General features: G+C 32.9%; 2 protein-coding genes and 1 long non-coding RNA gene across 3 annotated transcripts in view; 2 read left to right on the forward strand and 1 right to left on the reverse strand.

Annotated features, from left to right (window-relative positions):
* Positions 1 to 5,600, forward strand: part of LOC134259286 (RRP12-like protein) — an 11,920-nt gene extending 6,320 nt beyond the window's left edge. Inside the window, exons 18-27 of the mRNA XM_062741890.1 lie at positions 27 to 134; positions 227 to 384; positions 922 to 1,013; positions 1,990 to 2,145; positions 2,989 to 3,146; positions 3,346 to 3,447; positions 3,729 to 3,808; positions 4,114 to 4,183; positions 4,470 to 4,635; positions 5,227 to 5,600. Of these exons, the coding sequence (XP_062597874.1) occupies positions 27 to 134; positions 227 to 384; positions 922 to 1,013; positions 1,990 to 2,145; positions 2,989 to 3,146; positions 3,346 to 3,447; positions 3,729 to 3,808; positions 4,114 to 4,183; positions 4,470 to 4,635; positions 5,227 to 5,320 (1,184 nt within the window). The 3' untranslated portion in view covers positions 5,321 to 5,600. The remainder of the gene's footprint in view (positions 1 to 26; positions 135 to 226; positions 385 to 921; positions 1,014 to 1,989; positions 2,146 to 2,988; positions 3,147 to 3,345; positions 3,448 to 3,728; positions 3,809 to 4,113; positions 4,184 to 4,469; positions 4,636 to 5,226) is intronic.
* A 15,981-nt stretch (positions 5,601 to 21,581) lies between these two features.
* LOC134259284 (tigger transposable element-derived protein 6-like) lies at positions 21,582 to 22,619 on the forward strand. Its single transcript, XM_062741887.1, has one exon. It carries the CDS (start codon positions 21,582 to 21,584, stop codon positions 22,617 to 22,619), a length of 1,038 nt encoding a protein of 345 aa, XP_062597871.1.
* Positions 22,620 to 32,862: 10,243 nt separating this feature from the next.
* On the reverse strand, positions 32,863 to 51,061 carry LOC134259280 (uncharacterized). Its single transcript, XR_009990313.1, has 3 exons — positions 51,009 to 51,061; positions 34,111 to 34,282; positions 32,863 to 33,001 (listed from the first exon to the last, which is right to left on the reverse strand). It is a non-coding gene; the product is annotated as an uncharacterized LOC134259280 (long non-coding RNA).
* Between the last annotated feature and the right edge of the window lie 21,028 nt (positions 51,062 to 72,089).

A 72,089-nucleotide genomic window follows, 5' to 3' on the forward strand; every position in this document is an offset into this window, starting at 1 on the left:
TGTTCCTTACTTTCCTTTGCTTACAGAGGCATTAGAGGACTACTTCCAGATGGTGATGGCAGGACTTGGGGGTTCCCCTCAGATGGTCAGCTCCACCCTCCTGGCCCTGACCAGGATTCTCTACGAGTTCAAAGGTCAGTTTACCAGCTGCTGATTTGTCCTTATATTCACAGAAGCTTATTATAAAATTATGTGTCATTGACCATTAATGTTCCTCCTTACGCAGCCTCCATCAGCCCACCATTACTGGAGACGATTGTGGATCAGCTGTGTTTGCTGCTGACGTCTAAGACAAGGGAGGTGGTTAAGGCGGCCCTGGGCTTTATGAAGGTCCTGTTATCAGCTTACCCTGACACTGTGCTGGCTCCACACCTAAAGCAGATCGTGAGTATATGTCATACTCAGAGAAATCAAGTTACTGTAGGTTACTTATTATATACGAGTACTTATTATGGTGAAATGACTCTTTAACGTCAAATCATGAGAATAATAATTTGTGAATGGATGGTTTATCAAGAGATTTAAGTAGATTTCAGAACCATAAAAATAAAAGTGAGTGATTTTATTTCACCAGTGGTGCTTCTCACGAAATTAGGCAATACTTTATTTCACGCATATATTTAGGAATCTACAGTAACCACAGGTACATGTATATGCTATTACTACTGATATACGATTTGTTATTGTGTAGATATTTGAAATTATGAAATGAAGAACTTGAAGATGCTAGATTTTGAAAATAATATGATACTTGTGTACCTTATACCTACATGTACTTTGTCATTTTTTTGTGTTTATGAATATGTTAAAAGATTGTTCAAAATAATTTTATTAAAATTTGTCAATTTAATGATACATGTATATAAAGAAAGTTATGCAAATATATATAACTATAAACGCTGCATTCCTTTTCATTTGTAGATGTCCAGTCTTGTTTCACAAAAGGAGGACTTCAAGCATCATTTTAGGTTCAAGGCCAAAGAAATTTACGCTAAACTCATCAAGAAATTTGGGTAAAGCTTTCAATTTTTTTTTTTTCACGTATTATTGGTACATCTGAACCAAATGCAAAGGCCCAAGTGAAGTTTGCTGATCAAGATTTTTTCTCTGTCAGTATTTGAAGTTCATTAGCTAGTCAAATTTGTGTCATTCGCTCTTGAACTGATACTCCAAATTCAACCAAACTTTGCAAAAATTTGTTTTTAAGGCCATATAAAATTGAAATCTTGGTTCTCAGGCCCGCGCGCATCCGTTTTGAGGTAGCCGCATTGCCGATTTTATTGAATTTTAAAATAAAAAGTTGGTATTGCAGAGACCAATCCGGGAAAAAAATCCGACCTCATTTGTTTCGTAGTTTAGTATTCAAATATCACTTCCGGTATCCATTTACAATGAGATTTTGGCTACTTCGTTTGAAAATACATTCGAGGACATTACCTATTGTTTACACGCTGTTAAGCTGTGGATAAAGCAGAAATTTTGACCAGAAATGGAAAGTATATCTGTGATAAAAAAAATATCTTTATGTTAAAGAAAATTCGGAAATTAAAGTTAAAAAAAAATACCTCCCTCATCTACTTTATTGCCAATAAAATGAAAAATAAAATGCCGCCCTCCCGCATCTGTTTTGGAGAAAATAGGCCTGAGAACCAGGGAATTAAATTTAGATAGCCTAGAGAAAAGCTATGTCTCTTTCCAAGGGAGGTAATCAAGAGAAGGCAAAAATATAGAAGCCTTTGACGATTGACCACTCCTTTTACAAGGAGGACAAAAAAATTAGATGCATCTGATTTTGATATACCCATTACATTTGTGTTTACTCGTTAATTACATAATGTCATGACTATTTTTAAATTTCTTTAGAGCATAAGCAAATTTCTAAAGCTTTATAAAGTAATCTGACCAGAAATTAAAAAAAATTAAAAGAAGAAAGATTCATTAAGATGAGGACATAATTCTCATGTCACACATTTATTTTTTCCATTTTAGATATGAGACAATCTTTGGTATGTCACCTCCCAGCATCCACAAGGTACTGGTAAACATAAAGAAGACTCAGGAGAGGGCGAAGAAGAAGAAGAAGGAGAGAGACAGTGACTCTGAAGAAGACAGTGACCAGGAACACTTCAGATCTCAACCTGAAAGGTATATCATGATTTATTTTTTAGCTCTACTGGTCAGAGACCAGAAGAGCTTATGCGATAGTAATGCGTCCGTCGTCCGTCCGTCTGTCTGTCTGTCTGTAAACAATTTTTCAAAATGCTACTCCTATTACAGTTTTGGTCCGATTTCAATATAACTTGGCACACAAGTAGACTACACTAAGATACATAATTCTGTGCATCAGTTTTTGATTTCGATGAACGGTGTTGCCATGGTTACTAAAAATAGAAATTTCTGTGAAATTTTATTTTAAATTCTACTCGTCCACCAGTTTTGTTCTGATTTCAATATAATGTGGCACACAAGTAGACTACACTAAGATACATAATTCTGTGCATCGGTTTTTGATTTTGATGAACAGTGTTTCCATGGTTGCTAAAAATAGAAATTTCTGTGAAATTCTTTCAAATGCTACTCCTCCTTTAGTTTTGGTCCGATTTTAATATAACTTGGCACACAAGTAGACTACACTAAGATACATAATTCTGTGCATCAGTTTTTATTTTGTTGAGTGTCAAGGATCATTTTTCTATTGATTCCTGTTTTGAAGTCTCAAGTCACAACTGCTACTTTTCTCTTCCTTTGTTTTAAGTATAAACCAGTAGAGCTACAGTCTCGACAGAGACTTCTGGTTATCAATTTTATATCAGTTGGTCAATTAACATATTGTTGAGAAGTGTCACAATTGATCATGAATGTGTTGGCTGCTACAACTTGATGTACATATTATATAAAGCATATAATACATGTATATGCATATTATGTTTGTTGTTATGCTGTTGAATTTACATAGATACCAACCTTGGCATTTTTTGTATGATTCAGTGTGGACGACCTTCTGAGGGACACAGACTCAGAGGATGAGACAGAAACAAAATCCAAACGTAAACCAAGGGAAAAAACTCAGGCTAAGCTGGCCTGGTTACAAGAGGGAGGGGACATCATGGATTTCCTGGACCCAACAGCCTCCAAAAAAGTTCTCGGTAAAACCACTTTGACTTAATTGCTATCAAATTCTACAGAATCTTTACAGGCATGACTTCATTGCTATCAAATTCTAAAGGATTTAAAAAATAAGAAAAAAATCAATGATTGTTTCATTCGGTAGATTATGTTGCAAAACAGAGTCAACGTAAAAATTTACATACATGTACATCATGTTTTATCTACAATTTCTCTTAGCTACCAAACCAGAAGAGAAGAAAGACGTGAAGAAGAGAGAAGCTGCATTTAAGACAGCTCCTGATGGTCGTCTGATTATAACAGAGTCCAGTGATGAAGAAGGTACCCAACAATAGAAAAATCGGACAAGTGTTTATAATTATATTCAGTACTGGGAGAGATGCAATAGGCTCTAAAGAATCCTCAGACAGTGTAGATTTAAGTTTGTTCAAATTATGGACATAATAGGATAGGGAGACACAATATGAGATCAAAGATTGAAATTTCAAAGTTTCTTAAGTACATGAGACCCATACAGTTGTTAAAGAGCAGGGCCTTGATTACTTGTTGAGCATTGTTGTTGTTTTGCCTTTTAGTTACTCTCTTGTCTTCAATGATTTTAGGTCCAGAGAAAATGGGAGAAGATGACGATGACCTTGAAGATTTGTTGAAGGCCATTGAGCAGGGAGCTGGAAATGTCAAGGTAAATAATATTTCAAGGTACTGTAGATTCCTTATTCTTCAGGAGTACTTATTATCACAATATTCCTCTTTAACGTCAAATTGTGAGAATATTTATTAGATTTTGATAAAAAGAATTTACATGGATTTCAGGACCATAAAAAAAACCAAGAAATTTTAATTGGCGAGTGATGCTTCTCGCGGAATTACAGGAATATAATAAATTCCTCTTTTAATAAGAAATTGTCAGTAAGACAAGTCAGAGACTTTTGGTTGAGATATAGGGCATTTTTCCGGGAAATAAAATGAGGGATTTTTTTAATATAGCAGAAAACAAAGAAGAGGAAGATAGAAGATTTAGGTTCAGATGATGAGGCATCAGCACCAAAATATAAAGGTTATAAATAAAATTTATTTAACATAGACTCTGTTCTAGTAATTATTAACTTTTCCAGATAATTGTTAGTTTATTTCCATACTTAAAGTTTTCTAGCATCAAAGCATTAAAAATGCTTAGATACAGATGAGAAGATATTAACTGAAAGTTTGAAAAAGTACATGCATTAACTTCAAATCTGTGTTTATTTAGCTTTAAACAAATTGTTTCTTTATTTAAAATTTCCTGAATTCCTCTTGATTTCCCTTCATTGGTATATAATAATGTAATGATTATTCCATATTAGCTGGAGGAGGGGGTATACACAGACCGCTAGCCAAAGCCAAAAGGTCAGCTCCCCAGGAAGCTGGCAGTGAATACAGAGCCAAGAAAGCGGGAGGGGACATCAAGAAGTCTGGAAGACCAGATCCTTACGCTTATCTTCCTCTGAACTTCCAAGCTCTCAACAAGAGGTAAAGAAAATTTTAAAGGCTTTAGCATTGTGTGCTTGTAGGTGTGATCAAGGTATGAAGGACACAGGATAAACTTTAAACAAGCTAATTAAGAGAATTTGTGTCCTCTGCTTAAGGGAAAAAGAATGAAAAACTTAGATCTAGAAGTAGGTGGGGGGGGTGGGAATCAGGACACATAAAGAGGTGCAGGAGATTACTCGGAATTGGAAAGTCTTGAAAATTTATGATTTTGACCTCAAAATGAATAGTCTTCCTTAGGCCAAAGGAAGTAGTGGTACAAAATATTGGAAAAGATGAAATATTTCCAGATATATTGCACGGAAAGAAAAGATTTTGAACAGACAAAATTAAAAAAAAAAATCGATGACTGACATTTTGTTTGTCAAATTTTAATTTTCTGCCCAATATCTCACGAAATCCTTGAGGTTTTAAAATAAAATTTTACATAACTCCTTTTGGTGCTATGGCAGGGCTCATTGAATATACATGTATGGTGAGCACAAGAATTGATATAAATATCCAGTTTGCAAGATGTTTTGCAAAAAGAAATACTGTGAAACATTGAAAAATTTTTTTTTGCATTTTTTTTAGGAAAAAAGCAAAGATGTCGGGGCGTTTTACAAACTTGGTGAAGGGAGCAAAGAAAGGCGCTAAAAAGGGATTTAAAGGAAAGAAAAAGCCTTGATAATTTATTGACATAACATACAGGACTAAAAATGTTTATTGTTGGATTGTTTCCTTGTTTACAAAATGATTATTGTTTTTAAAATCACTTATTGAAATAATATAATGATATATTTGTGAAAAGGCAAGTATGACAATATTCAAATGAAACTGTAAAGTTTGTGGATTTTATCAAATATGAAATTGATAAAAAGTACTGTAAATGCAGAACATTTGCATAAAAAATTCATGATTTATATAAAAGAAAAACAATTGATAAAATATATAAATACTGAAAGAGATACTCATCTGATTATTGAATAGTTTGAAATTGCAAACACTAAAATACCATAAAAGAATGATATAATGGTTTGCTTTATTTAATTAAGGAACAAATGTCAAATTTTTTGGTTTCATGATGTGATCATGCAATTGATTGGCTTGCGTGAAAATTTGCATATATGCTGAATCCTTCAATACATTCAGGGTTCATCACTCTCAGTTGATTCGATATGCAAGTGCATGCTCTACGTATGAACAATTTCTAAAACGGGGTAAATTAGTCGCAAAAAAGTTGATGAAACAAATTTAAATCTATCAGCAGTCTCTTTAAAGTCATCATTTCGTAAGTTCTGTGGTCGATTCAATGACTTTTGCTGCAAACACAATTTATGATTGAGTCAAATGCTGTCCGACGTTTTTCATACTAATTGTTAGTCCATTATTATGATTTGCTGGTAAACAGAAGAAGAATTAATTTTATACACTGAATTGACGACAAATTTTTCTGTTATTCTGTTTCCCAATCATGACAAGGAGCACACAGCGGGTATGACCGATCGGCAGGGGATGCTCACTCCTCCATGGCATATGATCCCACTTCTGATGTTTTTGAGGTTCGTGTTTGCCTTGTTCCTATTTAGTATTGTTTTATGGAATTTTGATCTTGAATGCTATTCGTTTTTAGCTCTACTGGTCAGAGACCAGAAGAGCTTATTCGATGGTAATGCCTCCATCGTCCGTCCGTCTGTCTAGCTGTCCGTCTGTCTGTAAACAATTTTACAAAATGCTACTCCTCCTAAAGTTTTGGCCTGATTTCAATATTACTTGACACACAAGTAGACTACACTAAGATACATAATTATTTTTTGATTTCGATGAAGGGTATTGCTGTTGTTCTGTGAATTATTTTCAAAATGTTACTACAAATACAGTATTAATCTGATTTTAATTTAATGTAGCATGCAAGTAGACTACACTGAGATACCTTAAATTATCAGTTTTGTGTCTTTGATTTTGATGAACAATATTACCAAGGTAGCTAGAATTAAAAATTCTGTAAAATTTTATTAAAAGCCTCTACTACATTATTGCAGTCTTGCAACAAAAAGAGACTTAATCAAGGATCTTTATTTTATTTTTTGAATTTATAATGTTTTATGTCCCAACTACTACTTTTCTTTGCCTTTATTATAACTACAAACCAGTAGAGCTACAGTCTCGACAGAGACTTCTGGTATTCCATATTACTTTTTAATTTCACTAGATAATTACCCGCGCAAGCGCGGGAAATTGAATTTATACATAGAACTTTACCATTTACAACAGAAAATTATATATTGTAGTTAGAATTTGTAGATTTTACTGACAGACTACAGGCTTACAGAGGGAAGAAATACTTCAAAAGTCCGCATGAAAGAAATATTAATGTACGTCACCATTCCCACCCACTTTGTGTGAAAACTTTGAAAATAAAAAATTCTTCAAGGTCAAGATCTAGTAAATGGAAGGTGCCTACAGATTTTTCAAATTTAAGAAATTAATTCCTTTCATGATGCTTTATAATATTAGCTTGGTTGAAATAGATGTTTCGGGGCATAATCTGCAGAAAAACAAAGCGAAAAACCATTTTTTTAAACTGTCATTTTCAATGAAAAATTAAGAAAACCAGTATTCAAAATGGGAGTTTTTTCCATATCAGACAAAGAAAATGTATCCAGATTGCCTACGGTTTTTCATAAAACGGTTACTTTTATGTTCGTGGTCTCTACTTTAAAATAATGTCAAATTTAAGATAGGTATCGGGACTTCTTTTCATGTGATTTCAAATTGAATTCCATAAGAATACTTTATTTTCTACATAATTCTGTTAGAGCCGTAAAGTACGGGAAAAAGAAAGTTAAAAGTGATTATGACGTCATAATGGATTTAGCACTGAAAAGTTATTCTAAAGTCATTTACTAGATCTTGACCTTAATTGACGTTTATGTCTTCAACATGTTCAAAACTTCATACAATGTTATGGATATTGCACTTCAAATGTTCTTATTTCATTTTCATGAAGGATAAAAGCAACGAATATACATAATATACATTATTGATTTTGGGGAGTTGGGGGAGGGGTAAAAATTCACAGGTACTTGGGTCTTGGTTTATAATTATATATGTACCCTTATTGATACATAAAAAGGCCTCCCCCCACTTTTTTCCCACCAATACTTTTACTATTGGAAATGTTCAGTGAAAGGCTGGTTGCCCCCCCCCCTATACATGTTATACTACAGGAAATTCATATAAGCTTAAGGGAAATGTAGTGTTGAATACCAAAAATTTGGTTCTGAAAGAAATTGGCATTGGAGGAAGACTTTTTTTTAGAGAGAAAAAAGCTGAAATATCTTATTTATATATATATATATATATATATATATATATATATATATATATATATATATATATATATATATATATATATATATATATAAGGAATAACTGTCTTAAATTCATGAAGTGATCAGTGGATTGGCTTGTGTGATAATTTGCATAAACGCCGAAGGCGTTTATGCATAAAATTATCACACAAGCCAATCCATTGATCATCTTCATGAATTTGAAAAATCTGACAGTTATTCCTTATATTTTGCTTTGATTCCGCCAATCCACGGGCTAGCCTGCTTCTCTCTAGGTGTTGTCCCGTCTTGCACGTGGTTTTTTTTGGAACCGCGCCAAAACATTCATGAGGAAATCAATTACATTTACAATTGATAATTTTATCTCGGACAAAGACATTGGAAATGTAAATATATATATATATATATATATATATATATATATATATATATATATATATATATATATATATATATATATATATGATTTCCATGAATTCACAGTGGTCGGTATAGTAAAAATAATTAAAAAGAAAACACGAAGACAACAAAGTAAAGCATTAGCGCTTTCATTTAAAAATGCTTTACAATCAAGTTTTTTAACTGTCACATAGTAACGCCTACATAATAATTAGCGAAAAACGTAACACAGTGATTATGACGTACGTAATTCTAGCCAGCAGTTATTAGGGGAAAGTCAAACAATGCTATTTAGCTTTGGTTTTAAAGTAGTAATAAAGTGTTTACTTTTTCTCTTCGTTGAATTTGGTTTCCAGACATCTTATAGAACGGGAAAACGGTAAATTGTCTCTTCCCGCATATATCTAAATGTTCACTAAGTTTAATTTGTCTGTATTGCGGGTTATTAATATGCTGTTTGTGGACTCTTATCCGAGCTCTCAGTGTAGTGCTAATTTCTCCGATTTAAAATTCGTTACAACCCGGGCATGTTATGACATAAATTAGGTTCTTAGTTTCACAGGACATGTCAGCATTTACAGTGAAATTTCGGCTCCGGAAGTCGTAGCTGGTTCCCTCCAAAATATAGTCGCAGGTACCGCATCTCGGGTCATTGCATTTTGTTACAGAACAATTCTTTTCCTTGAAACTGGATGTGCACAGAATTCTTTTTAAATTTTTAGCCTTGCGTTTGCTATTTATAAATTGAACATTTCAGTAAATTGTGTTTGTGTTCTCATCCTCCTTTAGTATCAGGTTTAATTGTTTTACCACTGGTGTTAGGTTTTGGTTCCGTGGATTGTGGGTATGAACAAAAGGTATAATTTGTTTTTCTTTCCGATTGTCACGTGTCGTAAGAAGTTGTGTTCTTTCATAAGACTTAGCCTTTTTTAAACCATCATTCACTAGTCATTTCTAATAGGGTATTTACGTTTCACAAGAAAGGATTTTAATTCCTCTAGTCGTAAATCCCTTGTGTTTTCCTCACTTACTATGGTGCAAACTCTTCTTGCCAGATTATATGGTATTGCGCTCTTAGTATGGTTTGGATGACATGAGCCGAAGTGTAAATACTGATGTGTATCGGTGGCTTTCAGTAGTTATCCTTGTGTTCTTTTTCTCCACTAACACATCAAGAAATGGTAACTTTTCTTCATTCATCTCTAAAGTGAATTGAATATTGGAGTTTAACCCGTTTAGTATTTTGTGAAATTGCGTTAATTTCTCCATGTCGCCGTGCCAAATAATGAAGCAATCGTCCAGGAATCTTTTCCAGTTTGTTTCTATCAAATCAGCAAATTCTTCTCCCCATACTTTAACAAGTTCACTTTTGAGTAACGTTTCAAGGTAGCCTAAAGTTAAGGTTGCATATGTTGGCGCTACCTTGGTACCCATTGCAGTGCCTTTGGTTTGGATGTAATGGTTTTCGGCAAATGCAAAAGAATTGTTATTAAGTACTAATTTCAATCCTTCCAAAATAAAATCATGTTGAAATCTGCTGTTGATCATATCCGGGTATTTTTCCATCCAAAACTTTACAGCCTGTATTCCTTTGTGTATAAGCTCACAACATCAAAGGTAACCAGTTTTGCATCTTTGTTGACATTACTGGGGAGGTGGTTTAGAAAGTCAAGATCATCTCTAGCATAGCTAGTTACCTTTTTACAGAGAGGTTTCAAGAGAATATCCAGTAATTGACTGATTCTCTGTGTAGGTGCATTAGGTCCTCCAACTATCGGTCTAAAACTCAGGTCTACTGGATCTGGCAGATGATGTATTCCTTGTTTTGATTTTTGATAGCTTCCTTTATTATAGAGGATTTATGCACTTTAGGAAGTCCATAAAATTGGCTTTCCCGGAAGTCGAAATTAACTAGATAGTCCTTCTCTTTTTCTGTTACGTCTGGGCATAGGGGTCCATGAATTAGACTTTTTATTTTCTTCATGGTTTGTCTATCATCATTTCCATGAATTTGTTTGTAAAAATTGTTATCCTGCAACATGTCCATAATTTTACTCTTGTAAAAATGGTTGTTCATAATAACAACTGCGCCCCCTTTGTCGGCCTCTTTGATCACAATATTTGGACCTGTTGAAAGATTTCTCAGTGCCTTTTCTTCCTCTTTAGAAAGATTTGCCTTTATGTGATGAAAATTCATAGGTAAAGAAATATTTTCAAGTGTTTCACAGACAACATCAAGTGTCCGATTCCTACCTTTCTTCGGATTAAATGATGATTTATTTCTAACAAGATCACTTTCTATGGAAATATTCAGACAATCTCAAACGTCTAGTGTATGCTTTGACATCCGTTTTTAATTCCTGATTATTAGCCTGTGGCGTTGGCGTATATTTTAACCCTTTCAGCAATAATTTTATCTCAGTTTCTGTCAGTTCTCTGCTGGATAAATTTAATATTTTAGGGTCTATTTGGTTGTTTTCTTTAGTCGATTTAGATGTTTTCTCACTTCCAACACTTTGAGTATTTACCATTTGGGTTTGTATTTTTGTCCCTGGTTCGGCTTGCCTCCCTTTAAAAAATGATTCTGTGCACCTTTCCCTATATATGTAACACGATCATTCCTGTAGTAATCGTTTGTACTAATACCGGTGTTTCCTCCGTAGTTAGGGTTTTGGGTATCTCCTACATTGTGTTTTCTCGGATATTGTGGCTTCCCATATTTATTTTTGTTTTAACGGAATGCAAAGTTATTTGTCTTTTTTCCGTTGTTTATTTTCTTTAATGGTCGATTAGGGTGCTGAGGATATGAAATATATATATATATATATATATATATATATATATATATATATATATATATATATATATATATATATATATATATATATGTGTGTGTGTGTGTGTGAAAATTATTTTAAATAAATAAAAACACAGAGAACGAGTAAAACATAAGCGCTTTCATTTCTTCTTCATGATGTTTTACAATACTCATGGTAACTTCTATTGTGAAGTCATAATAACTTAACGTTAACAAGTCTTTGATTGACGTCATATTTTTCCCGTACTTTCACAGAACAATGCATAAACAAAGCATACAATAACGAAGCAATAAATGTGACTCAGTAACATAATTTACATGTGAAGAAACAATTCTTTTACATTAAACTATTTAATTTAGGTTTGAAAGTCCTTATAAAATGTCTTTCTTTATCACGTCTTTTGATTGTGTTAGAGTTGTGCAGTTTATAAAATGGAAAGACAGTAAAAGTTCTATTTCCACATACGTCTAAGTGTTCACTGACTTTGAGTTTGCGATATTGCGGTATGTTTATTTGTTGTTTATGTACTCTGATCCTTTCCCGCAGGGTACTTCCCGTCTCGCTGATATTATACTACAGTTCCCCGCAACCGGAACATGTTATAACGTATATAACATTTCTAGTTTGACATGACATGTTTTTATTAACAGTAAACTGTTTCCCGTTAAAGTTGAAACTTTGTCCTTGTCGTATGTATGGGCAGGTACCACAACGCGGATCCTGGCACTTGGTCACATGAAATTCTGTCGTTTCTTTAAATTCTCACACAGTCTCACACAGTCTTCTTTTAACTATATAATATCATTTTTCACTGTGACACGTAATTACAATGTAAATAAATGTTATTCTTATTTCATAACATCTTGAATAAAATTGTAAAAGGTCTTTTTTGGTATCTTTTTGTCTTTACATTTTGCATCTCAATAATTTAAAGTTATGTTGATCCCTAAAGGTGATGGACAAGGGCACACAATTAGCAAATCTCCATCTCTTAAATCTCACAATAATACAAATGTGAAGGGAATTTGTTGAAAATATTTGACAAATGTACAGTTGTACAACCCCATGATTACATTCTTTGCCGTGACGTGTAAAATAACGTATTCATTTTTTTCCTTCTTCCGTTAAGATAGTTAATGAATTTACTTAATGTAATAAACAATTAATCCTATTTCTTTTTAAAAAAGAAAACTGTTCTGATATATACAGTCCAAATACTGAAACATGATTTATTATATCAATTTTTTTTTAATAACGCCCGATAATTGTAATTGTTATATATGTAGATAACAAAAAGTATTCAAGCTCAAAAGTCAATTCAAACAAGACATATCAAGTGTAGAGAAAACAGACGTCTAAAACATCAGAGGTAGGATTAGGTCCCATGGAGGAGTGATCATTCCTGTCGACGGGTAAGACTCCAGCTAACCGTGGCCATTGATTTACGATGAATGACTATAGAAAAATCTCCATACCAGCATGTTAGATAGAATTCTGTTTTTTTTTCTTAGTATAACACACACTCTGCCACTTCCCTGTGCATATAAAAAAGAGCGTTGGATGTCAGAGCCATCTTGGATTATGGAAAGATATGGTTGCATGCCACGGCTTCATGCTCCCTTGTCTCTAGAAATTGTGCAAGATTTAATATATGGAAAACTAAAGTCAAAATACATCCATGCAGTCCTCATTGTCATGCTGGCGGGGATGCCGGTCCGTTATAACTCCTGCATACAGCCGACATATGAACATAAATTGATTTCAAATCCGACAACAGAATAAGAACAAACGGCACAACCAAACACACGATACCTACGTATCCCATCGTTTCTGAAGACGGTCGATTATCCTGTGCACTTGTTTTTGTTCGTATATAAGAATTAGTCGTCTTTTTATCTACATATAAAGCTTTAGAAATATTCTTCACCGCCTCCTCTATATAACGAGTGTTTGAAGTATTTATGTAAGAGGTTTGTTCATTACATGCAGAGGGTAATGGAGTAATAGGCACTTGTACAGTAACTGTAAAGGGAGCAAAAGAAGTCACGATTGCTGTAACCGCGTCTTCTGTGACGTATTCTGTCCTTTCGATATATTGCGTCACCGTGACGTTTTCTGTCTTTGTGATGTTTTCTTTTACTGTGACATAATCCGTTATGGTGACGTTTTCCGTCATAGTAAAATTTACAGTGAGTGTGACGTCTACAATTTGTGTGACCTCATCTGTTATTGTGACATTTTGCGTCACTGTAGTGCTTTCTATGACAGTAACATTTTCCACAGTTGTATAGTTGTAGCAGCTGGTTGGCATATACACATAGGAAGGAGAAACTGACACTATCGGATTTTCTGGAAAAAAAGTGAAAGATTTACAATTTATTATATACCCATCAATTTCCTTGTTTTTATTACTGTTAATTTTACAGAGTTTGATCCGATTTTCCGGATTACCACACTGTGGTTTTCTGAATCCATATCACCACTCTCTGAAACTGATGACGTAGCACGCAAAAACATGACGTTCTTTTTCTTGCGCGTTAAAAAGTCCCTTGTTATTATGCTTTGTTTTATGTATAAATATTATACAATTGATCTCTAAAGTTTTATTCTGCTATATTTAGCTAGTTATAAGGGGGTATATAATAAATTTATCATTATAACAGTAACTTGATCCGAAGAGCCGTATCACGTCTCGTTCGGTTGACAGGCGCGGATCATCAGATCAAACTCGACGCTTCGGGTCTCGTTAGATCTGATGATCCACGCCTGTCAACTCGACGTGATACGACCCTTCGGCTCAAGTTACTGTTATAATAATATATATATTTATTGATTGACATAGGCGGGGATTTGATATATGTGTCGTTTACCGATTTTTTTTTGTAAAAATATGGGGGCCGAGTGGGGTTTTATTGTGTGAAAACTACAATAGCGAAACTCTTCATTCTTATACAATATATAACTTACACTAACTTCAGTGTACATGCAAAGATTGTGGGAAATCTACCGTCCAGGTATTTTTGAAGGACCATCTCAAAATACAGGTACATTTCATAGGCGCTCCCCATGTAATTCTGTAAATGACGTATGATAAGTATATATAGGTCGACCCCTCTATAGTATAAAATATCCAAGGCCAGTAAGTGGGCGCCATTGTGGATTTCGCCTGGGACCTCTGACTGACTTACTTCAAGGGCTTCTGGGATATACTGGGCTGTTCATCAGAAACGGGTAACTCTAATTTATTGAAATAAAATATTTGCAATCTTTTATCCAGCACCATTCCGTCGCTTTCTCTTGTTTTCAAACATTTTTCAATTACTCCGTCACACATAGCTGATCTCGGCCGGAAGAAGTCGATTTCGTCGATTTTCAACAACTCGTACGAAAATAACTTTCGGAAGTTTGACAATATTTAGTGGGGGAAAGTACATCTATAGGCGCTTGGTTTCAGGATGATGTATTTTGTGTATGTGTTTTTTGGTGTATCTGAATACCCTCATTAAAATAAAAATGAAAATTCGCTGAAATTAGCTATATATAGTATTTTATACTATAGAGGGGTAGACCTATATATACTTATCACACGTCATTTAAAGAATTACATGGGGAGCGCCTATGGTACATTTACTAAAGGATTATATAGGAAAGTGCCCATTTTTAGCACTTTAACGCAAATTATACAAATACTACAATAGAGTTTTTGTTCAAACTATAATATTTACATTCGCTGCGTTTTTCTACTAAGCCAACTGTGAAATTGATTTGAAAACCGTTTTCGTGTATGCTCACGCGTAGAAATATACACGGAGAAACGTGCGTTCACGTGACGTCACAATGAGAATGCAGCGACGTTAGTAGAAATGCAACAATATAGGACAGAGAGAAATCCAAATATTGAGTATATTTTAGTTGCTTTCAATCATGTAAAATGTAAATATAAGGAATGTTTTTAAGTTTTGTGTGAATTATTGGTGTGAGAATCACACAGACTTGCACGTAGGCATATTTTTCATGAAGCGCTAGCGCGCTTCATGAAATATGCCTTCATGACAAGTCTGTGTGATTCACACACCAATAACTCACACAAAACCTTAAAAACATTCCTTAATTATACGATGAGTAATACTATATTGCACATTATATGTGAGAAACACAAAATTCTACCGTCTTGTTACCAGAGGGGGCATCTCAAAATGCCCAAAATTAACGAATTTTCATATTTCTACAGTTTATTACAAAATATGATGGATACAAAGCAAATTTTACAAAAATATAACAAAAATGATGGATACATTCTTAAATTTCTATGTTTTAAATTTCAAGACCATATGTTTATTACTTTTTCATTAACATTTTTATTACCATTTCTTTTAGAGCTTCACTTTATCATAACGTCAAAAACACATTATCACGACGTCAATATACCTATCAATTGAAAAATCGTTTTAAAAATCGGTTATTCAAAATCTTTAATAAAATTTTAAATGCAAATCGCACAACTACAGATACTAATCATTAAAATAAAAAAAGTTTCATGACGAACGTTTAAAGGACCAGAGAGAACACTCGCGGACAAAATTCGTCGCTTTTTACAGGTTTCCATTTCAACGGTAGACATATTGGAACTGAACGACCTCACTGCACAACTACAACCAGAGATCGTCCTTTGAGGAACATTTCAGGAAGATTGTCCCAGCCATCTCCGAGAAACAGCCTGGATAAAAAAAACATGCGTACAATATCAATATGTCGTCCCCGACTTCGTTCGGGGCAACATAATAATAGGTTAGAAACTAGAGCAAAGCTCGTTGCAAACAACGAGTAGGTCTTCCGCCGGTTAGACCGAAAGTAACTTTTGTGTATTACAAAAATGTGTAATAAGACCTAAAAATGGTTTTAATCCTCTAAATATATGTTTATTAGTTTAGAAATAAGCCTTTTTGTTACTTCCAGTTTGACCGGAAGTGACGACGACGGACAGAAATTTGTTTTTATGCTCCCAGTGACAGATGTTACCCAAAAACTTGTTAAGAATGGCAAAAATATGCATTTTCTGACTACATCCGGTTTGTCTGGAAGGAACGTCGCCGGACGTTTTTTGATGACGCCATTAGATTAAGCTTGATATTTTAAACAACTTTGCTTGTTTCACATATTACAAATTCTCAATACTTTTTTAGATATAAAGAAAAAACTTTTGGCCCCTCTAGGTTCTTAATTTTAGGGGCCAGCCCCTTTTTGAGATTTCATTTGAAAGGTCTTGGAATTCTACACTTCTTTTGATCTATATGTTTTCACAAAATATTTCCAGGTTAAAAGATATCGTAGAAAAAGTGGTAAAAATTTTGAAATTCGCGATAGGACAATTTTCGGGCCAATATAATCATGACTGTAAGGGGTAGGGTGCTAGAGAAAGGAGAAATGAAATATTTTAAATGAGCACCAATGGCAAAGGCATGGTTCGGCGTATCAAAACAAAAAACAATCTCAGGTAGTAAAGATTCAAATTTGTTTAAAATATACTTTGTTGGCAGTGACGTATATTCTACATAAGCAAACAGGCTGTAGCCTACACATCATGTTCTCAGGAATAAAAATTTGGTTGAGTAAAGAGTTGGGTAGTTGATAATAAATCTCACAGTACCTATTAATTTATTTTATTGCAACTGCCAAAAAAGATTTTTAGAAATCCGCACTTTTATACTTATCCGATTATGTTTACAGTTTTTCTCTATATTCAAGAACAAAATTATTCCCTTAGCTTGAAATTTTTTCAAGCCAAAGTTCAAATGTTATTAATATTGAAAAGTCTTTATCAGAAAATTTCATCGAAAACAACAGGGGTTTATAATAAGTGCAGGAAACGAAAATGATAACTTGAATTATATTTTGTTGGTAGGAAATTCAACGTTTTGATCGATTTTTTATTATTCGGTAAGGAAAGGAAGTTCCCACATTTTTCTCAGCAAATATCGAGTAAAACGATAATTAAGAGTGTTCAGTTTTGTTAAGCGGTCTTCATTACGCATTACGTCGTCTACCTGATACATTCACAAGGCTCAAGAGGTTTCGTTACTGGACAAGGATTGCTTAATTCTCCTTGGCACCTGATCCTACTTCGGGCATTTTAGGGGGACGGTATTCTGCACTGTTTATAATCTGTATTCTATTATTTTTTTTTCTTTTTTGTAACCGACGTTTTGTGGCAACTTATTACCTTTTTTGTGTTTGATTTAAAATCTGGTCATTCCAAGAAATTGCGATATATATATATATATATATATATATATATATATATATATATATATATATATATATATATATATATATATATATATATATATATATATATATATATATATATACAGTGCCCACTGTCCAATCCGACAACTGTGCAATCCGGCACACTGGCACTTCCGACGTAAATCTTTATTCCCAAAAAAATCTCTATATAACTTATATAGAAAAATACTTTACAATCCGACCACTGTACATTCCGAATTCGGACACCTCTTTGTAAACACAGCTTATTAATTGCATTGCAGTTTCACCTGTGTTATCCGACATAATTACACGGCTGGTTAAACCCCAGGTAGGTATATCATAATTAGCCGCTGGCCAATTACGGGTCCCAGCTGTGATTTTAAAGTCCCGTTTGGTCAATTGGTCAGCTGAGAATGTAGTCAGTGATTCATGTTGAAGTTTGCAGGTGTTTTGTTTGTGTACACAATAATTGATTAAAACTCAAATTAAAAAAGACAAATCCATTCTCTTTGTTGGTATTATTTTTACACGAAAATGGCTTCAACGCCTCAGAAAAGAAAACTGGTATGTGAAATGTCGCCTTCTCCTAAAAGGAAAAGAATTGATTTGGGACTGGAAAAAAAAATTGAATTAATAAAAAAATCAGAGTCGTTTCCAAAACCAAAACAAGAACAGCTTGCGAAAGAATTCGGAGTTGGACGTACCACTGTTTCGGACATTTTGAAACGTAAGACTTTTTTAATGGAACAATATGAAGGAAACATTTCATCCAAGCGAAAACGATTTACATCTGGGTCAAAGTTTTTTGAATTAAATGAATTGGTGTTCAAATGGTTTGGACAAGCTAGGGCAAAAAATATACCGCTAAGCGGCCCGTTAATACAGGCAAAGGCTATTGAATTCGCCGCCGAGCTTGGGCTGGATGAATTCAAAGCATCTAACGGTTGGCTCGAGAGTTGGAAAAATAAATACTCTATAGGTTTTTTTTAAAATCTGTGGTGAAAGTGCAAGTGTCAATATTGAGTGTGTTAATGAATATCAGTCTAGAATTCCGGATCTCGTGCGTGGTTATTCAGCTCAAAATATTTTCAACTGTGATGAAACCGGTTTATTTTTCAGAGCGATGCCTGATAAAACATTTGCCGAAAAAGGGAAAGAATGCAAAGGGGGAAAATTAGCTAAAGAAAGAATAACAGTCATGATGTGTTGAAGTTGTACTGGAGAAAAACTAAAACCGTTAGTTATTGGTAAAGCCCGCAAGCCCCGTTGTTTTGGCAGTCTTGACCCGTCAAAACTTCCCGTTATTTGGCGCTCAAACAAAAAATCATGGATGACCGGGGAAACGTTTAATTTCAACGGTAGACATATTGGAACTGAACGACCTCACTGCACAACTACAACCAGAGATCGTCCTTTGAGGAACATTTCAGGAAGATTGTCCCAGCCATCTCCGAGAAACAGCCTGGATAAAAAAAACATGCGTACAATATCAATATGTCGTCCCCGACTTCGTTCGGGGCAACATAATAATAGGTTAGAAACTAGAGCAAAGCTCGTTGCAAACAACGAGTAGGTCTTCCGCCGGTTAGACCGAAAGTAACTTTTATGTATTACAAAAATGTGTAATAAGACCTAAAAATGGTTTTAATCCTCTAAATATATGTTTATTAGTTTAGAAATAAGCCTTTTTGTTACTTCCAGTTTGACCGGAAGTGACGACGACGGACAGAAATTTGTTTTTATGCTCCCAGTGACAGATGTTACCCAAAAACTTGTTAAGAATGGCAAAAATATGCATTTTCTGACTACATCCGGTTTGTCTGGAAGGAACGTCGCCGGACGTTTTTTGATGACGCCATTAGATTAAGCTTGATATTTTAAACAACTTTGCTTGTTTCACATATTACAAATTCTCAATACTTTTTTAGATATAAAGAAAAAACTTTTGGCCCCTCTAGGTTCTTAATTTTAGGGGCCAGCCCCTTTTTGAGATTTCATTTGAAAGGTCTTGGAATTCTACACTTCTTTTGATCTATATGTTTTCACAAAATATTTCCAGGTTAAAAGATATCGTAGAAAAAGTGGTAAAAATTTTGAAATTCGCGATAGGACAATTTTCGGGCCAATATAATCATGACTGTAAGGGGTAGGGTGCTAGAGAAAGGAGAAATGAAATATTTTAAATGAGCACCAATGGCAAAGGCATGGTTCGGCGTATCAAAACAAAAAACAATCTCAGGTAGTAAAGATTCAAATTTGTTTAAAATATACTTTGTTGGCAGTGACGTATATTCTACATAAGCAAACAGGCTGTAGCCTACACATCATGTTCTCAGGAATAAAAATTTGGTTGAGTAAAGAGTTGGGTAGTTGATAATAAATCTCACAGTACCTATTAATTTATTTTATTGCAACTGCCAAAAAAGATTTTTAGAAATCCGCACTTTTATACTTATCCGATTATGTTTACAGTTTTTCTCTATATTCAAGAACAAAATTATTCCCTTAGCTTGAAATTTTTTCAAGCCAAAGTTCAAATGTTATTAATATTGAAAAGTCTTTATCAGAAAATTTCATCGAAAACAACAGGGGTTTATAATAAGTGCAGGAAACGAAAATGATAACTTGAATTATATTTTGTTGGTAGGAAATTCAACGTTTTGATCGATTTTTTATTATTCGGTAAGGAAAGGAAGTTCCCACATTTTTCTCAGCAAATATCGAGTAAAACGATAATTAAGAGTGTTCAGTTTTGTTAAGCGGTCTTCATTACGCATTACGTCGTCTACCTGATACATTCACAAGGCTCAAGAGGTTTCGTTACTGGACAAGGATTGCTTAATTCTCCTTGGCACCTGATCCTACTTCGGGCATTTTAGGGGGACGGTATTCTGCACTGTTTATAATCTGTATTCTATTATTTTTTTTTCTTTTTTGTAACCGACGTTTTGTGGCAACTTATTACCTTTTTTGTGTTTGATTTAAAATCTGGTCATTATAAATTATATATATATATATATATATATATATATATATATATATATATATATATATATATATATATATATATATATATATATATATATATACAGTGCCCACTGTCCAATCCGACAACTGTGCAATCCGGCACACTGGCACTTCCGACGCAAATCTTTATTCCCAAAAAATTCTTTATATAACTTATATAGAAAAATACTTTACAATCCGACCACTGTACATTCCGAATTCCGACAACTCTTTGTAAACACGGCCTATTAATTGCATTGCAGTTTCACCTGTGTTATCCGACATAATTACACGGCTGGTTAAACCCCAGGTAGGTATATCATAATTAGCCGCTGGCCAATTACGGGTCCCAGCTGTGATTTTAAAGTCCCGTTTGGTCAATTGGTCAGCTGAGAATGTAGTCAGTGATTCATGTTGAAGTTTGCAGGTGTTTTGTTTGTGTACACAATAATTGATTAAAACTCAAATTAAAAAAGACAAATCCATTCTCTTTGTTGGTATTATTTTTACACGAAAATGGCTTCAACGCCTCAGAAAAGAAAACTGGTATGTGAAATGTCGCCTTCTCCTAAAAGGAAAAGAATTGATTTGGGACTGGAAAAAAAAATTGAATTAATAAAAAAATCAGAGTCGTTTCCAAAACCAAAACAAGAACAGCTTGCGAAAGAATTCGGAGTTGGACGTACCACTGTTTCGGACATTTTGAAACGTAAGACTTTTTTGATGGAACAATATGAAGGAAACATTTCATCCAAGCGAAAACGATTTACATCTGGGTCAAAGTTTTTTGAATTAAATGAATTGGTGTTCAAATGGTTTGGACAAGCTAGGGCAAAAAATATACCGCTAAGCGGCCCGTTAATACAGGCAAAGGCTATTGAATTCGCCGCCGAGCTTGGGCTGGATGAATTCAAAGCATCTAACGGTTGGCTCGAGAGTTGGAAAAATAAATACTCTATAGGTTTTTTTTAAAATCTGTGGTGAAAGTGCAAGTGTCAATATTGAGTGTGTTAATGAATATCAGTCTAGAATTCCGGATCTCGTGCGTGGTTATTCAGCTCAAAATATTTTCAACTGTGATGAAACCGGTTTATTTTTCAGAGCGATGCCTGATAAAACATTTGCCGAAAAAGGGAAAGAATGCAAAGGGGGAAAATTAGCTAAAGAAAGAATAACAGTCATGATGTGTTGTAGTTGTACTGGAGAAAAACTAAAACCGTTAGTTATTGGTAAAGCCCGCAAGCCCCGTTGTTTTGGCAGTCTTGACCCGTCAAAACTTCCCGTTATTTGGCGCTCAAACAAAAAATCATGGATGACCGGGGAAACGTTTAAGGACTGGATATTCGGTGTAAATAAAGAAATGAAAAGACAAAGCAGAAAAATTCTTCTTTTTCTGGATAATGCCACATCTCACCCACATGATTTAAAATTAAGAAATATAACTCTGAAATATTTTCCACCGAATACAACATCCAAGTTACAACCTCTTGATCTGGGGATCATACGTGCGTTTAAGGCTCGTTATAGGAAACGTATGACGGGACATCTCTTATCAAAAATGGACACATGTAAAACTGCTGCGGAATTGACAAGAAATGTCAGTGTACTTGATGCAATACACTGGATCAACAAGGCATGGGATGAGACAAAACAAACCACAATTGAAAGTTGTTTCCGCGACGCAGGTTTCCCGGTTGAAATTACCGAATCTTCATCATCTGAGATTTCTGACGATGACGACGACGATGATCTACCTTTAAGCATCTTAAAAACGAAATATGAAATGGCGGACGAAAACAACTTGGACATAATAACAGAGACGGAAAATGACTTGGAAACAGAAGAGACGTATGATGGAGACTGGGAAACAAAGATATTGTCTGAATATAAAAACGACAATACAAAAAATGCAAGCAGTGATTCTGAAGATTCCGGTGATGAAATTATTCAGACTGATCTGACCTATAACAATGTTCTTGACATGCTCAAAGAAATGGGCAAATTTGCAATTGCTAAGGACGCCCGATATTTCGAAAGCATCCAGTATCTTACAACTCTGACGGAAGAGACTTTAATTAAACAGCGACTTAACAAAAAACAGACAACAATTGACACTTTTTTCACCAAACCTCAGGAACTGTAACTATACGTTGCATTGTTTATTGTCTGAAACTGTAAATAGAAATGTACCATGTCATTTAATTATTTATTGAAATAAAATCACATCTTCATGTATAAATTTTTTATATGAAATAAATATGGAGGCCATAATCAAAGATGTACCTTTTACTGATAATGTTGGATCTAATGCCATACTTGACAATGTGACAGAAATAGCCAACACTGAGTAATCCGACACACTGTTTAATCCGACATAAATTTAATTTCCCATGGCATGTCGGATAAGACAGGTTTCACTGTATATATATATATATATATATATATATATATATATATATATATATATATATATATATATATATATATATATATATATATATTGCTTAAATAAATTTATTATATACTTCTATTTATTATATAAAATTTAAGAAAAATCCAGTGTTTTGGTACAGTAAAATATATCCTATGAAAAAAAGTCAGAAATCACAAATCTCGAAAATCATTTTTACTGTTAGCGCTTTCTGCCAAATGGATCTTTCAAAAAGATGTAACCGAAATCCCATTTGATTTTGTCTAATAATTCATGAGTTATTGAAGCTCATATGACGATACCCCCCAAAAGTAAAAATAGAAAACATTATCTTGAATGTCTCTCCCGCTCATCTGACATGAGCCTTATTTCTCCTTTGCATGGAATTCATTAGATTACTTATCTTTCAAACCCTGGCTATATTAAATTGGGCATGTGTAATCACGTCAAAAAATTAGTCATTAGACGTGCGCATGCGCCAGTGAGAGGAACATAACAGTAAGTTGACCGGCTCAAAAAACCAAATTGCGGAAATATTTTCTTTCAATTTTTGTGTGAATGTAATGATAATAACAGTATACTGTATAAAAGGCGGTTTTTGTGGTAGTAAGGTGGCAATTTAGGAGATGGTAGGACGAACAACCCGCTCGCAACATGACTCTGTTTCGCGTTAACATCATCGTCACGGTTGATTGAAAACCATTCAAGGTCCTCTCTGACAACGGGTAACAAGTTTTATGGGAGAAATTTTACAAGAAACTGCTTAGTTACCCGTCGTTACCTTTTTCATTGATTAGGCAATTCGAAAACCAGACCTCAGGGAACTTCCGTAAACTGTACCAAGATTGCAAGAAATTCATATCGTCTCTAAATATTGAAAAACAGTGTGTATACCTCAGATGAATCGAATAGTGCAACACGATTTGTTGGCAAACTCGTCGTCATCAAATTGCACGTGTTTTGGGCATTTTAGCGTTTTCCCTACGTGACGTCATACAATTTACGGTTGAGTAATTCTTAACACTGATTTTGGTGCATAGAAACTAAATTTCTCATCTTACCAATTTTCGTAATTTTCGGTCATGCGGTCAAAATTTTTTGGAATATTATGTTACCCTGCGTTTCTTTTTCCTTTCAGTATATTATTATTTTTCACTGTGACACGTAATTACAATGTAAATAAATATTATTCTTATTTCATAACATCTTGAGTAAAATTGTAAAAGGTCTTTTTTGGTATCTTTTTGTCTTTACATAAAGTTATGTTGATCGCTAAAGGTGATGGACAAGGGCACACAATTAGCAAATCTCCATCTCTTAAATCTCAAAATAATAAAAATGTGAAGGGAATTTGTTGAAAATATTTGACAAATGTACAGTTGCACAACCCCATGATTACATTCTTTGCCGTGACGTGTAAAATAACGTATTCATTTTTTTCCTTCTTCCATTAAGATAGTTAATGAATTTACTTAATGTAATAAACAATTACTCCTATTTCTTTTTAAAAAAGAAAACTGTTATGATATACATGTATACAGTCCAAATACTGAAACATGACTTATTGAGGTCTTTTCTCATATAAATTTTTTTAATAACGCCCGATAATTGTAATGTGTTATATTATACAATTATTTAATGCCTGAGCAGTCAGTAGACCAGAATATTTTTCTCAAGGTGCAGGGAACAGCTCAGTGTGTTCTATTGCCCGAGGCCAGCGGCCGAGGGCAATAGAACACACTGAGCTGTTCCCTGCACAGAGGGAAAAATTTTCTGGTCTATTGACTGTTCAGGCATTAAATAATTGTTTTATTACCTAATTTTATTTTCCGTATTAAGTGTTCACAATTGTATATTCAGTACATAAGGTTCCCGTACCATATTGTTATTTACCTAGATATCGTGCACTTGTAATATTAGTTAACGATTGATTGTATAGACTATTGTTTACATTCCTCTCGAAAAGTTTTCACTGTTATATGGAGACGCCACCACTTCCCAGTGAAGAGGGACCTTTTTCGTGCCAGCAGAGCACCTACTGCTACACGGGACCTCGGTTGATAGGTCTCACCCGAAGGACCAGTCTCCACATCCCACAGTGTATTAATTAAAAGTAACTCTCATTTAATAAAATATCCGACCATTGAAATCACACAATTTTTAAAACCAATGCAGAAAGATCGAATAAGATGATTGTTTACCATGTCTGTGCAGTGTTACAAACAACTAAATTCGAAACCCGGATCGTTTTTGACGAAATACGTCACCGGTCAATAGAACGCGCAGTCTATTGACCGGTCAATAGAACGCGCATTCTATTGACCGGTCAATAGATCGGTTTGAAAAGATAAGGAAAACTGAAAACACATCCAGAATAGATGAAAATATTAAATCTCTAATAAAACAACAAAATTCACTTGATTAGGTAATAAATGGAGATAACAAACAGTATTCAAGCTAAAAAGTCAATTCAAACAAGACATATCAAGTGTAGAGAAAACAGACGTCTAAAACATCAGAGGTAGGATTAGGTCCCATGGAGGAGTGATCATTCCCTGTCGACGGGTAACACTCCAGCTAACCGTGGCCATTGATTTACGATGAATGACTATAGAAAAATCTCCATACCAGCATGTTAAATAGAATTCTAGTTTTTTTTTCTTAGTATAACATACACTCTGCCACTTCCCTGTGCATATAAAAAAGAGCGTTGGGTGTCAGAGCCATCTTGGATTATGGAAAGATATGGTTGCATGCCACGGCTTCATGCTCCCTTGTCTCTAGAAATTGTGCAAGATTTAATAAATGGAAAATTAAAGTCAAAATACATCCAGTCCTCATTGTCATGCTGGCGGGGATGCTGGTCCGTTATAACTCCTGCATACAGCCGACATATGAACATAAATCGATTTCAAATCCGACAGTAGAATAAGAACAAACGGCACAACCACACACACGATACCTACGTATCCCAACCTTACTGAAGACGGTCGATTATCCTGTGCACTTGTTTTTGTTCGTATATAAGAATTAGTCGTCTTTTTATCTACGTATAAAGCTTTAGAAATATTCTGCACCGCCTCCTCTATATAACGAGTGTTTGAAGTATTTATGTAAGAGGTTTGTTCATCACATGCAGAGGGTAATGGAGTAATAGGCACTTGTACAGTAACTGTAAAGGGAAAAAAAGAAGTCACGATTGCTGTAACCGCGTCTTCTGTGACGTATTCTGTCCTTTCGATATATTGCGTCACCGTGACGTTTTCTGTCTTTGTGATGTTTTCTTTTACTGTGACATAATCTGTTATGGTGACGTTTTCCGTCATAGTAAAATTTACAGTGAGTGTGACGTCTACAATTTTTGTGACCTCATCTGTTATTGTGACATTTTGCGTCAATGTAGTGCTTTCTATGACAGTAACATTTTCCACGGTTGTATAGTTGTAGCAGCTGGTTGGCATATACACATAGGAAGGAGAAACTGACACTATCAGATTTTCTGGAAAAAAGTGGAAGATTTACTATTTATTGATTGACATAGGCGGGGATTTGATAAATGTGTCGTTTACCGATTTTTTTTTTGTAAAAATAAGGGGGCCGAGTGGAGTTTTATTGTGTGAAAACTACAATAGCGAAACTCTTCATTTTTACATCATATATAACTAACATTATCTTCAGTGTATATGCAAAGTTTCGGGAAAAACTACCGTCCAGGTATTCTTAAGGGACCATCTCAAAATACAGGTACATTTACTGTAGGATTATATAGGAAAGTGCCCATTTTTAGCACTTTAAAACAAATTATACAAATACCACAATAGACTTTTTGTTCAAACTATAATATTTACATTCGCTGTGTTTTTCTACTAAGCCAACTGTGAAATTGATTTGAAAACCATTTTCGTGTATACTCACGCGTAGAAATAAACACGGAGAGACGTGCGTTAATGTGACGTCACAATGAGAATGAAGCGACGTTAGTAAAAATGCAACAATATAGGACAGGGAGAAATCCAAATATTTAGTATATTTTAGTAGCTTTCAATCATGTAAAATGTAAATATAAGGAAATGTTTAAAGTTTTGTGTGAATTATTGGTGTGAGAATCACACAGACTTGCACGTAGGCATATTTTTCATGAAGCGCTAGCGCGCTTTATGAAATATGCCTTCATGACAAGTCTGTGTGATTCACACACCAATAACTCACACAAAACTTAAAAACATTCCTTAAATATACGATGAGTAATACTATATTGCACATTATGTGTGAGAAACACAACATTCTACCGTCTTAATTACCAAAGGGAGCATCTCGAAATGCCCAAAATTAACAAATTTTCCTATTTCTACAGAGTATTACAAATTATGATGGATACAAAGCATTTTTACAAAAATATAACAAAATGATGGATAGATTCTTAAATTTCTATGTTATAAATTTCAAGACCATATGTTTATTACTTTTTCATTAACATTTTTATTACCATTTCTATTAGAGCTTCACTTTATCATATACCGGTCACGGTAGCTTAGTGGTAGAGCGTTCGCTTCGTGATCGGGAGGCCCGGGTTCGATTCCGATCGCGGCGCCGCGTCATACCTAAGACGTAAACATAGGTAGTGACTGTTCCTTCGCCAAGCGCTCGGCACTAGAAGTGAAAGTCACGGGTCTTTCGGATATGACCTTAAAAACGTAGGTCCCGTGTCACGGTAGACGTTGGCACGATAAAGAACCCTCACTGCTCAATGGCCCTGAGTGCCGAGTATAGGTCTAAATTTGAAGCCCTTCACCGGCATCGGTGACGTCTCCATATGAGTGAAAAATTCTCAAGAGGTACGTTAAACAATATACAATCAATCAACAATCACTTTATCATAACGTCAAAAGCACATTATCACGACGTCAATATACCTATCAATTGAAAAATTGTTTTGAAAATCAGTTATTTAAAATTTTTTATAAAATTTTCAACCTGTAATTTTCTTAATTTTGTTTTTTTTTAATTAAATTAAAAAAATTGCTTTAAAACAGTAGATACGCGTAATTTTACTATGATGCGCGAAATATTATGAAAACTACAGTCGGTCCCCTTAATTTTTACTTCTTTTAATTTAAAAAAAATCAGTAAATGACATATGTTTTTAATTGAAAAAGAATTATTCTCATCTATTCTAAATAATATATTTAGATGTGTACAGATTTTTTTTCAATGAAATCTACTAAAGTATGGTTCTAACGGTTTTGAGGGCAACAACTTTAATATTGTGAGACTTGTGGTTTTCATTTAACGTTATTAACTTTATATTTTCTTCTAACGTGTGTGACGTGACTATGTAGAACTTGCATCTACAGCGGGAAGATTGCGATTCGAAGCAGTAGAAAAGGTAGAACATTTTAAGTGTTTTTTAAAGTCTTTCGTTCATATAATTAAAAGGCCAAGGAAAATATTTTTCCAGAGCTGTATTTTAGTTTTGATTCAATATTTTTCTGTAATTGTTTTTTTTTTATTTAGCGCTACATTTTTCTTTTACAATAAATTATTTTTCTGGTGTAATGTTCATCACCGGAATTTTTTACCTATAAATTCCCAAAATAAAATCATTTCGCTTACATTTTTTTCACATGAAAATATGTATTTAATTTTTCTCCTAAACTTATTTCAAGATTCAACAATCTGTCCATTTGATTCGTGGCGTAGTGGTATGATTGCTGGATTTAAGACATAATGATCGTGAGTTCGAGTCTCTTAGTGCGTGTTTCTTGTTTATTACTTTTTTTTCTCTGTGCATTTTTTACATGTTTTCTTTTATTAGTTTTTAATACATGTATAAATAATGTATATATATAATACAATATTACACCATCAAAGTTTCTCGGGAAAAATCAGTCTTAAACTATTCTAATGACCCAAAGTCATGATAGCTGCTAGCTTGTTTTATTTTTAAAAATTTTCTGACAATCTTTTATAGAATAAGAGTATTGAACAAGTAAAATTATTGTCATTCAACGAATTTGCAACTATAAAAATATAACACTGGTCCACAAATGATAACATATATGTATTTTGATTTTGAATTGAAAAGGTACATGTATCTATAAAAAGAAACAGGTGATTTCCTTTTAAATACTTGAGTCGGCCAAATCCTCAGTAACCCCCCGTTCACACAGAGCTGCGATTCTACGGCGATCATACCGATCAAGCCACGATCTGAAAAAGTTTCGGATCGGGGCAGATCGCAGTCGATCGGCGTCTAAATGGAGCAATTTGGCAAATTATGGTCTTCGTTACGACCGTGCTACGATGTCCCAACGTCAAACGCGTTGCTAACAAGCTTCTACTACGATGTTACACAGACTGTTGCCGTGTTTACTGCGTTTACGCTACGCTGCCACTTCGATATTGAAGACCATAATACGACGCTACACAGACCCAGATGACTGTACGGCGATGTCGCTACGGTGGTGCTGATCATATGATGATTGCATTACGCTTCTAGTACGATTTTGGCGATGATGGAATTTTATCTTGCAACCACAGATTTTTGTAGTACGATTTTAGCAATGCGACCGCAGTTTTTTTGCGGCCTTTACCACATTGTTTACGGGCATTTTCAATTTTTACTGTAAAAGATGTGAAAAGTCTCAATTGCAAATGATCATCAAGTATAGTGTCACCCTCTACATGCAGTTCACAGATGAGAATTGGTCAAATATCAACGCTATAAGAACAAACTTCTGCCTGATATGTCGTGATATGATAGGCGTAAGGACATTGTAGGTCTTCGTAGGATCTCCAGGAACGTACTAGAGAGATCGTAGTGAGAACGTAGTACAAACGCAGAGGGAGCGTTATATGAGCTTGCTTGTTAATTTTTTACGCCCCTTACGTCGCTTTTACTACGATCAAGAAGATCTCTCTACGATACTTTCGCGCTGCTTGTACGATTACGGCGCTTTTACTACGCTCCTTTTACGACTTAACCCCGATTCTTGTCGGCCACGATCCCGCTACGCTTGTTTTGAACATGTTCAAAATAAGCGTGATGAGAGCGTAGAGCTCTCCAATCATGAAGACCCTACTGCGATCATGCTACGCTTATGACGATTCCGCGACGTTTCTCCTGCGATTTGTTACGATCAGCCACGCTTTCGACCAAGGTTTGATCGTAGTAGAAGCGGCGTCTATGTGTGAAGGGGGGGGGGGGGTAAGGCAGCTATGGCTCTTTATGGGTCTTATGTTCGAAGAGTTAATAAGTCCTTGTCTATCTAACTAAGCATTACAGATGAGATGAAAAAAGTATAATTAATAATTATACTGAGGCATCATCAATGATCTCTGAGTGTTTCAATGTGATTTTCGTGTTTCACCCTTTTCTACAAAAAAAATCTTTGTACGAGGGTCAATCAAAAAATTCGTAGACTTTTGCCCTAATTTTTTTTATTGAACGTCATATTACATCCAAAGAATAATTTGAGTGAAAAATTGGAATATATCTTCATATTTATAAAAGTTATCGAAGATCTAGAACAGCAAAAATGGGGTCACGGAGCAATGTCAAAATTGAGTAATTTACTAATTTTACTTTTAATAGTATCTAAAGCCATACCTCTTATAAATGGAACTGAAACGAAATTTAAACTACATGTTTAAATTTAGTCTTGCTGTATCACTTAAGATGCTATCAAGTAATGTAATATACCGCTCCGTTTAAAAGATATCAGTTTCTAAACACATATGGACTTGATTAAAAATGGCAAAAAAAAAAAACATGACGTTGGAGGACGGAGCAGCGAGTAGCAATAAAATTTTGATTTGCATTCGAGAAACTTCTTTAGCAAACTTAGAAAAATTCTGTACAAACCAGGAAATAGAGGAAAATAAGCTGTGTTTTTGTATTAATATGGAAAATACAATTTTTGAGAGGTAGCGAGTTTGAATCGGACGATGAATGGTCTGCAAAGAAACAGGTTGTAGTTAAAAATCTTGTCAAAAGAGTTAGGAACGTCATTAAACGTAATGTGCGTTTCACTGTTGCGGAACTAATAGAGTTACATGTACGCGGTAAAGAATATGGAAACACTGACAACCTAGTTCAAGCTATTTGCACAATTGTTAGCAAACTAGGTGTTTAGTGTTAATGATACTTTTTTATGAATGGAGAAGACACTACAAACCGTGTATGAAATTAAAAAGCAGAGTAATTTTGAAAAACTTTAAACTTTCTCGGCGTTGTTTTTGACGTTACAATGTTGGTATAACCATGCTCCGTGGTAACAAAACATGCTGCTTTAAAAATTGGCTAGCTTGAGTTCTATTTAATCAAATGGAATAAAACTTCACTTCGACAAAATAAATGTTCTTATTTATGATAATGTGTTCATCTATAATCTTGTAATAATATTATGACAATGAGGAACATAGTCTACGAATTTTTTGAATGACCCTCGTATTGGTTGTTTACCCGCACGCAAATATTTAAACAATAAAATGCTTTATTTGTTTGTTATTACTGGAATTAACGAAAGCAGTTGTTACAGAAAAAATATATACATAACCAGCGTAGGCATGTTATGTAAATTTTTTCTGCAATAGCTGCGACCGTTAATTTCAGTAATAACAAAGAAAAACATATTATTGTTTATATTTATATCTTTTTAAATAATCATTTAAAATAGGATTTAAAAGATAAATTATTGTATTAATGATGCGAACGTCTTTATACGTTTCATTGATGGAACAGCCAGTGATCAAGAAATCTGAACAGGCAACATGCCTAATGTAGTTCATGCAGTGATTAACGAAATGAATTTTCTTTAGAAATAAAGGAGAAAATATTCAGTGGATGTAAATATTAATATATTAAACCCCGCGAATTAAAATGATTATGTAAAAAAAAAAAGGTAACATGCTTACCGGCGGTATTTGTACATCTTAAAACAATGGTCTTCTCGTTTACCGTTGTAGGGGTTATGACGTCAGTTTCCTCTTTTACTTCACCTTAAAAAGAAAAAAAACGTCATAATCCAAATACATGTAGTTATATCCTACCTTCACAAGCCAAATTAGAGTTTTTCAGTTTAAGTTAGAAAGAGACAGGAGGAAAATCAAAGAAATTGGACAGAAAACCCATCGTTTTATTATTTGAACTGAATTTCCTCTCATGAGACAGAATTTCTGAAAATTATATTTTTACAAGTACCTTACACTCATGAAAAAAAAAATCCCGTCCCACTTATGAAATAAATTCAAACATTGCATAGTCGTAGCTTAAATCCTTTACGAATTTATCTACATACCGCTAATGCACTGGCGAATGGCAATGTTGACCTCTGGCCGATTACCCTCCTTCGTTTTCATTAGCAAGCAATTGTTACTTGAGTGTGAAACAATAGCATAGCAATTGGCGTCGTTATTGCACGTTCTTTTGCAATCCGCCTTATCACTGGATTCAACACTTATAAGTTCTAGTGACAACAAATCACTTATTGGACAAGTATTGCCTAAATATAACAAACATGTCATGTTCATTCATTTCTTAAAGGTAAATGGCCGTGTTTTAAGTCTGGTATTTATCTATTTTTTTAAGTTAAGCATGTTGGAAATAACTGAACTCATATATAAATCTGTTTATTACTTACAAAAATGGCTTATTGCATTATGATATACCAAAAGAAATAGTTTTGCTCCTTTGCGGCAATTTTTAATCAGTTAAAGTTGATAACAAAATAAAATTGAAATTTTAAGACCTCTCTGGTGAGTACAATTGCATGGTTTCTTTTTTTAATGGTTACCCTGAAAACAATTCAAAACTTAGCCTATCTTATCATTTTTACAAAACTAATTTCCCTAGATCCCCAATAAACTTGCCTTCAATTCGCTGTTCACATATAGCGCCATAATGTTCATCACATTCCTCTTGTTCATACTTAAAATCCAGATCTGGTTTAGTTTTGTAGCATTGTCTGTTGGAATCGAAAGTGACGCTACCAGAATCTTTAAAGTAAACAAATGTTGAAAAATTTAATGGTGTGCAATCCTGCCATTCATGTCCAGAGTCTGTATTGGTCAATCCGATCCAGGCAAAGTCGTTTCTAAAATAAAAAGCACAATTAAAGGCCTAGGATTATCGTTTTTCCATATTTCTATCAACCTGAGTAAGCTTTAAGATTAATATTAAAATCTTATTTTGATCATACTAAAATTATTAACCTACGTAAAAAAAGATTTTGAGAAAAAATCAAGATGCTCTTTTAGAATTTAAAATGTTTTATGCAAGGTTAATTTCCTAAACTATGAACTTGAGAAAAAAAATGTATAAATAGTATTTTATATTAATATTTTTATTCAATGTAAGGTACTCGTTTTTAAATGTCCAGATCATTTTTTTTTCTTTTCAGATATATCATCATATTACCGAATACATATCTGTGAATATGCATAGAAAAATTATTTCCTCATAATCATCTTTTCCATTTTTTCCAGATTTACAACCATACTTTTAAATCCATAAGATCTACAACGCACGCGTGGTGCAGTGGTAAGCGTGTGTGCTCTAGAGCTATTTGTGGAGTAAGGAGTTTATTTTTCAATCGCTGAATATAATTAAACTGCTAAACATGGAGACCTTTAATTTTCGTTGAGACGGTATAAATCTACGTCCCATGTCGCTGTAAAAAATTCCTCAGTGCTCACTGGACCTGAGTACCGTTTTTGGATTGAAATTTGCAGCCTCAACCGATAAGTGTGGGCGCATGTGCATAGAATTCTCTAACAAAAAGTACCGTATCAAATATAGTTAACTATTAGATAACTATAGTAAATTAAGTTTTCACATTAGTAAATTAAGGTATCTTTTTACTATGAATTTCAAATAGATATATATATTTTTCTTAATTCCTTAAATTATTTTCTGATATAAAGAATTTCTATTGTTTCTATATTTACATTAAAAAAACTTTATTGATCTGTAATTTCCGAAATAGTAAATGTTAATCAAATTAAAATCAGACTTCTTAGATCCGCGCAATATTCACTCTAAGAAGTCTGATTTTTATTATATTGTAGTAAGGCTCTGAATCAAACATGTTTCATTGCAACTCAAAGTATCAAAGTTTTTATTATCTACTGGTTAACAATATAGTAAACTTTAAGTTTGAGTGAATAATTCTGTAGAAGGAAGTTAAACAATAAACAAACTTACGGCACGTTGTTCCAGAACATTGAGCTGTTTTGAAGTCTACGCATTCTAACAAACATCTCCCAACTGTCCAGGTTTACAAGGGAAGCATTCAAACTGGCACACACTTCTCGAGCCTCTTGCCAAGTGTATTCTCTACTTTTGACATATATGTAGTTTTTTGTGTAGGCTTTATCTGAAAAAAAATTTTAAAAATCATTTTTCTAAATTTTTGTTACTTGTAAATTAAATGATATGCTGACTTTTTCTTTGAAAGATGAAATGAATAATATAGTGAGTTTTGATCAAACAACATTAATTTTTTTTCCCGAAATGAAACCATCATTTAACATAAGTCGTTATATAATGATAATAATTTTTTTTTCTACAATAATTTTGATATGATACACAAGGTTATCAACAATCAATAGTGTTCGATATAAAAATTTTGCAATTACTTTGGTCTACACAACTACACAATGCCCTTTTACGATTACATTCTTTCATTATGCGACATCTGACTGACATCTTTCAAACAAAATATAAGGCTATTATTTTCAAACTTTTTACTGTTTATATGATCTTGCCTATGAGAACACGTCAACAAAGAATGCTTACTCTTAATAGTACTTGTTCCAACATTTGTTCTCAACATCCGCGTTGGCTTTGTGCATAATTTGTTTTAATATCAACCCTGTGACTAGTTCTCAGTTTACTTTGGATTTGTTAAAATCTGAAATCACGGTTCGATTTCTTTTTTATTAATTTTTTTTTTTGGATCCGGTGATAAGAAATTATCCAGAATCATGAATTATTATGAGGCAGGAAAAGCATTGCCATCGGAAAAAACTATACAAAGTGAATTCAAAGAGATAAGGCAGTGTGTATGTAAAATATTAATCTGATATCAAAGCATATAAGGACCGCATGGTTATAAGTACACAAATGATTTACATATTAATCTTTTAGGGTTTTTTTTCATACAAATTCATAATGTTACCCTGAAAGCTAAAGATTGCATCGTCTGTGTATGTTTGTCTATATGCGACTCTCCCATCTTAGATTACTAGTAATTTTAAATATCTATATCTTTTGCAGAGTAAAGCAGTTACTGAAAATCTAAGACAATATTGTTTTTCTTTAATTTGAGCAAAAAGAGGGAAAAGTCTACTTTGAGCATACAAACTTAAACAATGTGAAAAGCATTCACTTCGATATATCCGTGGTCGATACAATGGCCTGAATACTGTTCTTTATTTATACTCTTGTATCAATTTGAGGAAAAAAACACTCTACATGTAAAAATACTTATCTGAAATGATTTTATAATAAGTAGCTGAACAACCAAATAAGAAAAATCAGTGAAATTCGAAGACTACAAACATTGATGTTAGTCTTTATATCCCCTAGATATCTTTTTTTTTGTGAGAGCGCAGAAATACTGCAAAAGTATGAAACATCACGATCACGAACAAACTTCTTTTCCCAAATTTCATGGTTGTATTTGAATATCATATTTGTTTTGTACATACTGCATGCAGTAGAATATAGTTTACATACTTATCCTTTGTAATTAAAACTGGCTAATTATGAAAAATAAATGATGGAAAAATTACAGGAACATTCAAGAAACATTTCGTGTCGTGTTTGGAAAGTCGCTAGAAGTGCAGCGGAGTGAAAGCAACATTCAATAAGTAAATTTCAAAAATCACAAAATCTGATATAAGAATGAAAAGTAATTTCCTTACGTTTCGATGTAAATATTTAATAAAACTACATGTTAATAAGTACCTAGTTAACAGGCATTAGTAAAAAAAAAACCCAGAGGATTGTATTTTTAATAATTAATTCAACAAGAATAAGAAAAATAATTTAGAATCTCTTACCTGGTACAATAGGTTCAACATAGAGATTATCATAACATTTTGCATACAAAAAGATTGAAAACATAATAAAAATAGAACTGAAGTACATCATTTTAAACGCAACAGCTTCTTCTAGCCAGATAACATTGCATGCATTTTTTCCTCAATCAAAATACATCTGTAACTATTGGGTGAATATATAATCAATAAAGTCTACATGCCAGTTAGGTCGGCGGACTTTATGCTATACTTTTTGATTGCTTAAACTAGAGGTACTGTGAGCAATGTGCTCACTAAATGATACCCCCCGCCTCCCATATGATTATAACTGATGACAAAGTCCATGTTTTGCTGTGGCTGGGAAACCCAAAATGTGTGTCGGATCAAAAAGTAAAATAGGAGGTGCACAATGGCAATATATAATAAAGATTCTGTGAAAGTTTCATTAAATTTCACTCATTGGTATAAGAGGAGTTGCGGATAAGAGATGGGTACCCTAAGGCATAACAGACGGACGGACGGACGGACAGACGGACGGAAATCTCGATTACTATATACCCTCCCATTTTTCAAGCGGGGGGGGGGGGGGGTATAATAAGCTGAATTTAACATGCTGCCAGTGTGCAATTCATGGTTATAAGATATATCAATGTTAAATGCACAGATAAATTGTATCTTGAATGACATCTAGTTGTCATTGTACAATATTTACATTTCCAAATATTTTTTCTTAAGACCCTTTGTAAATAAGAACTCTTCATTTTCTCATGAACTACCATGGATGAGCATGAATATCTCCACGCCATAACACCCTACTGAATGTCAAAACTATAGTGCAAACTCTTTTTTTCTTTAGAAAATGACAGTTGAGTCGAGTAAATTGTAAAAACTCATCAGGAAACTTTTGTAAATATAAGAAATGAATTTAATTTTTGAAGATTCATGAGGTACATTATCTACAACGCTTCAAGCCTGCATATTCATCATTAATGAAATATGTAGGTGAAGCGTCGTAGTTTATGTCCTCATGAATCTTCAAAAATTAAATTCATTTCTTACATATGCATTGTGGCGGACCATTCCATGAAATAAGAATAATGAAGCATAAATTTCACCATTGGAGGTGGGAAAATACTTTCATGCCATTATGATTCAATACCATTGTTTAATAATTTACCATAGGAACACACTTTACATTTTCAAAGACACAAGTATAACGGTTATTGTAATAATAAGATAAATTGATAATTCGCTGATATAAAGCATGCTTAAAAAGAGTAAAATAATGCACTGTTATACATAAGGTGTAAACCAGCATCTTTCAGAATCAAAAATGCGAGATTCATAATTCGAGATCTCGATTTGCAACATCCCTCAAATGATTTTGGCAATCCGTGCTCTTGAATTCCATTACATACGAGGGTTGATCCAAAAGTTCGTTGAATTTCTTCATATTTTGTTTATTTTTAAGTGAAATTGGTTGAAAACTACAAATGAGAATATGGACACTTGTTGAATATTCTAAATATCTTTTTTAGAATATTTATGATAGTAACTCTATGACAGTTGCCATAGAAACGGTTGTTTGGAAATGAGGGAGAGATATGAAGGCATTTATAATCATTTTAATTCTTAATACGTGAAATAATTATAAAACCGTCCTATGTGGTATATAAAACGAAAATTATGTCATAACTACGATTGATTGATCTTTTATAAACCTTTTTATGAGAGTTTTACTGATTTTACTGGATATTCATGTAATTAGTTGATGATCTATTGTTCATCTTTAAGCTGTTAGACAACGTCAAGTTTCGGTCAAGTCATAAGTTTTGTGAAATTCCCGGGATCATTCATCTGAAACGCTTATATTATTGACATAGGCTGGGAAAAATGCATTTAGTTACTGGTTTTCCAGTGGTATAAGAAATTTAAGAAACATAGAACTGCCATGGATGTTGATTAAAGGTATGGCCGCCTTTTATTATAGGCTCTGTTTTAAGTGTTTAACCCCCCCCCCCCTCCCCGGCAAACTAAAAGCGTTCATGGATGTTGTCGACTGACGTACTGTTCTTGACATTGCTACTGAAATTGGAACATAATATGGATAGATCGGGGTATTTGAAATATGAGTGAAAAATGAAGATACGTTGGTGTGAGAGTATACCCAGGCTTTTCTTGAGAAAAAAAATGAAGAATAGGACAGCATTTTGAAGCATTACGTATTCGAATTAGACATTAGGGTGAGATGCTTCTATAACATGATGTGACATACCTTACTTGACGTTAGGTCGAAGTCTCCCCCAGGTTTCACAACTATCCATTTTCAGAAAGCTCGTGTGACCTTATAGATGATTGGAAAGTGGTGAAATTTTCCAATATTGTTGCATTATGACTCTATATTATAAATATGCATGTTGTCTGCTTTCATCAAATCACGATAAAATTTTAGAAAGAAATTAAATTTCACGAACTTTTGGATCAACCCTCGTATGTTTATTTTTGACCGGTCGAGAGGGCTGCTTGCTCAAATAAGGCCCCTGTTCCCACCTCTTGTTTTAGTAACAAATTCAAATGTAACATGTATATATTTTTGTTGAAAGTTATATCTATAATTAAAAATAACGGGCATTTTTTTGTCTTCGTCTAAACATATGTGTTGATGGTTTGTCTACCTACGTAGCATTACAAGAAAAACAGGGTAGTATTAAAGCTAAAATTTCTATGAATAAAAAAGATTTTGACAATCAAATTGTCCTACTTTTTTGTTATAATTTAAATCAAATCTCTGGACCCAGACAAATTTTATCTCCCCCAATATTGACAAAAGCGTTTTTTTAATGATGAATTACCAGATCGTGTTGAAATCTGGGGATACCTGGAAATGTAACACTTTCATAGAATTTAATTAGTCACCTACCGATGAAACCAGAGGGGACTATAGGTTTCCTCTGCGCCTGTCTGTCCGTCCGTCCGTCTGCCAGTCAGTCTCTCCGTTTTTCGTTTTCCGCACTTTTTTTCTAAACGCATGCAGATATTGAGCTGACTTTTGGTATGTGAGTGTATCTTGATGAGTTACAGATAAAGTTTGAAAGCCGTTCCGCTGCAATGATTTTGTACGGAATTACAACCCTTTCAAATTTTCAGGGTTTTCCGCACTTTTTTTTTCTAAATGCTCGCAGATATTGAGCTGAATTTTAGTATAAGACTTTTCCTTGATTATTTATAGATCAAGTTTGCATTTCGTTCTGCTTCATTGATTTTTGAAGGAATTATGGTATTTTTATTTTTTTATGATTGGGTTCACGAAAGGCTTCTTGATGACACCCTAAAGAGAAAAGGGGAACCCGGTAGAGGACATGTATTGCTTATGCAATACTCTCAGAATGCTTGTTTATTATAATATTTTAAATTAAAGACTGAAGATTCAAACAAACTTTTGTCATAAAAATTGAAAAACAAACAAACTGGGTCATGTTTCAAAGAGTAAAATGAACAGGTTTAATTCAACCGCGTAGTTTTTAATTTTTCATTCAAAGTTTCCAAAAAAGGAATTTGAAGTGAAAAATATTTGTATAGATTTCTAAGGATGGCCGCAGAAAGGTAGAATTTTGAACATCATAGAAGTTTACAATTTCTTAATATTTTGGAAATGTATTAGTTGAATGATCTGTAATTTAAAAAGAAAAAATAAATACAAATCCAAGCATCCATTTTTGTTGTTTTTTTTTTATCATCTGTCCTTAAAATTTCAATTAATAGCATTCGTCTAAAGCAAAATCCATTGAATAGAAATATATTTCATTAAGTTACATGATTATTAAATCAAAACATAAAATGCTGTGAACAGTTTTGGAAAGAAATCACTGAATATCATTAAATATCGTTCATCGACAATAGAAATGAAATAAGTTTTGTTTAACGTACTCTAGTTTTGAAAAGTACTCGCACGCTTGCGATGGAATAGTTTGCTTAATTATAAGTATACATATGTAATTTGCTTAATTATAAGTATACATATGTAATTCGCTTAATTCTAAGTATACAAATGTAATTCGTTATATCCTTTAAGTTTAATTATATTTTGAAGTCACGGAGAATGAAAATCACTTCTTTGTAAAATTGAATATTGCTAAAAATTAATTGCATTTTAATTGTAATAGCTTCTTTAGTGTACATTTAAAAAATGACTATATTACCATCTTGCTTAAAATAAAATACCTGTTTTAAAGACAAATTGCAAAATTTGCAACTCACTAAAATTTCCACTTATAGGGTAGTTTAGAGATTTACAATATCAGAATATACAGGTTGTCTTTTCCTAAGTTTTCGAAGGTTTTAAGTATATGTAATCGAGAACATAGTTTTCAAGTTACTGTATCCAAGAAGGCAAACTGCTCCGAGGGTTTATTATCAAAGATTAAAATTAAAATATTTTTCTTATTTTTCACCAACATGCATCATTCAAGTAACGTATTTTTGACTTATGGCCGCTTTGTCTATTGTGTGCATTTTTGTTCTGTCATTTTCCTAGTGAAACCCTCCTAGTAAAGCGAGAAATATTGTATTTTCAACGGAAATTAAACAATTCAATAAAAAATCTTTCTACACGAAATTAAATTTAAAACATGCAAGGATCATTCTAGTCATTCATGAAAACATTTGAATGTTCTTACAAAGAGCTTAATATTGATTTTTACGACCCGGAAGAAACTGATATACAGGGTAACAGTGGGACGGACAATTTCGGAAGAGTAATTTTTCCGAACTTGCACACCTTTTTCCATTAATGAAAGTTATCTTTTTGGAAATTTTTAATGGCGTGGTTTTCCATCTAAATTAATTTATGAAATAAAAAATACATTTTCTGCTAGTTTTTTGAAATATTTAGTGGCATGATTACAAATTCTATGTATTGATTTATCATAATGTTTTTCTCATTTTTCTGCCCGATTTAATAGAAATAAAGTTAATGGATGGGGGTGGGGTGGTCTGCAGCAACAACAAATTGAGCACGTCTTAACTTTCTCCTAATCAGAAAGAATTTACGTCAAACAGCAATTTTGCTTAAATTAAGAACTGTATTAAAGTAACGGTAGATTATAATTTTAGATTTTAAAAAAAGTTATTGGTAAAATAAGTTTTAAGGCATGTAAATTTAACTTGGACCTCCAAGTGGATGTTTTCCATTTCGTTGATGTAATAAAGTTATAAACATTCTCGTTTAAAGAAGAAGGTGTGGTTTCCATACAAAGAACAAACTACGGTATTGGCCAAAAAATGCCGGTTGTCAGATCTGATCCGTTCAAAACATTTTAAAGAACATAGAATTTTTAGAATTAAATGATATATAATTTATATACCTGACTCAAAAGTATGCATTAGAAAAATAACGCTCAATACTGTACCTTTTATAGCAGAACGTCGAGATTTTACGAAGAATTTTGACGCCACGTCATACGTTTAACGTGTAGTAAGCGTAATCTGAAAATTCTAACTTACTTGCTAGGACACAGTAAATATATTAAATATATATTTAAGAAATTAAGTTGTTGATTTATTAAAATACGTCATCGTTGTTTTGCTTTTTTGAATTTATTTATTATCATTATTACTTACAATGTAATCATCCACGGTGTCTCCACTTTAGTTGATGAGAATTGTTAAAAGTCCAGCAGATGAACGTGGAGAATAAGAAATAAACCGTGTTTTCTTTTTGACATTTGATTTCATTTTATTGCATTAATTATACGGTTTAAATAAAATAAATAGCTATTTCTCTTAAATAATTTTTTTGAAAAAAAATTCTCCCCGGCACCAAAAAAAAACATCAGTAATGCAAGAACAAAAAACTATGTGATAATATTATTTAAAATAAATGGCACACATACTATAGAAGACTATGGTTATATTTGATGTACAGTAGAAATCCCCCTCTAATGGTCAATTTTGCTAATAAACTTATAAAAAAAAGTTCAGTTCAAAATTCAAGAATATGGTATGTCAAAAAGGTGCAAGAACAAAAAACTCGATTAACCAATCAAATGATTACTCCCCTTTATTATGTTTTATCTATCAATAAATCGTTTAATATATTTATATCAAGATAATATTATTTATATATATATAATTATTGGATTTTTTAACAGTATACTTCAATTTATATTACTTAAATATTAAATAGAATACATATATCAGAAATATATATAATTGTCTACTTTATATAAAGGGTTGTTGACATAATAATAAATTTATAAATAGTGACTAAAGATTAACAAAATCCCCACCCCTACCCGCCACACCTGCCAATTTTTCCGGACGCTGAAAATGTTACTTTAAAAACTTGAAAGGCAATATAGCCTTGATAAATAAAAACCGTGTTTTTTTTCCTATTAGAGGGAATACCCAGTACATAATAATAAAGTTTTCAATTACTTATCTTCATCTAAGGCTTTGATTTCTTGAATTAATTAACAATTATATACAATACAGATTGCAATTTGATATCAAACAGTAATAAATTTATAAATGGAGTCTCTGCATGACCATTAAATCATATAACATTTTAGGAATGCGAGGGATTTGTTAATCTTTAGTCACTATTTATAAATTTATTATTATGTCAACAACCCTTGATATAAAGTAGACAATGCAAAAATATATATATATATATTTTTGATATATGTATTCTATTTAATATTTAAGAAGTCATAATATAAATTGAAGTATACCTTGCTGATAAAAAATCCAATGATTATTTAACTTTCCTTCTAATATATATAACACTCTTTCTTGCATTGTAATTTAATCAAATGACTCATTTGTTATAAATATATCAAACGATTTATTGATAGATAAAACATAATAAAGGGGAGTAATCAAATCATTTGATTGGCTGGATTTTGGGAAAAAGCACAAATCAGAAGGTATTTTGGGAAGGGGGTTGTGTTGAATTTAACAAGAGGCCCAGGGGACACATCGCTCACCTGAGCAAATCGGCTGGGAAAAAGCACAAATCAGAAGGGGGAAGGGGGTTGTGTTGAATTTAATACTACTTGAGAATGCTTTCATATTCTTTTTCTTGATAAAAAGATATTTTAAAAACATTGTCTTCCTATATATAACTTCATAAAAATTTGAATTTGATTCCCCATTGTTTCCCTCCCTACCCCAAATGGCCATGATTTGAATAAATTTAAATCAGGATTTGAACAAACTTAATTCTACACTACCCGTAAATGCTTCCATATAAATACTAGTATCACTAATCATGGCTTTGCTATTCTTGAGAAGATTTTTTAAAATACATTTAATGTAAAACTTGGATCCCCTATTGTGACCCCATCCCACCCCTGGGGGTCATAATTTGAACAAACTAGAATCAACACTACCTTAGAATGATTCCATATAAATATCACTAATCATGGTTTTGAAGTACTTGAGAAGACGATCTTGAAAGATTTCCCTATCAAGTCCTATGTAAAGCTTTGATCAGCTATTTTGGCCCCATCCTACCCCCGGGGGTCATAATTTGAACAAACTTGAATCTACACTACCTGAGGATGCTTCCACATGAGTTTCATCTTTCCTGGCCCAGTGGTTCTTGAGAAGAAGATATTTAAAGATTTTCCCTATGTACTCCTATGTAAAACTTTAGTCGGCCATTGTGACCCCACCCTACCCCCGGGAGTCATGATTTGAACAAACTTGAATTTACACTACTTGAGGATGCTTCCACATGAGTTTCTTCTTTCCTGGCCCAGTGGTTCTTCAGAAGAAGATTTTTAAAGATTTTCCCTATGTACTCCTATGTAAAACTTTAGTCGGCCATTGTGGCCCCACCCTACCCCCGGGGGTCTTGATTTGAACAAACAAGATTCTATTACTACCTGAGGATGCTTCCACATGAGTTTCATCTTTCCTGGCCCAGTGGTTCTTGGGAAGAAGATTTTTAAAGATTTTCCCTATATACTCCTATGTAAACTTTGGTCAGCCATTGTGGCCCCACCCTAACCCCCGGGGGTCATGATTTGAACAAACTTGAATTTACACTACTTGAGGATGCTTCCACATGAGTTTCATCTTTCCTGGCCCAGTGGATCTTGGGAAGAAGATTTTTAAATATTTTCCCTATACACTCCTATGTAAAACTTTGGTCAGCCATTGTGGCCCCACCATACCCCCGGGGGTCATGATTTGAACAAACAAGAATCTACACTACCTGAGGATGCTTCCACATGAGTTTCATATTTCCTGGCCCAGTGGTTCTTCAGACGAAGATTTTTTAAAGATTTTCCCTATATACTCCTATGTAAAACTTTGGTCGGTCATGGTGGCCCCACCCTACCCCCGGGGGTCATGATTTGAACAAACTTGAATCTACACTACCTGAGGATGCTTCCACATGAGTTTCATCTTTCCTGGCCCAGTGGTTCTTGAGAAAAAGATTTTTTTTAAAATGCCATTAATTTTTCACTAATTCATCATTATCTCCCCTTGAAAGAGGGTGTGGCCCTTGATTTGAAGAAATTTGAATTCCCTTTACCTAAGGATACTTTGTGGCAAGTTTGGTTGAAATTGGCCCAGTGGTTCTTGAGGAGAAGATGAAAATGTGAAAAGTTTACGACGACGCCGACGACGACAGACGACGGACAAATTTTGATCAGAAAAGCTCACTTGAGCCTTCGGCTCAGGTGAGCTAAAAACAGATAATGGGTACATAAAAACTGATTGTTTTCTGTGATATATTATTTTATATCCTTGATGAAGAGGAATACTTAAGATTTAAAAAATAATATTTGAGTTTAATGAGTTCTTATCATTTATATACACAAATATTTTTGTTTTAATAAGACATGTAAAATAATATTTGATAAGACTGAAAATGAATTATCAGTCAATTTTTTGATTCAAAAGTTTTGTTTGGGGGTGGGTTATAAATCGAACTTTCATTTAAGACTTAATAACATAGCAGGTATTCTTTCAATTTGATTAAAAAGTTCTAAAAACCTTAATTTTCGGAAATTATAATTGTTTTAGTATTCAGCTGAGTACTCTACTTGTTTCTCACTTGAAAGGCTTTCTACATTTTTATTTAAGTCCGTGTAAATACTTACATACGTATTAGAGTCATTTGAATATATTTTTACATATTATTCAATACATGTTGACAATTATATCGGATAAGTATAATCGCTCGTGGATTATTTTTCAGAATCCTCACCTTCCAGCAGCCGATGACAAATATTTATTCCAAATGTTTTTATTTCAAGCTTTTGCCCATTAATATTAGGATCAAAATGTTTAAGTTGCTAGTATCACTTACCGTTTTTTTCATTTCTCGCAAAATTCCCTTGCTTGGTAGAGAATTGTAGCCTTTTAAAAATAATAAAAATAATAGCTTCCTTGTGTCTTTACTTTTCTGACAATTGAACGTGTTATACGTATGATTCTCACAATAAACAAAAAGAATCTAATGAGCTTATTTACAATACAATACAGGTATTCCCTGTATGTAAAGGATATACGGAACATGTAAATTTAAATCAATGCATTGGTCAATGAAAAGTAATTTTAGTCATTTTCCACAGGAATTAATGTTAATAAAGTAAACAAAAAAACAAACAAACAAACAAACAAACAAAAGATACCAACAACCTGCAATCCCCGATACCCGGGACACACGGGTCTTTCATAAGTTGGCCCTTGAAAAACCCCTCCCCATAAATAGATATTTCCGTTTCTGAGAGCGTTGCGGTGACGTAGCATCATTTTTGCTTTCATGGATAAGCAGGAAGAAAGCTGTTTTTAAATCAAATTTAATTTTTAATCGTGCATTTTGAGTGCTCATTTGTTAATGCAGAAACATAAAAAAAAAATTGATAAAACGGTCCCAAATGTGTGGATTTTTTTGTGTTTTGTATAGACCTAATTTTATTGAGGAAAAACTGTATTCCTCTTGCGACTAATTAAGATTAATATTTCAAAAGGAAGTACTCTTGCAAATTCCCAGAAATGATTTTAAAAGAGATAAAAATCGAAGGTATTTTTTCTTCGAAATTTAAAAAGATATATTTTTGTTTAGTTAATTGCACACAATTTAAATTCCAAATAAAATAAATTTAACGCTGCATAAACAGACGAAGAATGTATTGCACGCCAAATTCACAAAAATGAGATAAACCTAGTTTCACAATTGATAAACTAGGTTTATCGACTGTAAACTATAGTTTACAAACCTTAAACTATAGTTAACGATTTGTTAAGTATAGTTTTCATCTGTAAAACTATATTTAACGGTCGTTAACTATAGTTTACGAATGATAATCTAAGTTTATCTGTCTGGATAAAGCGTTAACAATAGATTTTGTTGATAAACCTAGATTCACGTTTGTAAACTATAGTTTACAGTCGTAAACTATAGTTAAGAGTTGTTAATCATAGTTTCACAAATCGTGAAACTATATTTATCAGATCGTTAACTATAGTTAACTGTTTGTAAACTATAGTTTACAAATCGTGAAACTGTATTTATCAGATAATCTATGTTTTGCAATCGCAAATGATAGTTTTCGGTGTTAAGTATAGTTTACGGTTGTGAAACATAGATGTAAAATATAGATTAACGTTGTTAGCTATGGTTTACTGTCCGTAAATATAGTTTACAACCGATAAACCTAGTTTATCGATTATGAAACTATGATTATCTCATTTTTGTGAATTTGGCGTGCCATAAGAATGGGTTAATATGATACATGTACAGAATGGGCTAACTGAGTGCTTTTCCAATCTATGTATATTTAATCATTGTTATGACATGCTTTACGGTACAGGAAATAAAATCATTAGAATGAAGAAGAGAAGGAAAAAAATAAATTTAGACCTGTTTTTGTATTCCTTTTTTTCTTTTTTGTTTAGAATTCATTTATAAATTACCACATGAGATAAAGATAATCATTAACATAACCCTTTGTATTTGATACTAGCTATATCGATGAGTGGGTATAAATTTGATATTTTGATATATAAAAGATTTTTTCAGTTAGCCTAGTATTTGGGCGTTATAATTCACATCATGGTGCTCGAGGGGCCTTGAGATTCCGGGCGCATTAAATCTAAGAAGAAAACATATGTAGGGACACATTCGCCAAGTACAATGTACATTTTTAAAAAAATATTATTGTGCTTTTTTATGGCATGAATTGAGGCCTATAGCATATTTTAGTACTGTTATTGAATAAAACATGTACAGCCGACGGACACTAAAGTATACTAACGTACAAGTGCATACGATGTACAAACAGCATAAGCAAAAGCGGCATCTTTAACTAAAATTTATTCTTTGTTTTCAAAATATGTTATTTATATTTATAGGTATTTATATAGTTTACTATGTCCAGTGAAGGGACTTGAAAAAAAATCTCATTCTGTGTAAATTAAGCGTCATTAGTATCGAATCAGGAACATTGCGTCGGTAGAATATCTTTATTCGTATGCTAACTTTTGTAAAATTCATATTGATCACAGGTGACAACCAACATTATTTTAATAGTGTAACTAAGATATGTAATGATGAACTTATGTGCGAAAAACAAAAGTGGTTGTTGCTTGTGAAAGGGTCTAATTTCAGCAAAGATTACTCATTTTTCAACATAATTTCAACCATTCGAAGTTAAGTGCGTAATAGTGACGTCATAGTTAAAAATTACGTCATTTTTGTACCTGTAGAATTTAGTTCTTGTCTTCCTTACTTCAATGCATAACATCAACAAACGATATAAAGAAGACTAAAATATCGTATTATTTCGGCAAATTAATTCTAAAACCGTACTTTGTTCTTTTGCCCTGTGATTTTCTACAATAATGAAACTGGTATAAAAGTTGAAAACTCATGCTTTTTAAATTCGATGCAGAAAAATCATACAAGTAATTTTTCTCACATGTGTTTTAAATGCTATTTATGACGTGATAAACATGTGCATTTTCCCGTATTTTCTTAAAAAGTTGCAGAAGACACCAATTTTCAATGGAATTTTCTTTCAGATAACATTGTCCACAGGCATCGCCCACAAAGATCTTGAGATATATGATTTGTTATTGAATTTTGCACAAAATATCAAAAAATTAACGTGGGCGACGGCTGTGGACACTGTTTTCTAAAGGAAAATCACCCTTGAAATGAGCCATTTTGAGGCTTTTTCTTTTGATAATAGAGAAATGCTTCCCATTAATGACGTCACATTTGCAGAATGGTAAACCTTCATGCCATATTCTTTCCTGATTTATCAGAGTCATTTATTAAACTAATGTTTAAGGGGGCCGACTATAGTTTTATTGTGTGAAAACTACAATAGCGAAACTCTTCATTTTTATACCATATATAACTTACATTAACATCAGTGTACATGCAAAGTTTGGAGGAAATCTACCGTCCAGGTATTTTTGAGGGATCGTCTCAAAATACTGGTACATTTACTATAGGATTATATAGGAAAATGCCAATTTTTAGCACTTTAAAGCAAATTATACAAATACTACAATAGATATTTTGTTCAAACTATAATATTTGATGAGTAATACTATATTATACAATATTTACATTTGCAAATGTTTTCCTTTATATAACACTACTGAAAGGAATGCGTATCTATAACTGTATAAATACAGGTATGGGGTCAAGAGGTCATAGATGTGCGTTTGGATAATCGTTTGACGTAATTTCTCAGTGACGTCATAAAGGGTTGACGCGCGATCAGTGGATTACAATAATTGTCGTTTGGTTTGAAAAATAATGCATTTCACACGTTAAAAGTCATAATCAGACAAATATAAAGTATGAATAAGTCACAAATGTAAATATAAGTAATAAAGTATCATTTTAAAACATCTATCGGGCTATAAATACGGGTTGGTAAGAGATTAAATTCATCATAAAAAAATCATATCCCGATAGATGTTTAAAAATGATACCTTATTTCTTAAATATATGTAAGAAACACAAAATTCCACCGTCTTGTTACCAGAGGGGGCATCTCAAATGTAAAAAATTAGCAAATTTTACTATTTTTATAGAGTATTAGAAAATATGACGTACACAATGGATTCACATGAAAACATAATAAAAATATTTGAGATATTCTCAAATTTCTATGTTTTAAATTTCAAGAGCGTATGTTTATTACTTTTTCTTTAATAATATTTTATTTCCCCTTTCTCTAAGAGCTACAGATTATCATAACGTCAAAAACACACTGCAACGACATCAACCTACCTATCAATTGCAAAATCGGCTAAATAATCAGTTATATCAAATTGTAATTACATTTTTATACCTATAACTTCTTAATTTTGTTTAATTTTAATAATTAAGCGAAAAACGTTGCATTAAAACAGTAAATACGCTTCATTTTACTATGATGCGCGAAATATTGCGCAATGGAAACTATAATCGGCCCCCTTAAGCCAGTTTCAAATCTTTTTGATGTCATTACATTTTTAGGGCGCAATAAAGCTAAAACCATACCTTCCTCTTTAGAATTTGGTATATTCTTTGGTCGGTACAGTGACCTTGTCAGCAAATATACTTTTTCTATCATTAAGTCGAACTCTGGCGAATGGTTTTACAAAGCAATTGTTAAATCATGATTCATACACATAATTTTTGAGGAATTTTTCCGTTTCCACGATCAAGAGTAGCACATGGCGGATGTGACTGATCGAAGAGGATGGTTACTCCTTTTTGGCACCTTATCCCATCTCCGTCTGTGTCCATATTGCATTATTCCAATGAACTTTTAAGTCTGATTACTGTTTGTTATCTCCACGTTTTATTACTGTAAATAAATTGGCGTTTTCAGACCCATTTTCATGATTTTTCTGTTAAATCTAAGTGGTAATTACTGTAGATTTGGATTATCTCCCTTTACAAAATTGGTTTTATTTCTCATCTTGATATCTTGTGTCTGCTAAAAATTATATGTCATTATTAATAATACTTTTGAGAATTTCAAACAAATTATTAAACGTCACAAAGGTGGCAACACACGACAAACTGTTTTACAGACTTTTTACTCATTGAAGGAGGATAAGATATGGTGTTCTAGCTTTGAAAGGATTATGGAAAGAAATTAACCAGTTGATGGGTAACCGGGGTATCAAAATACTTATTGCATTAAAATAAATGTATAATATTTAGCGTGTACGATATATATAGCGGACAATTTTTTTTAACAATTTAGCGTAGATTTGATTTAGCGCATTTCTTGATGTTCTTATTCATGTATCAATGTTCAAGACATTTAGCGATGTACTTGAATTAGCGGAAGTACTTTCCGCTAATTCCGCTAAAAAGAATACACCGCCAAATGTAATATGTTCACAATTATTTGAGGGAAATAAACAATTTACATGTAAAAATATTAATCTGAAATGATCTTATAATAAGTAGCTGATGGTCGAAATAAGAAGAAGCAGTGAAATTGGTAGACTACAATCATTAAGTTTTTACTTCTTCTAGATATTTTCTTTTTTTTTGTGCGGGAATACTGAAAACATATGCAACTAATTAGTTTATGAACGAACAACAAACTTCTTTTCCTAAACATACACATACAAACTGGTTTTCATGGTTGATTGCAAATTTTATTAAATGCTTGTGTTTGTATATCAATTTGTTTTGGACTACATGCAGCAAAATATATACAGTATACCTACAAGTACCCTGGTATATCTATTGTAATTAAAATTGGTTGATGATATAGAAAAAAAAACTTGGTGTAAAAATTACAGGAACATGCAAGAAACATGGTAAGCTATCATTCGTGTCGTGTTTGAAAATTTTTCCAGTCGCCGCGAGATGAAAGCAATGTTCAATAGCCGAAGTAAATTTCAAAAATCACAAAATCTGAGATTAGAATGAAAAGCAATTTCTTTACATATCATTAAATATTTAATAAAACTACATATGAATTAGTACCTAGTTAACAGGCATTAGTAACATAAGAGTATTGTATTTATAATTAATGCAACTAGAATAAAAAAAAATAATTAAACGCTTACCTGGCACAATAGGTTCTACATAGAGATAACATTTTGCATACAAAAAGATTGAAAACATAATCAAAATAGAATTGAAGTACATCATTTTAAAACGCAACAACTTCTTCTAGCCAAATAACATTGTTTTCCTCATATTTATCATATTTTTCCTCAATCAAAATGCATCTGTAACTATTGGGTGAAGAAATAATCGATGTAGAATACATGCCAGGTAGGTCGACGGACTTTATATTATACTTTTTGACTGCTTAAATAAGCTGAATTTAACTTGCTGGCATTGTGCAATACATGGTTATAAAATATATCAATGTTAATTGCACAGATAAATTGTATATTAATGACATCGAGTTGCAATTGTACAATATACACTGTGGGCCTGACCATTCCCTGAGATAGAAAATAATAAAGCATGAAGAACTACGAACGATAGTATTGTTCTCCCGCCTACCTCTAAGTCAATTTTCAAAAGTTAATATATTCGAATGATTTTCAAAAAATTTATAGATATTTATATGAATTTTCATAAAACGTTACTTATTTGGGAAACCAAAAAGAGATAACTCTATAATTTTGGTAAAACTTGGGTTTTTCACTATAGAAATCAACGGAAAACGGAAAATATTTTAAATACGTCTTTACCCCCGTGAAACACAAATTCCTTTTTACAGGTAATATGGACTGTCATTTAACAAATTTATGCCAAAGCTTTTTGTGTTTCACGGGGGGAACATATGTTTATAGACAAAAAACGAAAAAAATGCCGATTTTTCACCAATTTTAAAGCTATTTACAACTAAATAATTGTATTTTATTAATTCATATATGTTTTATTTATTTACGTAAAACAAAAGAAAAGATATGAGATGCATTTTATAATATTTAAGACTATTTCAAAATATGGTGATTCTTGAAAGTTCGATTTAACTAGAAAATATCGTCTACCCCTCTTTTTTCAAGAGCTGGAATTAATGATAATTTACTATCTAGCGCTGGAACTCTCTACCACTAAGCTACCGCGACCGGTCGACTCATGTTGAAGTATCAGTCCAAATCCAAGGCCAACCAGTGGCATATACAGTAAAATTCGGTTATAACGAAGTCGCCCTTATGAAGAGATTGTATTTTAGATTCAATTTTATTCAATAAAATCACGGCCCTAAGGTGTAGGGTGGTAAAGAAAGGAGAAATTAAATATTTTAGATGAGCATCAATGGCAAAGGCCATACTATTACTCATAGTCCTCTGCGTCTTCGCACACAGAGAGATTTGGTTTGGTACAAACGAACTCTGGCGGAAGTTTGTGGCAAAGGCATGGTTAGTTGTATTAAGTGCCTGTCTCAGAGAAAACCATGCAAATTGAAAAAAATTGTCCAGATGCATTATCTTAGAAAATTTAAAAGTAACCCACACAAATAAAGATTTGGTCCAAATGACCTAAAATATGATTTACATTTTGTCGTAAGTTGTTTCTATTTTTAGTAACGGGGATTATTTGTATTCCTATAAAAAAAGTGTAAAAAGAGCATTGACATCCATTGAAAATGATGCATTTTAAGTGCGTCTTTTAAACATATTTGCTATAATTTTTATTTCAGTCTTACATATGTTATGGTAGTGCAATAGTAGTCAATTATATTCATTAAAAAAATTTACATATATATATTTTGTATTTAGCCACATTATAATAGGGAATATACAAAGAATCTAGATTTTAGCAATAAAGGCTTTTTTTTCCCAAAGTTTGGTTAATCGTATCTTTAAGCGAGGATGATTTTTTTATTTGAATTATACTGTTTTGAATTTAGTCAATATAGAAGAAAAACATATTAAAAAATTGACGTTGGCAAACAACTAGCTATGTATTACAGAAAAAATTCCAATTACAGGTGAATTTATCAATATTAATCTTGAATTAAAACATGCCATTTCATGCTACAAAATGCTACTTAAATGATTAAATGGTATTTTCATGACATATTAAATTTTCAGAAATTGTTTATTAATATAAAAGAAATCTTTTTTTCATTATAGACGCCTTTAATTCTAATATTAATATTTTTTTGCATTTGCCTAGTCTGAGTTAGGTCCCCTTGCGCAACTCTCCTACTTTAAAGGTAAATAATTGCACTGGAAAAATGTCTGTGGGGAAATTAATAATGACACATGAAAGCAGTCAATTTTCTATGGAAAAACTCACAATCTAATGCAAACAAAATGAATAGAAATTCAAAAGGATGTGATTTTCATAAATTTTCCCAGATTCCGTGTCATGAAACAGAGGAATATCTCTGTGTAGTTGATTGTGACAGCTCTGAAAGACATCTAGCATGTTTGAAGTCCTCAGAGTACGGAAGCGTATTAGTGCCACTTGCACACTTTACTTTTTTTAATTTCTACACTTTAATCTGTAAATTTTACACTTTTAAGTGTACATTTTACACTTTAAAGTGTATATTTTACACATTAATCTGTAAATTTTACACATTAATCTGTAAATTTTACACTTTAATCTGTTAATTTTACAATTTAATCTGTAAAATTTACACTTTAATCTGTAAATTTTACACTTTAATCCGTAAATTTTACACTTTCATCCGTAAAATTTACACTTTAATCTATAAATTTTACACTTTAATCTGTAAATTTTACACTTTAATCCGTAAATTTTACACTTTAATCTGTAAATTTTACACTTTAATCTGTAAATTTTACACTTTAATCTGTAAATTTTACACTTTAATCTGTAAATTTTACACTTTAAAGTGTTAATTTTACACTTTAAACTGTAAAATTTACACTTTAATCTGTAAATTTTACACTTTAAACTGTAAAATTTACACTACACATTAAACTGTAAAATTTACACTTTAACCTGTAAATTTTACACTTTAAAGTGTAAATTTTACACATTAATCTGTAAATTTTACACTTTAATCTGTAAATTTTACACTTTATTTGTTTATTCACATAGTCAGTTTAGCATCTTCACACATCCTCAGTAAACACATTTTTATGCCAACAGACCATGTTTCGTGCATGATAAAATTCAATTCTGATGTTTTATTTTAAAGTAAAACTTTTCTTTGAATATAAAATGAACAGCATATCAAACATACGTGAACATATTCCCGATCACAGGTGCTTGAGGACCCCCCCCCCCCCCAATATAGATTCTAGGGCCTGTTAAACTTTTTTTCAAATAAATAATATATGGATGAAACAATTGTGATATAATCTATCCTATCAATTCAGAAACTTTGCCTAAACTAACATTTTATAAAAATTTCTATACGATATTTTCTATTTCGATAAGCTCTATACCAACAAATCGAAAAATTACATAAAGCAAACATTCTATGAAATCTATCCTACATTCTATATATAAAAATCAATTTATAAATACGAAGTGGGATAGAAATTAAGTGTAAATTTTACAGATTAAAGTGTAAATTTTACAGATTAAAGTGTAAATTTTACAGATTAAAAGATTAAAGTGTAAATTTTGTAAACAGATTAAAGTGTAAATTTTACAGATTAATGTGTAAAATTTACACTTTAAAGTGTAAAATTTACACTTTAAAGTGTAAAATTTACAGATTAAAGTGTAAAAATTACAGATTAAATGTAAAAAGATTAATGTGTAAAATTTAATTTTAGTGTAAAATTACATAAAGTGTAAATTTTACAAATTAAAGTGTAAAATTTACAGATTAAAGTGTAAATTTTACAGATTAAAGTGTAAAATTTACAGATTAAAGTGTAAAATTTACAGATTAAAGTGTAGAAATTAAAAAAAAGTAAAGTGTGCAAGTGGCACTAATACGCTTCCGTATTAGAGTGTATTAAAGGAAAACCTTTTCATCTTTTGACTGTCCGGAATCTTTGTTAATTTTATATAGAAGCGGCATATTCACAATAGATAAAAACTTGTTAAACCTCGGTATTTGTGAAGCACATCGTGCACATTTTGGTTTGAACTGGAGACGCGGAAGGGTACGTTGTACATATCCAGACCATGATCACAAAAGTAGCAGGGCAAAGTCAGACCGTGGTGCCACTCCTTCTCTTTGCAAAGAATTATGGCTCAAGACCAGACAGATCATACCAGTAGGATCAGGTAAAACAGTCAAACTTCCAGGGCTGAAACAATATGCTTCCTCAACGATACGATACATACATGACTTTTTTTTTGTATATCGCCTTATGAAACGAAACTTTCCCCGTTTCTATTTTTCTCCCTCGTGTATGTATGTCAGATTATTAAAATGAGTTGAACCACATCTATTTCAAGGAGTAAACAAATCCGATTATTTAAAAAGAAATGCATCATAATTCGAGATAGTGAATGAAATATCAACATTATGTGCATGATCAAGAATGGATCAATTATATTGAACAGTATCAATATTTCAGTGAATTGTCAGCCATACTTCATATATTAACTTTTTTTCAAAACGCATGAATATCATAGGCGTCGGAACCGGGGGGGGGGGGGGGATAAGTGGTAGTGTATGTCGGCAAAATGGTATTGAGTGAAAGAATTTCGATCCTACACCCCTCAAGTTTTTTTCTCTTTCAATTAGCCTCCCCCCCCAACTTTCAATTTGCTTCTGACGCCAATGAATCTATATATTGTAGTATGTAATTTGTTTACTAGTATGTAACATGCCAAGTATATGGCATGCTGGAAAACTATAACTTGTTTGATAGGTAGTTTAAAAAGAATACTCTGACATACATAGCTTAGTAACTTATTTTTCTAGATTGTAAGAACATACTTATTATCAAAAGCAATTTGTTTTCAGAAATGTAAACAATGTTCCACACAGCACCGAAGGAATATTTCAAGTCAGCTAAATTTAACCTTTGAAGAAGAATTAGGTAATTGATTTTTTTTATGGAGTTATTTCTTTTTAACTCTGCTGGTCAGATACCAGAAAAGCTTGTGCCATTGAAAGGTATCCATTGTCTGTCAGTCTGTCTGTTTGTAAAAAATCAAAATGCTACCCTCCTACAGTTTTGGTCAACTTTAAATAATATTTTGTAAATAGTACACTGTAAGATACATTATTTTTATTCATTGTTTTAGTTTTTGATTTAGAGTGTTGCCATGGCTACTAAAAATGGGGCCAGAATGGCCGATCAAAGTTTTACATAGGAGTATATAGGGAAAATCTTTAAAAATCTTCTTCTCAAGAACCACTGGGCCTGGAAATATAAAACTTATGTGGAAGCATCCTCAGGTAGTGTAGATTCAAGTTTGTTCAAATCATGACCCCCGGGGGTAGGTGGGGCCACAACGGCAGATCAAAATTTTACAAAGGAATATATAGGAAAAATCTTTAAAAATCTTCTTCTTTAGAGCCATTGAGACAGGAAAGGTGAAACTCATGTGCAATCATCCTCAGCTAGTGTAGATTTCAATTTGTTAAAATCATGACCCCATGGTGTACGGTGGGGCCACAATGGCAGATCAAAGTTTTACATAGGAACATATAGGGAAAATCTTTAAAAATCTTCTTCTCAAGAACCATTGAGACAGGAAAGATGAAACTAATGTGAAATCATCCTCAGGTAGTGTAGATTCAAGTCTATTTAAATCATGACCCCTGGGGGTAGCGTGAGGCAACAATGGCCAATCAAAGTTTTACATAGGAATATGTTATGGCATCTGTTAAAACCTTCTTCTCAATACTGCAAAGCCATGCCTAGTGATATTTGTAGGGAAGCATCCTCAGATAGTGTAGATTTTAGTTTGTTCAAATCAAAACCTCCAGGGGTAGAGTGGGGCCACAAAGGGGGATCCAAGTTTTACATTAAAATATATTTTAAGAAAATGTTCTTCTCAAAAATAGCAAAGCAATGATTAGTGATATTTATATAGAAGCATCCTCAGGTAATGTAGGATTAAATTTGTTCAAATCATAACCCCCAAGGGTAGGGTGGGGTCTCAATGGTGGATTAAAGTTTTACAATAGGAAAATAAAGGGGAAAATCCCTAGAACAGAAAAGTTATGTTTAGTCACATTGACATGTAAGCATCTTCATGAATTGAAGATTCAAATTTATTCAAATCAAGACCCTGTGCGGTAGGGAGGGAAACAACGGGGAATCAAATTCAAATTATAACAAAGTAATATATACAAAGAAAATGTGAAAAAAAAAAATCTTTCAAAACCTTTTTCTCAAGAACAGCAAAGTTATATGCTGTATTGATATGGAGGCATTCTCCTCAATTAGTATAAAATTCAAGCCCCCCCCCCGTAAACTTTTCAATTCTGATCTGATTTGTGCGTTTTCTAGCCGATGTGCTCAGGTGAGCGATGTGGCCCCTGGGCCTCTTGTTCAGTTTTATTTTTTCACTTTCACCTATGATATATAACATTATTTAGCATGATTTATAAAAAAGTAACTTATTTGTTTACATTACAGAAAAATTTGCACACGCAGTTGTTTGAAAATTGAACCAGATCAACTAAGTTACACTGATTCAGGTATGTACAGATTAATTAACCGTATAAGTAGAATATTTAGCGAGACACAAATTTAGCGATTTGTCATTAAAATTCAGCAATTATTTTTTGCGATAAGTGGTTTTAGCGGTTTTATGATGTAAAATAATATTAAGGTTGTCTCAAATGCGGAATAACTTGTTAGCGATATTTAGTTTAAAAATATCACTAAAAATGCCAAAATTGAATCCTCGCTTACATAGCTGCTTGTAAAATTATTTTATTGCAGATAGATTTCTCCTACCTCTACTGTTATCGTAAATGTCAAAGAGATGCTGCGGACATAATTCTCCAATAAATCACAAATGTCTTGAACAAATTATCAATGAATTTAAATCGGTTTCCTCTAATTTTCTAAAGTTTTAGATACAAATGAACAAGGATATATTGACGTTATGACATTCTAGCAGAACAGAAATAATTCCCTTGTCTTTGGCGTTTTGGGAGAATATACACCTGGGATTTGCCTCACCTTTGGCCTCAGTATTTATTTGCCAAAGAAATCTTTAGACTATTGGAGTATATAGTCAACAATTCCTCACTGCATGAATTATTTCTTTTAATAAAGTACAAATGGATAAGAATTATACACTTTAATACTTTTCATCCCCTCATTGACAAAGTTATGTGAGGAGTCCATCATTCAATATTCTTTTTATATTGTATATAAAATGGTTAACATTGAAATCACCTAGAAATTTATACAGTTAGTAGGATGGGTCTGGAAGCCTTTAATTATATTTTCTAGGTCAAAAATTTTTTTAAAAAATTTTTTCTTAACAATTTTGTATACATGCTTACCTGTACAAAACAAGGATTTCCTGTAAAAATTGACTTATAAAATATCTCTAATTTTGAAAGTGTGAATATTACTTCTTTTTCTGTTTTGCTTCTTTTCTTAGAAATAAAAAAGACAGTTATCTTAATGTTTTATAATTGTATACATGTATATGTCTTGCAGTTCACAACAATGGTTCAGATGATGAGCATCCAATGGAGACACTTTCAAAGGAAATTGATATATTTTCAAACACAACTGGTAAGATAAAAAATGAATATATATCTATTCTGCTTAAATATTTAGCTCACCAGAATTGAAAGTTTAATTGACCTTTTCAGATAATATTTTGTTCAGCATCCATCCATCTGTAAAGTTTTAACATTTAATTATTTAGGAAATTCACAACAAACGAACAGGCAAGATTGGTTTGAGGCAAAAAGGACTCCAAGAGAAAAACTGAATGCTGCTATGAGAATTTTGTCGGATTCATTTGAACCACTTCAAAGTCAGCTAACAAATGAATGGAATACTCTAAGTACCAGTATGAAATCGTATTATTCTAGGAAGGCCCAGGAATGTGTGCATCTTATTCTTTCCATTATAGCACCGAGTCAAGAAACCTTTCTACTTGATAGCATCCAGAAAAAGTTCACCAGAAACTCTGAGAAGCTTGAATTGGACTCAGTTACAAAGAGTGTCATTGATGCCTACAACAAAGTGACTGATAGTAGAACACAGACTCAGATTTTATCAGTTATAGTGAACAATTTTACCAAGACTGATTTGCAGAAGTTGATTCCTGGGTTGATAGTGTTCAAGATTGATAGCACCCAAAACATGCACTAATGTAAAAGGACCAGGACATTTACCTCATCAGGCAAAAATATACAGAGTGATATTGACACTAAAATTAATATGTTGATCAAATGACTAGTATGATGAATGATATGTTCACTTTTGTAACTATCTAGCAAATGTGACTGTATAAAAGGTAATTGAATTTAGGCTTGTACATATATTCCATGTAATGGCTTATAAGGAATTCATAAATTTCCCCTCCCTTTTATGATGTATTTTTTTTTTTGGATTCAGTCATTATCTATCAAATTGTGAGCTATGTATGTCTAAATTCTGACATACTGATATAAAAAGTCCAGAAATTATTTTTTTTTTTATTTTTGGAGAAGTTTTTAGGTATTTTATGATTAGCGTTTACTGTATTCTTAAAATTTTTGATTTGAAAATTTAACAAACTTTGACTTTCAATATTTTCTAAAATTTATATTTGCCAACGACAGTTTTTTCACATTTTGTTAACATAAGCATCCTTAACAATAAGCAACAACATTTATTGGATTCAAATATCCTCGCTGGTTGTTACAGTACTTTCAATACTACCTAAAATTGTCACTTTTTCCAAAAATTGGAAAAGTGCCAATTTTATGACCTCTTTGCACTAAAACAAAATGGATGTCATTCATTCTGACTATGCATTTATGAAGAACTAACCTTTACCTTTTTTACTACAAAAAAAGAATATCTAATTAATTTGTAAAGTTGCAATTTTATTTCTCCTCAAAATGTGACTAAAAGGGTTAAAAATTACCTCTAATTTTGTTGCATAAGGGCTATTTTTAGTAACAGGCCATAAAACTTATACGAGTTTGATCAGCCCGATAAGAATTTGTTTGATTTCCATTTATGCATGCTAGATTTGGCTTACAAAGTTTGAAGGCGATCAGAGAAACTTGCCTCTGGACCATTTTGCATGCTTTTCTCTGAGACAGGCACTTAAAAAAACAATCTCAGGTAGTAAAGATTCAAGTTTGTTTAAAATATACTGTTGTTGGTAGTGGCGTATATTCCGTATATTCGTCACAAGCAAACAAGCTGTAGCCTACACATCTTGTTCTCAGGAATAAAAATTTGGTTGAGTGAAGAGGTAGGGATTTGATAATAAATCTTACAGTACCTATTAATTTATTTTGTTGCAATTGCCAAGAAAGGATTTTTAGCAATCCGCACTTTTATAGCTATCCGATTTTTTTTTTTTTTTTTTTTTTTTTTTTTTTTTTAACAGTTTTGCTTTATATTAAAGGACAAAATTATTCCATTAGCTTGAAATTTTTTCAAGCCAAAGTTCAAATGTTATTAATATTTAAAAGTCTTTATCAAAAAATTTCATCGAAAACAACAGGTATTCTTCACTACGCATTATGCCGTCTACCTGATATATTCACAAGGCTCAAGAGGTTTCGTTACCGGACAAGGATCGCTTAATTCTCCTTGGCACCTGATCCTACTTCGGATATTTAAGGGGATCGGTGTTTTGCACTGTTTATAATCTGTATTCTATTTATTATAGTGAGAATCGATCAATGTTTTTTATCATGAACCTCTGTTTTTTGCTTTGTGTGTAATGAGGGTTCATTTATGTTACCCGATGGATCGCTCGCGTGGGTGGCGCAGTGGTTAAAGCATATGCGCTAGAGTCGAGTCCATCCTTACCCCGCGGGTTTGAAGGGTTTGAATTCCACTGTAGACGTGGAGACCGACCCTCTGGATGAGACCGTATAAACCGAGGTTTTTTACTTCATTATATCAATGCAATTAATTTGCTAATGTAACGTACCATTGAAGTTATCATCAAAACATCTTACTTTGAATGTTCTTTGCATTATTAAACATGTTAAACTTAAGAAATGAGCTGCAAACTGGTATGGTCGCCCGCGTGGCGCAGCGGTTAGAGCGTCAGCTCTAGAGTCGCAAAGTAAGGAGTTGATCCTTACGTCGCGGGTGCGAATCCCACTGTGGAGACCGGCCCTCCGGATGAGACCGAGGTCCTGTATCGCAGTAAGAGCTGTCACGAAAAAGATTCCTCCCTGCTCAATGGCCCTGATTATATGACAAACTTTGCAGCTCTCCATCAGCAACTGGTGTCGTCTCCATATGAATGAAAATTTTTTGATCAATCCATCAATCTTACCCGATGGTTCTTTAGAACATGTTAATGAATTTTCATCAGTTCAAGTCATACTTGCATGTCCCCCTCAAGATGGATTGGCCCTTAAGCATTTTCTTTATATTTTCTCGAATGTTATTTTAAATAGAAATGATATACTTTGTATAAAAGCAAAATCACACGGATAGATAGAGAGAATATGTGATTTTGAAACTTGATTTTGTGAATTTCCCATTTTTTCATCTTCTCCCGAATGTATAGACTTATTTTACCAAATATTGCCTTGAATCATTCATTCCAGAAGTATAATGCAGAAATATTTTTAAAAGATCAAGGTACCATTTCATTATGAATATGGCACTGCATTTTTCTAAAATATGAAAGTGAGATAAGAAATTAAAATTCATCCTTTCTGAATCATAGGAATTCAATGCAGTAAGAATACATTTTTTTCATGTAACCTCCTTATGCTTATCGTGAATAGAATTCGCTATAAAAAAAACGTCTGTACCGCACACAAAGATTTTTTGAAATGTGATTTTTAAAAATGATTTTACTTAACTGTATGAAAATTAAAGTGGACAAAGGTTTCGGACATTGTTTTCTTAGGGGAAATAATTCCTGAAAGGAGTCACTTGGGGCTATTTTCTGTGAAAAAATTAGAAATGCACCGACGGCATTAAAGTCAAATTTCGAGAATGATCTTCCTTTTCTTATTCCTTAATGTTTTATCATATTCATATACTCAATTCAAAATTAGGTCAATTTCATAATGTTATGAAAGCATAAAATTTTTAGAGAACAATTAAGCTCAATCTGTTCTCTCTTCTTTGATTAAAAAAGAAGTGTTTGAATAACAGCAAATTGACAACCTTCTAAATAACGTAGCTTCAAATTATCTGAAATATTTAAAGAACAGTATTCAAGGTCATTAAAAAATACAAAATTGGAGCAGAGCAAACACGAAAGATACGGGATCAGGTACCATTGAGGAGTGAGCATCTTCTGCTGATCGGTCACACCCGCTGTGTTCTCCTTTCAATCACAGAAAAATCCGTCGACAATTCAGTGTGTTATAATATAGCCTATCAAATAGTTAAAAAAAAAAAAAACAAACTCCAGTCAACATTTGACTTAAAGATTTGTATTATTATCTCTTCTACGAGGAGAACAAGAAACTTAAAAAAATCCTTGCAATATTGTTGCCCTGTGATACATGTAATATATGGGTTGTTTCTGCATTTTTGAGCACAATAAGGCCTTTTTGTCTCTTGAAGTCAGATTTAAATATCAGAATTTCTTAAATCAAGTTTTGAAATAAAAATAAGTTAAGTCTAAGGTACGAAAAAAAGTCAATTGTTTCGAACAAGTAGAAGAAATTTTTTTTAAATGAAAATAAAAATAAGATTGTAAAAAATTGAATTCAAATATCTCTATTTCCTTATTAATTAGATACTGATCATTTTACTGTTCTTGCTATGTTCTAATGCTGTAGAAATATAAAATTCAAATTTCCTTCTAAAGCATCTCAATTTTTTCGAGAATTAAAAAAACAAATCCTTTCAATGGAATAAACAATTATATGCATGTAATTAAAGTATTTGTTTGAAAATCGGCATCATAGGTTTTTTTTTCTCATTTAGAAAGAGAAACTATAAGTGCATTTTTTCTAAAAATCAGCTAATTCGCTGAACTTATGACACAGGGTATATGTAAATATTTCATATAAAGTAGCAAACAGACAAAACATTTACATGTTCTTATAAATAAATACAAAAAAAAACAATAATAAGATATTGGCTAAACTTCGAGTTAATCTTAAAGTTTGATTTTACAATCGTATGTGAATATTGACACATTCTTTTCATAAAAGATTTTGGAAAAACCATTGTTTAAAGTGTTAATATCCATTCTTTACATCCAAATGATGTGGAAATTTCTGCTACAATAAAAACACGTGGTTTCTTAAAGTAACATAGCAAAGCTAAACAAAAGGTAAAATCAATGTACATTTTTAAATTATGGAACTGAACAAAACATCATTTCGTCTTTTCAAAATTATTTTAAATTTAGTAAAGTTTAATCGTGTTCTCAAAAATATAGTATTGATAAAACATTACGATGGATTCACCTGCCGATGGCTTTTGTTTGTTTTAAAAATTCAAGGAGAAGTCGTCTGATTAAATAAAAAATTCAAAATCCTGATTACGTTCTAATAAAAATGATACAAATGTCAAAATCACTTATTTTTTTTACGGACACTGTCAACTATCTTTGACAAAGAAAAAATTCAAAGATTTTTTTTAAAATTTGATCATTTTTGTATATCTTTATATGGAGCTCTCCTTTTAAAGAAGATTGAAATAGTCTAAAAATGGCTGCCACCCCAGCCTCGTTAATGCCGTCGGTGTCAAAAACTGATATCAGTACATTTTCCAATAATTTAAAGTTTTCATTGTGTTTTCATAATTATAAAGATTTTTACAACTATTTGTAAAAAAAAAAAGAAAAAAAAGAATCTAATTTTGGATTTAAATCGTTCCTGAATAAATTGTTTAATATTACCATTTTTTTCGTGTAACATTTGATTGTCATTTTTAGATTAAATTAATTTTGATGGTCAAAACTGAACCTTCACATTTTAAGATCGAAGTTTTCAGCATAAACACATTAAATTATACCCAAAAAACTTTTTAGAATAACTAGTCTAGGTTTCTTTTAAAAATATATAATTTTTCTATCAGTTCAAAGAAACCAATAAAGTTGAAATTATTACGAATGGTCTTGTGCAACAATCTGGAAAAGTTTGATTCTTTCAGAAATTATTCAGTCGGAAGGTAGCATTAGAGAACAGAATCGCAAAAAACTTTTTTGAATAACTAGTCTAGGTTTTTTTTTAAAAATATATAATTTTTTCTATCAGTTCAAAGAAACCAAAAAAGTTGAAATTATGACGAATGGTCTTGTGCAACAATCTGGAAAAGTTTGATTCTTTCAGAAATTATTCAGTCGGAAGGTAGCATTAGAGAACAGTGTCATTCTGATGCATTATTCACTATCTTTATTGATGGAACAAGAATATCAGCCATCTCGTTTAAAGTCATCATTTCATAAGTTCTATGGTCGATACAATGACCTTGTCAGCAAATACAATTTATCACTGAGTCAAATGCTGACTGAAGTTTTTCATACTAATTGTTAATCCATTATTTATACCCCTGGTACACTGAATTGACGACGGGTTTTTCCGTTATTTCCTGATCAAGACAAGGAGCACACGGCGGGTGTGACCGGTCAGCAGAGGATGCTCACTTCTCCATGGCACCTGATCCCACCTCTGATGTTTCGGAGGTCCGTGTTTGCTCTGCTCCTATTTTGTGTTGTTTTATGGACTTTGAGATTGAATACTGTTCGTTATCCCAATATCCTTCATTGATAAAAAAACATTTATCAAAAAAACAACGGCGTCATCACCCCAAATTAAGTCAATGAAAAAGAGAAAATAAAAAAAGAGAAAATCTGATGTCTCACTGCATGACACAACCAGTCACATCGAAAAAGATAAAGGTTACAACTTTAAATGTTTGAGAGAGATTAAAAGAATTTTGAAAGTGAAAGACTGACATACAGAGAGACCTGCAAAACAACAGTACTGGAAAGTATACCTGACCTTCCTTAAAAAAAGGGGTGGATATTTCAAAATAAGGGTAATGATGCAATTCGATAAACTGCCTTGTGTACTTTCTCCATGTAAAAACAAAAATATATAGAAATGAATGAGGGCGAAGGATCCGTGTATTTGAAAATAAAAGGCCAAATGCTTTTACATGTTATGTGTTTCTACGGGTTCTGCTTTACGAACAGTAAAGACAGAAGAGATATTTTTCTAGGCGGGTTTTGCTTCAAACTATTTATATATCCACGGCTTTTTACTGAGCATGCTCAATCATAACTTTCGGAAGCTTAGAATGTGTCCTTTTTCTCTAGTTAAAGGATATTAAACTAATAAATGTAAGTTGGAATTGTATTTATGTCAGTCTGGCATAATTTCTTCACTTTTTAGCTAAATGCAGTAAGTGTTAAATTTTTCAATTTTTATATGATCTTCCTGTATTGCAATGTTGCAATGAACATGCATGAAAAGTTTATGTTTATTTCAAATATGGACTTTCCACCTTTGTATATATTTTATTCCTTGAATTGTTCTTCAGATTGTTAATATAAAATTAAATAACAATTGAAATAAATCATTAAAATCTTATTAAAAATAGCATGGATTGTAAGTGATAAAGTTAATCTTGTACAGAAAGTAAATGGACACATTAATATGTAAGATTTTTAGCTTTTAAAATTCTAAAACTAAGCATTAATGTAAAGCAATGTGAAGTTAGTTTGGTTTCAGTCACCATTTTGGCAATCACAGTTACATCAGGGGGTTCCCTAAAGGCCATGACCTAGATCTAAACAAATGCACAGATCCCGTGACCCCTTATATGGTATAACGAACTGTCTCCATATACGGAAAAGGACACAGGTTTCAGACACGGGTTTACAGAATCCGTGAGTCCATATATGGAAACTAGCACGGCTTTCTGACACGGGTTTTGTAAAACCGTGTGAAACGAAATCGGCCAATATCCCGTGCCGTGTCCGTGCCTCGACCACTTTTAGGCACGGCTTTCCATACATATTTTACATAGGAGAAATCTAAAGCACGGATTTCAAAACGAAACGAAATCACAAGTAAAGAGAAAGAGATAAACAGAAACCTGCCTGTGATTTGAAACGAAACGAAACAAAACTATCAAAATGGTTTTTTTTTTCAAATCAAGGTACATGTATATAATTATACATGTGTAACTGCATGTGGACTTTTTTTTACTTCAAATAAAAATTATATATATATAATATAGTTCAAGCGCCTGTTAATATAAAATTCAATTACTGATAAATTTTGCTCCTTTCTCAGTCTTGCCAGCTGCAAATTTGCACGAGCGTACTTTGCATGTATAATTTCAATATGTGCAGTATTTTCTAATTTTTATATCTTACTCTTATTTTCAGTCCTTATTTATCTAGATACAACATATCTATCAAAATTGATGTTGTTACATGTAAAGGCTCGTTTATGTACGGGTCTTTTGGGAGAGAAATTTTTTTAAAACATCAAGGTAAAAAATCAAAATCTTGTTATGGGTAATGTTCACTTGAAAAGTCTAAGTTAAACTTCAACTGTATTGTTGTATTGCGAATTACTTAAAACATAGTTTAAATAAACCAGCGACTCAGAGTTAAATTTATTTAGTAATCCATTCCGAGGTGTCTGGTTTTATTCGTTCAATTATACATGTAACTCCTTGTGTATCCTTTCTACATATCATTACGGACCTATTTTTATCGAGGTAATTTTCGAGGAAGAAATGAGTGGTTTGCAATACAGAGGCTCGTTATCACTTTTGGAGACGTAGAAAACGATTTAACTGACAAGAAACAAACGATGTCAATTTTAAGTAGGTTAATTATTCAGTAAGAAATTAATAAAATACGACTGTAAAAGGGGTCAAGGTCAAGAGATCAAGAGCGGGGTTTTGCGATGTTAGCCCTCCCCCCACTTTTTTTGCAAAGATATATATTATATAGGCATTGAAAATTGGGGTTAATCTTTTTGTTGGTTAAGCCTCCCCCCTACTTTCAATATCCTTCCGGCGCATACGCCTATGTATAAGCTTGAAGCGAAACAATGGCCTTCGGTGCTTGAACTATATAAATTTCTTATTAAGTAAAGATAGACCATATAATCATTCTGAAAGTTTTGTTTCGTTTCGTTTCGGCAGATATCCTTTTGATTTCGTTTCGTTTCGTCTTGATTTCGTTTCGTTTCTATTTTTAAAAAATGTGAGAGTGAGAGAGTGTGTGTGTGTTCGTTTCGTTTCAATGGGGCAGATTTCGTTTCGTTTCAGTTCGTTTCGTTTCGTTTCGTTTCGTTTCTATTTCGTTTCGCACTTTACAGGTACCCGAAATTTACCTATGGAATGTGGAAGCCATGTGTATAGCCCAATCCACTTAAAACTAAAATATGGGCAAGGTTAAACTTTCTATGGACAGACAAACAGACATAAACATAGGAAACAAAATTAGTATATATAGTCAAATGGATGTGCAGACAAACATACATAAACATAGGAAACAAAATATGTATATATAGTCAAATGAAAAAAGTTTTCACTATTATGGAGTTATAAGATCAATTTTCATTTCAGGTTACAGGGAGTCAGTGGCTAGGGAGATCAGACAGCCCCTTCCCCCCCCCCCCGGCCCTTGAATTTGCAGTTATTTCAATGACTATTTACTGAAGAGAACAAAAATGACTTTGGACATCCTCCCCCTTAGAAAACAGGGACCCCGCCTAATCATCGATCATTGTTTTTATTATTATTTTTTATTTGCTTCTCAGGAAATCTTGGGCTGGATTTTTTTTGACTGACGTGTGACATCCCCCCCCCCCTCCATTCCGAAAAACAAATTCTGGATCTACGCCTGTAATAGTGTATATACTGAATGTCCGCAACGGGAGATAACTTGACAACGAAATTTGTCGACTGTGTCATGCGATGATCTTTGACCCTTTTTGAACTTCAACCTAACCATTTGTATTTATTAATTTTTATGCAATCTATACTAAATCTTGTACTTACGGAATGTCATAGGTCCTGACAACGAATTCATGAAATATAATCCATATAATCCAATTAAAACACAAATTATTTTAACTGACCACACTGCATCGTGTGCTAAATAATCTCATATTCAGCAAACCTTTGCTGATTCCGTCGCCTTCATTAGATGAAGTATGAATCGGCCGAGGTGTGCCGAGTGGTGATATCTAGAAAGTATGATAATGGGTGACGCAAACCCAATGTGAATGTAGAAAATTTCAATAAGATGTTCACACGTAAAACTGTTTAGTACAAGAACAAATTTTAAACTATCATAATAAACGATGTTTTAACATAACTTTGCCATCTAGGTCTATTTTAAACAAGAGGCCCATGGGGCACATCGCTCACCTGAGCACTGTGGCTAGAAAAAAAAAGTAGAAATTGGTTTATTATTGAATAGTTTAAATCCAAAAGTAGCCCCATGACCAATCATGGCTTTGCAGTGCTATTCTTGATAAGATGATTTTTTTAAAAAAATTTCCTATATATGTCTATGTAAAACTTTGATTGGCCATTTTGGCCCCGCCCTACCCCCCGGGGTCATGATTTGAACAAACTTGAATCTTCACTACCTAAGGATGCTTCCATATAAAAATAATCAATTATGGCTTCGTCATTCTTGAGAAGAAGATTTTTAAAGAATTTTCTTATATATTTCTATGTAAAATTTTGGTCGGCCATTGTGGCCCCGCCCTACCCCCGGGAGTCATGATTTGAACAAATTTGAATCTGAGGATGCTTCAATATAAATATAATCAATTATGGCTTTGTCATTCTTGAGAAGAAGATTTTTAAAGGATTTTCCTATATATTTCTATGTAAAATTTTGGTCGGCCATTATTGCCCCCCCCTACCCCCGGGGGTCATGATTTGAATAAAACTTGAATTTTCACTACCTGAAGATGCTTCCATATAAATGTGATCAATTATGGCTTTGTTATTCATTCTAGAGAAGATTTTTTTAAAGAATTGACCTATATATTTCTATGTAAAACTTTGGTCGGCCATTGTGGCCCCGCCCTACCCCCGGGGGTCATGGTTTATACAAACCTGAATCTACACTACCTGAGGATGCTTCCACATAAATATAATTATGGCTTTGTTATTCTTGAGAAGAAGATTTTTAAAGAATTTTCCTATATACTTCTATGTAAAACTTTGGTCGGCCATTTTGGCCCCGCCCTACCCCCGGGGGTCATGATTTGAAAAACCTTGAATCTACAATACTTGAGCATGCTTCCATATAAATATGATGAATTATGGCTTTGTCATTCTTGAGAAGAAGATTTTTAAAGAATTTTCCTATATATTCCTATGTAAAACTTAGGTCGACCATTTTGGCCCCGCCCTACCCCCGTGGGTAATGAGTTGAACAAATTTGAATCTACACTACCTGAGGATATTTCCCCATAAGTTTCATCTTTCCTGGTACAGTGGTTCTTGAGAAGAAGATTTTTAAAATATGCCACCAAATTTTCATTAATTCCCAATTATCTCCCCTTGAACGAGGACGTGGCCCTTCATTTGAACAAACTTGAATTCCCTTCACCGAAGGATGCTTTGTGGCAAGTTTGGTTGAAATTGGCCCAGCGGTTCTTGAGAAGAAATCGAAAATGTGAAAAGTTTACAACGACGACGACAGACAACGGACAAATTGTGATCAGAAAAGCTCAGGTGAGCTAAAAATGTGTGTGTGAGAGAGAGAGAGAGAGAGAGAGAGAGAGAGAGAGAGAGAGAGAGAGAGAGAGTGAGTGATGGTGAGGGGGGGGGAGATAGACATTGACAAATTAATTGGGCTGTATTTTCAATGGTTTATTTTTCCTAAAATGATATTTTATGTGGTTGAGAAAGTAAATTTAAAATGTTCCAAATTATAGTCAAAATATTTATCAGAATCTAATTAAGTAATTTACTTTATTAATTAAATTCTGTTATTTCAGACTGGTAATGAATTAAGTATACAAAATACATCTATGAGGCTCATAGATCATATGGTCTCCTGAAAATTTTATGCTCAATTTGACGAATACATGTACGGAGATAATTATAGAATTATTTTGACTTTTTCCTTGGAAAGACCAATATGAAGGAGTATGTATTTAGAGGCAAACACCTTAGTGCGGGTATTACTGTCTCATGACATCATCTAGTTTAATATTTGCAAATACAAATACAATCTATCGTTGGATCAAAGGATTGTGGCTTGCCCAATCTTGATATTGAATACTGTTCGTTATCTCCATTCGTTTCATACAGGATTCAATCCTTGCGCGTCGCAGGATTTAATAATAAAAAATAATGGCAAACTTGGTGAATTATTTATATAATGATCTGGTGAAAATAATAAGCTTGAGTTACAAGGCATGATATCCTTTTCATCTTCCAAAATTCAATTAATAATCATCGCAAGATAACGTTTAACAAAGAAATCTTGATGATCAAATTCACTGAGCGGAAAGACTTCCAGGAGAATTTAATTATGGAAACTATATATCATCCTCTGACACAATAATAATTATAGAGAACATTACTTTAAATTGGACAGTTTAAAAATACTATAGTTCAGGCTTGTAATTAACTTGTGACAATAATGAGAGTAATTTATAACCATTTATATCTGTATTATATTAGCATCTGTAACACACTGTCGGTGAAATATGACTTCCCAACATGCTAGACTGGTATTCTTCATAGGGTGTTCCAGCCGCTGAGCAGACATATTGAAATTGCATATAAAACCCAACATTAAAGATATCAATATTTTAAAAATCTTTTTCATCATTGATATGTGAAGTGCAAACAATTTCAAACCCCAGTTGATCCTAGACCTATAATTACAATTTCCGTGGAAGCACAAGACGAACAAAGTATAAACATGCATAACAATTAACAAGTTATCATTTGCCATTGTTATTGCCTCGCGCTAAACCTTCCTATTTAAATTACATTATCCAGCAAAACAATTTTTTCAGAGACCAAATCATTCATAATTTAGTCCTTAAAATATTGGCATTTTCAAACGCTGAGACGAAATACGGAAGAGATGTTTATGAATAAGTGACAATGTTTGTAAAGTCGAAAATGAAGACTAAAAACAATCATCATAAAAGGTCCTAAACACAGGGAGCAACAATCTTTCACTAGCCGAAAATAACCATTTCTGTTATGAATTCTGTCAAGGAAAACAGGGACTTGCTTATGCAACAATACAATATAACTTTATCACCTGCATACTGGTTTTACATCTCATAGTTCATCCCATGGGTTCATATGTGGGACGTGGAGATCGGTCCTTCGCATGAGACCGTATAAACCGAGGTTCCGTGTCTCAGGAAGTGCTGGCACGAAAAAGATCCCTCCCTGCTCAATGACTCTGAGTGCCGAGTATAGCCTATAGGACAAAATTTGTAGCTCTTCATCGGTAAGTGGTGGCGTCTTCATACGAGTGAAATATTCTCGATCGAAAGGGACATTAAACAACATATAATCAATCATCTCGTTGATTTGATACGCAAGAGCATGCTCTACATATAAACAATTTCTAAAAAGATGCAAATTTTTGACAAGCAAGTTGATGAAACATATGGTGAAAAACATGATACAAGAATATGAGGAGTCTCGTTAAAAGTCGTCATTTGGTAAGTTCTATAGTCGATACAATAACCTTAACTTTAAGTCAAATGCTGACTAAGTTTTTCATACTAATTATTATGTATTATGCCTTTATTTACGCACTGAATTGTCAACGGATTTTCAGATCATGGCCAGGATCACACGGCGGGTGAGACCGGTTGGCAGGGGATGCTCATTCCTACATGACACCTTATCCCATCTCTGATGTTTTAGAAGTCTGTGTTTGCTCTGCTCCTGATTTGGTTTGTTTAATGGACTTTTGAGCTTGAATACTGTTCTTTATCTCCATTTATTTCATTTTTTTAAGAATGGGTTAAGTGTTTTAGGAATATATTAAAGAATAGCAAAAGAGTTTTGTTTGCTTGTTGTTTAATATAAAAAAGTAACTCTCGCGAATTTTTCACCCGTATGAAGACGTCACCACTTGCCGCTGGAGGGCTGCAAATTTAGTCTTATACTCAACTTGCACACTAA

This window comes from Saccostrea cucullata, unplaced genomic scaffold (assembly GCF_032062105.1).
Source record: "Saccostrea cucullata isolate Sc308-1 unplaced genomic scaffold, CSIRO_AGI_Scuc_v1 ctg2656, whole genome shotgun sequence".
NCBI lineage: Eukaryota > Metazoa > Mollusca > Bivalvia > Ostreida > Ostreidae > Saccostrea > Saccostrea cuccullata.

What these genes read in the sequence shown, in the direction of transcription:
- LOC134259284 (XM_062741887.1), top strand. Translation starts at nt 21,582, where the DNA reads ATGCCTGATAAAACATTTGCCGAAAAAGGGAAAGAATGCAAAGGGGGA.